General features: G+C 39.1%; 1 protein-coding gene across 3 annotated transcripts; it reads right to left on the bottom strand.

The window, feature by feature from the left end:
• Window positions 1–27,773: 27,773 nt before the first annotated feature.
• Window positions 27,774–30,993, bottom strand: LOC104109321 (GDSL esterase/lipase 5-like). Of its 3 annotated transcripts, XM_033659472.2 has the most exons (5): window positions 30,355–30,993; window positions 29,945–30,069; window positions 28,847–29,077; window positions 28,132–28,223; window positions 27,774–28,055 (listed from the first exon to the last, which is right to left on the bottom strand). In XM_033659472.2, exons 1-4 carry the CDS (start codon window positions 30,641–30,643, stop codon window positions 28,143–28,145), a joined length of 726 nt encoding a protein of 241 aa, XP_033515363.1. In that variant the 5' UTR covers window positions 30,644–30,993; the 3' UTR covers window positions 27,774–28,055; window positions 28,132–28,142. The 3 variants fall into 3 exon arrangements, 2 of the variants coding, with proteins under 2 accessions (XP_033515363.1, XP_009616876.1); XR_011415087.1 differs by having other exon boundaries at window positions 27,774–28,223; window positions 28,571–29,077; window positions 30,355–30,992; XM_009618581.4 differs by having other exon boundaries at window positions 27,774–28,223; window positions 30,355–30,991.
• Between the last annotated feature and the right edge of the window lie 41,096 nt (window positions 30,994–72,089).

The raw sequence follows: 72,089 nt of genomic DNA, 5'->3' as shown, positions 1-72,089 counted from the left end.
CGGTAAGTGGAGTCCTGGTCCGGGAAGAGGAAGGTATGCAATTTCCTATCTATTATGTTAGCAGAACCCTAGGCTGTAACGACCCGACTTGTTATTTTGAGAATTTATGTTCCGTTCAGTGACTTATGGTCTCGAGTAACTTTATAATATGTATCATGACTTGCGTGTATGACCGAGTTTGAATTCCGGAAGATCCTGAACTAAATTGAAAGAACAATTCTTATTTTTGAAGCTTAAATGAAAAGAGTTGATCGGAGATTGACTTTTGAGTAAACGACTCCGAAATAGAATTTTTGATGATGTAAATAGCTTTGTATAGTGATTTTGTACTTAGGCGTATGTCCGTATTTAAATTTGGAAGCCCGTAGGACAATTTGACGCATTTTGGCGAAAGTTGAAAATGGAAGATTTTTAGAAAGTTTAATCGAGAGTTGACTTTATTGATATCAGGGGGGTCAAAATACAATTATGGAAATTGTAACAACTCCATTATATCATTTAGGACTCGTGTGCAAAATTTGACATCATTCCGAATTAATTTGATAGGTTTCAGCATCGAATGTAGAATTTGGAATTCGTTAATTTTCATTAAGCTTGAATTGGGGTGCGATTCGTGTTTTAGTGTTATTTGATGTGATTTGAGGCCTCGACTAAGTCTGTAATATGTTTTGAGACTTGTTGGTATGTTCAGATAGGGTCCCGAGGGGCTCGGGTGAGTTTCGGAGTGGTTTCGGACCATTTCTAGGCCATTGTTAACTGCTGGTTTTTGGCTACAACAGTGTGCATAGTAGAAATTTTGGTTGCACATGGCTAATTTTGGAAGCTTATATCTCGTAATCGGCAAGGGAATTTGGAGATGATCCAAAAACAAAAGTTGTAGCCCTTTGAGTCTCATTTCCATAAATATAAACCATTTATCATTTGAAAATTTGTACAAAAAGTTATGATCTATTAACCGAAGCCTGGTACTGCAGTTGTTTTGCCTGGGGTTGTGCATCGCAGAAATTTCTAATGCACATGGCTGAGTTTGGAAGCTTATATCTCGTAATCTATATGGAATTTGGCGATGATACAAAAATAAAAGTTGTATTCCTTTGTGTCTAGTTTTTAGAAATTTAAATCATTTGGCAGTTGAAGTTGGATACGAAAAGTTATGATTGATACACTATAGACTGTCTGGAAAGAGTTTTGAAATCACGAACAAGAAATTTCTGTTGCACGGGACTGATTTTGGCCGCTTATATCTCGCCATCTATAAGGAATAAGAAGATGAGTAAAACATGAAAGTTGTATCCCTTGGTGTCTACTTTTCAAAAAGTTAAACCATTCATCATCCAGATATCGTATGAGAGAGTTATGCCAATATCCGTTTCGGGAAAAAACTGTTATTTTTCTGGGGCTGAGGCAAATCGCAGGTGTCAAATGCTATTTATAAGTCTCAAATGTCAAATGCAACTTGCGTGGACAGATTCTAAAAACGGGAGTTTCGGCCATTTTAACATATTTAGAGCAATGCAGCTCGGATTGAAGCGATTTTTAGGCGATTTTCACTATATGGATTGGGGTAAGTGTTCTATATCCAAAAGTGATTATATTTCATGATTCCATGATTATTTTCATCTTTCATTAGTGAATCAATTGGAAGAAAATGAGATTTTTGCAAAATCTTTCAAAAACAAAAATTTAAGATTTGGAGGTCGATTCGTTATCGGAATTTGATAAAATTGGTATGGTTGAACTCGTATAGGAATGGGTTTTCGGATTTCATAAATTTTTATCGGGTTCCGAGATGCAGGCCCCAGGGTTGACTTTCGAGTTGAACTTTTAGAATAAAATTGGAAATCGACGTATTGTTATCCAGAAATTTTTTCTAGGAATTGCAACTATTTTATGTAATTAATTGACTAGAAGTGAGCCGTCCGGAGGTCATTCCATGAGAGAAGGCCATTTTGGAATATCGACCTAACTCCGTTAAGGTAAGTGTCTTGTCTAACTTTGTGTGAGGGAAAGCACCCTTTAGGATTTGGATGATCGTGTCATTCGTGTTATGTGAAGGTCGTGTACGCGAGGTGACGAGTTGGTACACGACCTATATGTGGTATTTGACCGGTTTGGACTGTTAGGCTCCTTTTATACAATTGATTGCAAATATCGTTTCATGATTATATCTTTTGTTGTTAGAATTGTTTGTACGTGCTTTACTTGAAATTGTTAACACAAGTTCTATCCTTGTTGTCAAGTTCACCCTTATATGCTAATTGTTGATTGTAATCACTCGTTGAATTCATGTGTTACTTGCTACATGCCTTAATTGTCAATTGATGCTCATAAATTGTACCTTGGCTTATGGATTGTCACTTCCTTGCTATTTGATTTCGTTAGCTATCGTGTAGCCTTTTTCATTATTTGTGACTTCTATGTGTAGCCTCGTTATCCATTTTGATTTTGTGGTATACCGTAGTTGGTTGTAAATTGGTTGCTTAATTGGTGTTGCTTGAGGATCGGGCTACACGCCGCAACAGATATGATTTGTATTGTTGGATCTGGTTGCACGCCACAACAAAATTTATCTGAAAGATTATATTGTTGGAACGGGTTGCACGCCGCAACGGAATTTATTTGAAAGATTATATGTTGGAACGGGTTGCACGCCGCAACGGAATTTATTTGAAAGATTATATTATTGGAATGGGTTGCACGCCGCAACAAATTTTATCTTAAATTTATATTAATGGATCGGGTTGCACCCCGCAACAGAATTTAATTGAAGGATTATATTGTGGGAATGGGTTGCACGCCACAACAAATGAACAAATCTGAAATTATTGTGATATTAAATGTTAATTCTGATTGTGATTCTCATGATGCATTCCATGCTGGGACGGTTATTGTGGTTTCTTAAATCACTTCATTATATTTTGAGCATAATTAATTAACCATCAATATAGTAAAGATGGAATAATATGGACTTCTTGTGTGATTCATGCATTCTATGTGATATGTTAAGTTTCTGAAAATTTAGCAGATATAAACGAAAGAATTTTCAAGTTGTTCCACTTGTGTGTCTTTCAAAAGTAAAACTCATATCTTATTCGAAGATCTATTAATTTAAATGGTGAATATATTTTTAGTCTAATTGATACCTCGACTTCCTCATTATCTTATTGTCATGTAATTTATGTTAAAAATTATTATTACGTTTTACTTTAATAAATCCCATATTTATCGCGTTAAATATTTGGTTGAATGTCTTAAATTGTATAAATACAATATTATATTGGATCTCAAATATTTCTAAACTAAACTCAATTGATATTCTATTTGCACAATCTCTCCACTATTTTACCTTATTTAAACCCTAAATTGGCTTAATAACTCATTTGACGCTTTACTATGTTCAAGTTGGAATTATCTGGAATCGTGTTTAAATTATTCATCATTTCATGATAAGGACTAGAGTAAAAGCACGAAGGGTGATGCCGTGCCATTTTTATATTATTTGTACTCTGACTGTATGGTTGCTCAATTGCTTGATTGTTTGCTCGATGTCATCCGTGTTCTCATTATTTTCATTGTTGATTTGTATTGGAAATTCTTCTATTATTGGCCTTACATTGATACTCTTTCCTTGTGAGCTTCATGTAACATATTGTACAACTTACTATGTCTGGTAGGTGTCTTGACCTGGCCTCGTCACTACTCTACTGAGGTTAGACTTGATACTTACTGGGTACCGCTGTGGTGTACTCATACTACGCTTATGCACATCCTTTTGTGCAGAACCAGGTACCCCAGAGTTATTGATATTCTTGTTAGTTGATTGAGCATTATTGTGGAGACTCAAGGTATACCTGCTGTCGCGTTCGCAGGCTTCAGAGTCGCCTTCTGATATTTACTTTGCACTGTTTGATTCTATTCCAGAACAGTTGTAATTAGAGATTTTCTAGTAAACTCTGTAGAGCTTGTAACTCGTACTATCGATTTTCGGAATGCAGGGAATTTCTATTTCATATTTATTTCAGATGTTTGGCTAATTTATTATCATTTCGTCCGAACTGTTAAAAATGGCTAAAATTTATTCTAATGTTGGCTTGTCCAGCAAGTGAAATGTTAAGTGTTATCACGGTCCCGAAGGTGAGAATTTCGAGTCGTGACATAGGCGAGGCCGAAATTAGATATCCTCACCTAGAAAAATTGGCGCTCGCTTTGCTAAGCGCCTCTAGGAAGCTAAAACCGTATTTTTAATGCCACCCTGTGTGTGGTGTGACTACTTACCCATTAAGAAACATAATGCATAAGCTCGAGCTCTCGGGACAATTAGTCAAGTGGGCCGTGTAGATCAGCAGGTATGATATCGAATATCGACCCCGAACCGCCATCAAATCTCAAATTTTGGCGGACTTCGTGGCCGACTTCACGCCGACCCTAATTCCTGAGGTCGAGAAGGAGTTGTTGTTGAACTCGGGGAGCTCTTCTAGAATCTGGACCCTCTTTACATACAGTGCTTAGAATGCAAAGGGGTCCGGACTTGGTATCGTGTTGAAGCCACCGACGAGTAATGTAGTTAGGCAATCAATTAGAATTGTAAAATTGACTAACAACGAGGCCGAGTATGAGGCCATGATTGCAGGTCTTGAACTGGCTAAAAGCCTGGGGGTCGAGGTGGTCAAAGTTAAGTGTGATTCCATCCTCGTGGTGAACCAAGTCAATAGAACGTTCGAAGTTAAAGAGGAACGAATGCGAAGATTCATGGATTAGCTACAGGTAACATTACATCGGTTCACGGAATGGACTTTACCACGTGTACCTCGGGATCAAAACAGCGAGGCCGATGCTCTTGCTAACTTGGGATCATTGGTTGACGACGATGAATTCAACTCGGGAATGGTCGTACAACTCATGAAATCTATAGTGGAGGAAGGCCATGCCGAGATAAACTTGACAAGCTTAACCTGGGACTGGAGAAACAAATACATAGATTACCTGAAGGTTGAAAAACTCCCCTCGGATCCTTAAGAATCGAGAGCTCTGCGTACGAAGGTGACCAGTTCAGCTTGTCCGAAGACGGTACCCTTTTAGAAGAGCATTCGATGGCACACTTGCCATATGTCAGGGATCGGGAAACACCGAGTATGTTTTGAGGGAAGTCCACGAGGGCACCTACGGGAACCATTCGAGCGTTGAGTCATTGGTTCGGAAGATAATCAGAGTCGGATACTACTGGATCAACATGGAAAAATACGCAAAAGAGTTCGTGCGAAAATGCGACGAATGTCAGAGGCATGCTCCGATGATCCATCAGCCCGGGGAACCGCTGCATTCGGTCTTGTCACCCTGGTCGTTCATGAAATGGGGAATGGACATCGTTGGTCCCCTGCCTTGGGCGCTCGGTAAGGCTCAATTTATCTTATTTATGACTGATTATTTTTCTAAGTGGGTAGAAGCCCAGGCATTTGAGAAAGTCAGGGAGAAAGAGGTTACTGATTTCATATGGGACCATATAATATGCCGATTCAGAATGCCGGTCGAGATCGTGTGCGACAATGGGAAGCAGTTCATCGGCAGCAAAGTGAACAAGTTTTTCGAGTTCCATAAGATCAAAAGGATCCTATCAACACCCTATCACCCTAGTGGGAATGGGCAAGTATAGTCCACGAACAAAATCATACTCCAAAATCTCAAAAAGTGGTTGACTGATGCCAAAGGGAAATGGAAGGAAATCTTGCCCGAAGTCCTATGGGCATATCGTACGGCCTCAAAATCTAGTACTGGGGCCACCCTGTCCTCGTTGGTCTACGGTGCTGAAGCTTTTATACCGATCGAAGTAGTAAAATCGAGTCCTAGGTTTTGATATGCGATCGAAGAATCAAACGACGAGGCCATGAGTACAAACCTGAAACTGTTAGATGAAAGGCGCGAGGCCTCCCTCGTCCGGTCGGCCGCCCAAAAGTAACATATCGAAAGATATTACAATCGGAGTGCCAACCCTCGACATTTCAATGTTCGGGACCTGGTGTTAAGAAAGGTGACACTGAGCATCCGGAACCCGAATGAAGGGAAGCTGGGACCAAATTAAGAAGGTCCATATCGAATTATTGAGATCACCAGCAAAGGATGGTACAAACTCGAAATAGTGAACGGTGAGCGGCTACCGAACAACTGGAACATAACCCATTTAAAACAATACTACTGCTAAGGTACGACCTAATTTATTACTTTTCTTTAAATATATTACGGATTGGACTAACACTTGTAGGTAACGACCAAGGAATGATGCAACTATTAGGCCTGAAAGCACGCGTTGCACTCTTTTTTCCTTAAACCGATTTTGTCCCAAATGGGTTTTCCGGCAAGGTTTTTAACGAGGTAACAGTGGATCGTGCTAACTTAGAATTGAAGACCGACTATGAACCAGATCCTCTTCGGTGATTGAGCAAATGTATCTCGAGGCATCCTCACACCAACCTTGAATTGAAGAAGGCTTCCCGACCTTGAAGTCGTCAGCGATCGAATAACCCCCGGGAATGAACATTTTCAAGGGAGGTTCAGGAGCCGGTTCATCGGTAACCACGTTAGTAGTGGGTCTCCCAAGGTCGACCACATCGAAAGTAGTTTCGTTGGTTCTGATAGTCGTTTGGGAGGTAGAAACAACCTTTTGGGGAACAAATTTTGAGTTTTTGCCATTGTTATAGGGGAAAGCTTGAAAGAGATAGAGAAAGGTTGAAAGCTGGAAGCTCAGATGTGTTAGCTTGAGCGGACGATGAGTAAAAGTTTCAAAAAAATCTTGAATACTCGAGGTAAAAATGCTAGAATGTGAAAAAGAGGAGTGAAATCGTGAGGGTACGAGGGTTGACGATTTGATGTAAAGTAAAAAATGAACAAAAAAGGGATTATTTAGAGTGGCTCCGCTGCGTTTCGCCTCCAAGAATAGCCAATCGACGACTGACGTACATTTAATGTCATTATGACATGACTGACGAGACGTTTCGGCCTTTTTGTCGTTTATGTCACGGCGTATTGAAGAAGGAATCGGGGTGCTCATGTCATTTCTCGTCAGCTTGCTCTAACGAGGGGACTATCTGTATACGGGTAAAAATCGAGCTCCTGATACACCCCGACCTCTAATAGGGTGAAACAAGCTCGAGATATGATTGCAAAGGATCAGAATCGAAGCAAATGTCTCATCGAGTCAGAATCCGGGGGGCACGTTGTCTGCCTTCGAGAATATCGGGGTCATGATTCGAGATCGATCCAAATCTTGAAAGACTTCGGAGGACATTGTCGGGCAATCAAGCACGACCAACAGAAGGCCGGAATAGGCGACCGGCCGAATATCACGGCGTGGATCTCTGCACGTATCGATGAAAAAACGACAATCAGTTAAATAGAAGATTTTTTTACCTTTTATAGAGTTGTACTTAGAGTATGATTCTCCTACTATACTAAGGGGGTCTGATAATTTATTATGCACATTGTAACACGCATTTCAAAGCAATATACTACTATTTTCACTGCTATTGCAAGATCTTTCTCTCGTTTATCAATATTGTTCACTGTGAGCCCGGATCGAGGGTGAAAAAGTCACTAGGGCTGGAATCATCCTCCTCGTATGGTTTGAATTTACTGTATCTTTACTTGTCCATTCTAACTCAATTTATCGTTTTGTATCGAAGTAATCCGCATATTCTTAAAATTACTAACAAATTTTATTGTTATCCGATTTTGAGGCTAAACAAAAGTCTTCAAATATATATTTTTGATAGAAGAATAAGAATACTGATAGCTAAAAATTGATATAAATATTGGATTTCCTCAAGTAAATAGTTCCCAATTATCCATTTCAAAACATACTAGTACAAATGATGGGGTTTTGTCATATAGCTTCAAGCTTTTCAAAAAGATCATATTTTATTTCCTTTGCGGTATATATATGCTTGCTCTAGTGGTGGGCATCCTCCACTTCCAACCAAGAGGTTGTGAGTTCGAGTCACCTCAAGAGTAAGGTGGGGAGTTCTTGGAGGGAAGGAGCCGGGGGTCTATCGGAAATAGCCTCTCTACCTCAGGGTAGGGGTAAGACCTGCATATACACTACCCTCTCAAAACTCCACTAGTGAGATTATACTGAGTTGTTGTTATTGTTGTTGTATATATGCTTCATATATTTGGGTAGCCTATTTCAGTTCACAATAACATGCATTCATGTGAGAGCAATGGTTTCGTTCTTTTCGTATGGCCGTTCATAGTGCGATTTGACTCGATTTTTGCTTATAATTTAAATAAAACCAAGTAAGGCATGTTTTTAATATTCAAACTGCTTTTTGTATCATGCTTAGGACCCTCTTAATTCAATTTCTATTTCTATTTCATAAGGCATTATATTAGCTCGTGTTGTATATTGTAATGTGATTCCATGCTTGTGTTTAGTGCATAAGTTTCAGCAAATATATTACTAGCAAAAGAAATGTTCTTACTGAATCTGTTTTTAGTGCATAAATCTCAAAGAAGATTTTTGTTATATTAGATACATTGAATTTGTTCCCTTCCGGAGAATAATCCTATGACTAAATTCAAACACACACGTTGTTTCCAAAAGAAAAAACAATGCATGAGAGTATTCCTTTATCCTTCCCGATTTTAATACCGTAAGCGAGTATAAGGTATAGATTCCGAACTTTTACTTAGATCCTATATTTCTATTAAAAAAATATTAAATATGTATAAATATTTAATTACGAATCCATTAACTAAGATGAATTATGAGTACAGTAACAAATTCAGAACTCATAAATTACAAATTCTGATTATATTTTTTTATTACAGGCGTATATATGTTGTTTCGTAAAGTTTTTATTTTTATTTTCGTTCTCGTACGTTCTCATTCTCATTTTACTTTTAAAGACGTCATGTGCAGACTATCTCAAATATTAAATTCTTTTAGTTTTATGACGAATTATATTGGTTTTAAGATCTATAAGAATCAAATGTTTCAAAAGCAACAAATATAACATAATAATATAATTCCAACTTATCACTTGCTTCGAAAATTAATCAAACTTTTGATTACATCTTAAAATCTATAATGGTTATCTCACAATAGCGAATACTCGCACTACATAAAATAAAACTAGTTATATTCATCAAATTCAGAGTTTCTTCCGGCACTATACTATATGATGAGTTAATCCATCAAGATCACAGTACGATTAAATAATTTTTTATATATAATTAAGTGCTTACATTTTACTCACTCCGCCTCTAATAAAGTGATATGTGCATTACAACCTCTTCGTGTAGATGTTACCCTTTATTCACGGTTTTGTAATATTATTATGCAACTTCCTATATGGATTTAGATTCTTTTGCCATTTTCATCCTATAATGAATTTAGATTCTTAAAAGATACTAAACGAAGTTATATAGCGTATGGACTTATTATTACAACAAAAATGCGACCCGCTAATTTGTATGCATACAAAAAAAAAAATGATAATAATTCTCCTTTAACAAAACTTATGTAAGGTGAACCCAAATCAATCCTGACCTCAAAGTGGGTCGAATATCAAGCAAGACCCAAAAAAAAGAAAGAAAATAGAGCAGTGAAAAGTACATAACTCTTTTAAAAAAATTGAAATTTTTACCTCTTGTAACAAAGGTATACACTCTATTTATTATAAACTAAAATAATTTTAAAATATTATTTTCTATAGCTATCTTTTATATTTTATAACAAAATAAGTATTTATGGTATATATTACCATTCAGACATGAAATACGCTATTTATGTTTTTCATCTTTCTTTCTTTCAATTAACACACGATTCTCTCTCGGAATTTTTCTCCTTTCTCTCTCTCTCTCTCTCTCTCTCTCTCTCTCTCTCTCTCTCTCTCTCTTCGAGCAAAATAGGCTGAATCATAGATAAACGAAAAAGAAACAAATCATGAAAGAAAGCCTCAAAACAAATCATGTTGTTTGTGATTTGAAATGATTCTGCTTGTATCTGAGGGAATGCAATTGCGGTTGCCAAATTTTCGGCGGTGGGTTGTGCCCAATCATACAAGGCTGCTTCTGGCACAAGAGGTGCCACACCCTGGTTGTTTGGGTCATTCGCATTATTTCTGTTGTTTGGATTTTCTATTACATCTTCCATGTCTGGTTCGATTCGTTCTGTTGTTGTTGTTGTTTGTCTTTCTTGTTTGCACGATTCAATGCCTTGAAAACTTTCTCAGGATCTGATAATGCTTCGAACAATTCACCAGTTCTTGAGGAGTTTTTAGGCATGCACTTGTAGCACCCAAGACTACAAACGTTAGAATTTCAATGTATTTAGTTTAAAATGAAGAAAATTGACTACAATAAGAATTCTAGCATTTCTTTTTGCTGTAATTAATAACACCATTAAATTCCCCGGCAACGGCGCCAAAATTTGATCACGCCCAACTATGCCCTATAAAAAGGACTAAGCGATCGTTGCAAATATAATCCGGTTTACAAGTCCGGAGTCGAATCCCACAGGGAATTAACGTACTAATCACAACTTTTAGTTTAGAAAGAATCCACGTAATCAACTTCCAAAAATATTGAATAATGAATTGAGTGTTACTGACTAACTAACAACAAGGTAATTGAAAAGCTGTAAAAAGCGAATATTGTAGACAAGATTGGAAAGGTCTAGGGTTGCGATTTCCCCTCTTATCAGAATCCTCTCTGTTGCTTCTCCTATAAATTCGCCTAGATACTCTCTACCGATCGTGAGCACTTTAGGTGTCGTTATTATCTTCAAAGCAAATACAACAATTTACTAAACGTATTCTTCCGAACTACGCTAGCTAGCACTCGTTTACCGTTCACTGCGATCGCACCAAGGTTTCGTTATTCCTAATCCCACCTTTAAACCCTCCGTATTGATCCCTCATATATGTTAGGAGTGATGTTATTCAACAACTACCTAAATATGTACCATTTTTCAAGTAATACACACTAAATAGGTATAGCCGATTGAGGGCCCTTCAATCAACCACAATAATCACGTAGTTGAACACGTAGGAAAAATTCAATGGCAAATTTATATTAAACGCAATAAAGATTCATCCTCCAAGAGGTTCCATCAAACCTTAGAATGAAGAGTTTAGCTACTCATAATTGTTTTAACAATCACAACATAAGAATTCATCATCAATGATAAAAAAGGGAGAAAGAAAGATAAAAACTCGTTTCTGAATTTTTCATCTTGTTCCTTGTCTGTTCTTGCCTTCAAATATTCTTCTAAAAACCAAGATACCCTTTTTTTGGGCGAGTTGGGCTTCATATAGGTCAAGGACAGTCGCCTCTAAAATTATAATTTTAGCCCTGGAATAATTTTTCTCGGAAGGACGTGCGCGGCCGCGCACCTGGGCAGGTGACCGCGCATTTTGGCCAGTTTCTGCCTGACTTGCGCGGCCCAGTACGCGGTCAGTGCGTGGCCGCGCACCTGGGCGACTTTTTGCACTCTTCTTTGTTCTTCTTTTTAAATGCGCTAATCTCCTTCGATCCTCGAACAAACTCTCAATTTACTCCATAAGCCTTTACTTGGCCTTCAACGCTCCATATTATCTCAAACGCTCCTTAACCTCATTGTAGCCCGGAATTGCTCCTGCAAAGCATAAAATACTCAACCAGAACAATTTACTATCATTTAACACTCAAACGTCAATGAAGTACAACCAATTTAGAGTGCAAATAGTGGCCAAACTACATAATTATAGCCTACTATCAATACCCCACACTTAAACCATTGCTCGTCCCCGAGCAAACAAACCACACTTTACATAGGCACAACCTCACTAAGCGACTTTCCTAACTCATCATACCAAGAATATTTCAAATAGACCCAGCACAGTAGTGTAACATCTTCACCTCAAGAATTGACTCACAAGCATCACGCATTATTCACAACTTACTCACTTACTCTAACACAGAGGTCAAGAATTACCTTTCCTTCATGAATTAAGTGCCCTCCCACAACAAAAGAGAATCGTTCCATAATTAATAAAATTCACGAACAATTAGGAACTTCAAGATAGACAGAATTCACTCAGTCTCACAAACGACATTCACGTGCCACAAAAAATGCACCATAGGCTTGCCCGTAGTGTACTACTCTACTAATTGAGTTCATTCAGTCAAGGATCAAGTAGGACTTTTAACTGGTTGTAATGTAGGTTGCGGGATGGGTAGGATACATTTAGATATAAGAGTGACTACACCTCCGTAAGCACTTTAATACATACACTTTAGCAGTCGGAACCCCACACTTATGTCAAACCATACTCCGCCTTCAAATCAATATACATTAACTCCCAATTATTTACGCACACTTACATCAAGAGTCACCACTTATCAAGGAATATATTTTTTTCATAGCAATACAACTATTTTGTTTTTTTTCTTTCTTTTTCAATTCAAGTGGCTCTTACTATTTCAAAACAGTGCACCTTTCTCCTTCTTTCATTAGTTCCACTCAAAAGCCAAACCAACCACCCCACACTTTAACTTTTATAAAGTTCATAACAATTCAAGTGCTCATGAGAGGTTAAAAGGTTCAAATAGATAGTTAATTCAAACAAAGGGGTAAGGCTTATAATGTGGTTGCCAAAGAAACAGGATTACATGCTCAAAGGGTTTAACTACGATACATAATAATTAGGCGGGTAAAATATATATATCTGGCTCAACAAAGAAACGCCTATATCACTTCCAAGACTGAACAAAACTACTATTTCATTTTGCAAACACACGGGGCAAGTTTTAGACATCAAATGCAATGCATATAATACAACAAACCTCACACACACATGGCACATGACTCACTCAAGATTGGATCATCAAAACACTCTAGTCAAAGCACTTAAGCCAAGTTAAGAACATACAATTTAAGGCACATATACAAGTTTTAACAACTGAGCCTAAGCGTCACACTACAACACTCACTATTCTCAAGGCATAATGAAGTTGAAAGACCCTGTTTTCATTTCAGCCCATCGACCACGGGTTCCTACTTCTAAAAAACAATAAAACTAACTACATCCGGTTCAAATGAAACCCTTAGAAAAGAACCGCGGCCCAAAACAAACCAAGGGGGAATTGATACACTACCAACAAAAGAAAATCTTTTTATCTTTTTAAAAAAAAAATTCAACTAACCAAAGAAACTAACACTAATCTACATCACTATATATATATAACATAAATACAAGATATCCCCCACCCCACAACTTAAATGGCGGCATGTCCCCATGTCACACAAAGAAGAAAAAAAAATTATAAGGTAAAGGAAACTTCCTTGATAGAGTCAGTCCTGGTCGGAGACAGTGCCGGGGTCGAGATAGCAAGCCCTGCCAATTGCACACAGCCATGCTTTGACCCTCCTCTCAGATTTTGCATTTTGGGTAGCAAGGGCATCCACTATAGCTCCCAAGTCCGTGACAGAAGTACGCAACCCTGCCATTTTCTGCTCTAAGGCCGTCATTCTCATGTCCCATATGACAACTGATGTTCCCTCAACAACCTGCTCGTGCATGGGCGTAGCAGCCACAACCTCAGCTTGCCCTTTATTACCCTCATTTGGGGCATCAGACTCATCGCTATTTGCCTCAACGAGTGCAATATGATCCTTCCTAATTACCACTTTATCAGCCCGGAACTTCTGTTCTTTTTTTACTTTCCCATCCAAGTTCTTGCTTTCCGGTACACGTGCCGCACGGCATAATCTAGTGATTAAGGAAGGAAAGAAGAACCCATACCTTTGCACCGGACAATGAATGAACATTTCGTCGTGAATAACCTTAGCCACATCAAAATTATGGCCATTGATAAAACACCAGATCAGTGCAGCTCGGGGACCATTCTCCTCAGTGGTATTAGAAGAAGGTAGCAGGCGGCTATTGATGACATAGAGCCAACACTTCCCTTCAAAGGTAAGCGATGCCGAATAAAACTTCCGCCCCTGCTTAATCCACACTACTTCCTTGTTGGGCACACATATTGTTCTAAAGAACAAATTCCACGAGGTTGGTTCTCTGCTATAGGTGTCATAATAGTCCTCCGCTTCATGATTTATCCCAAACACTGGCAACCGGTAAGCCCTCCTAATGGCCTCGATGGATGCATCCACATTCTTCTGCCGTACCGTGCAGACATGGTTCACATGTTCCGGGCAGTTCTCGTAAAACCCCGCACAATCATTAAATTGGCTTCATCAGGTTCTTCAAAGAATATACCATGCCTTCGCCGAACCAATTCACGATACATATCGGGACATTTTGGAGGGACCCCATATCAATTTCCCTCTCTAGTATGGGTTTCTTGGGAGCCTTATGACCAAAACGTACCTTGGCCATGCTTGATACAAACATGGTACTATCATACTGGGGCGCATTGGCCGAGGCTCGCGACCGGGAGGAGCTTGTGTGACCATTGGAGGATGCACTTGTGGTTCTTCGTTTCTTGGATGGCGGCATACTACCTGAAACAAGAGTGGTTACTCAGACTTCACCAGCACACCTGGTCGCAAAATTCTATTCTCGAACTCATTGTGGCATTTATACAAATACCTGATGCGCAAGTTTACCCGAACTCCCAAACACCATTTTTTATACCCAAAATTCAACCACAGATATACCAAAGTTGAATCTAACCCAATATGGTGAAATTTCACTATTACCTCAACATACAAACAAGTATACTAAAAAAAATAAAGAAATCTACTACAATACAAGAAAAGAAAAACAGAGAAACTAAAATAAACTAAGACGGGAACAAAAACATTGGCACTTACCTGAGGGCACTTGTGAGGATTTGGGTTGGGAAGTTATAGAAGATGAGAGATGAGGGGAAGAGGGTAGGGTTTGATTTATAAATTGGGGGAAGGGGTAAGGGTTTGTGCGTTTGTTTTCTTATGTTTAGAGAGGGGGTAGTTTAGATTAGAAGAGGAGAATGGGAGGGGCAGTTATTTTTAAAGGAAAAACAAAGAAAAATAAAATAAAATAAAAATAATAACTAATTCAAAACCCTACAAATGGTGCCCAGTGCGTGGTCGGTGCACGGCCGCGCATGTGTGGCAGTGAGGGTATAAAAATGTGCGACCATATGCATGGTCAGTGCGCGGCCGTGCATGTGTGGCAGTGAGAGTCTGAAAATGCACGGCCATATGCGCGGTCGGTGCGCGGCCGCGCACGTTTGAAATATATATATATATATATATATATATATATATATATATATATATATATATTTTTTTTTTTTTCTTTCTTTCTAATATTGGGTTGCCTCCCAAGTAGCGCTTGATTTAACGTCGCGGCACGATGAATTATAACAAACCCATAGGTTGCCTCCCAAGCGCATGATTTAACGTCGCGGCACGACTCGGGTTATCCTTTATCAAGGATCTTTCAAATACAAGGTCGAGATCATTTTATCTTCCTCAACCATGCCCTGATAATGTTTTAGCCTTTGCCCATTAACTTTGAACTTGCGGGATCCATCTTCCAATGTAATCTTGACGGCTCCAGTTGAATGCACCTCTACCACATGAAATGGTCTGACCATCTTGACTTTAACTTGCTCGGAAACAACCTCATTCTTGAATTGTACAGCAATACCATATCTCCAGGTTTAAAGTTCCGCTCAAGAATATTTTTGTCATGCATCATTTTCATTCTCTCCTTATATAGTCTTGCGCTCTCAAAAGTATGGTAGAGAAACTCATCAAGCTCGTGCAACTCTGTGACTCTTCTTGTACCCGCCTCTTCTATGTCGAGATTCAACTGCCTCAATGCCCACTAGGCTCTATGCTCCAACTCCACTGGTAAGTGACATGCCTTCTCAAATACCAATTTATACGGCGACATGCCAATCTGCATTTTGAAAGCGGTACAATAGGCCCTGAGTGCATCATCTAACTTTCTCACCCAATCCGTTCTTGTAGCATTCACGGTCTTTGTCAAAATGCTCTTTATCTCTCTGTTCGAAACTTCCACTTACCCACTCGTTTATGGGTGATATGGGGTGGCAACCTTGTGGCGTACACCATATTTTTCTAACAACTTTGCGAAGGCTCGATTGCAGAAATGAGTGCCTCCATCACTGATTATTGCCCATGGAGTGCCAAATCGGGCGAAGATGTTCTTTCTCAAAAAACCAATGACCCCCTTTGCATCATTTGTAGGGAGAGTTGCAACATCTACCAATTTTGAGACGTAGTCCACAACTATGAGTATATACTTGTTGCTATATGAGCTGACAAAAGGCCCCATGAAATCGATTCCCCATACATCAAACACTTCTACCTCGTGAATTGGGTTCATGTGCATCTCATGTCGGCCGGAAACATTCCCGGTTCGTTGGCATTCATCACAACCCTTTACTCAGAAGTGTGCATCTTTGAACAATGTCAGCCAGTAAAAGCCCGAATCCAACACTTTCGCAGCTGTCCTTACTCCCCCGAAATGGCCGCTATATGGGGATGCGTGACAAGCCTGCAAAATAGAAGATTGGTCTATCTCGGAGATACATCTCCGGATCATATTATCAACACAAATCCTGAACAGATAGGGCTCATCCCAATAATACATGCGACAGTCACGAAAGAGCTTTTTGTTTTGGACAAAGGAAAGGTTATAGGGGACAATACCACTTGCCAGGTAGTTTGCAATATCTGCATACCATGGCGCTACCTCCAGTCTCATAGCCAACATTTGTTCATCCAGGAAAGTCTCCATAATCTCTTCCGTCTCAACCTTCTTCTCTACTCCTTCCAGCCTAGACAAGTGATCAGCCACTTGGTTTTCTGTTCCCTTTAGGTCACGGATTTCCAAGTCAAATTCTTGCAGCAGTAGCACCCATCGAATTAGGTGCGGCTTTGATTCCTTCTTCTCAATTAGGTACCTAAGTGCCTATCAGGTATGACCTGAACTTGTCAAATGCGAACACCATTGCTAGCATCTCCTTCTCAGTCACTGTGTAATTTAGTTGGGCATCACTCAAAGTTCTATTTGCGTAGTATATTGGATGCATGACTTTATCTTTTCGCTGCCCAAGGACTGCTCCCACCGCATAGTCGCTTGAATCACACATCAGCTCAAATGGCTGCTCCCAGTCGGGTGCAACTATGATAGGTGCTGACACTAGCCTCTTCTTCAATTCCTCAAAAGCTACCATGCAATCTTCAGAAAATACAAAAGGGTGATCTTTTTCAAGAAATTTACACAAATGGTTAGCAATTTTGGAAAAATCTTTTATAAACCGCCTGTAGAAACCGGCGTGGCTAAGGAAACTTCTTATTGCCTTGACGGAAGTGGGTGGTGGCAACTTTTCTATTACATCAACCTTTGCGCGATCTACTTCAATGCCCTTGCTTGACACTAGGTGCCCCAAGACTATATCTTCCTGTACCATGAAATGGTATTTTTCCCAGTTTAATACTAGATTAGTCCCCATACATCTTTTCAATACTCTTTTCAAGTTCATAAGGCAGTCATTGAATGAGTTCCCGACCACTGAGAAGTCATCCATAAAAACCACCATTATTTCCTCTACCATATCTGTCAAGATAGCCATCATGCACCTCTGGAATGTGGCGGGTGTGTTGCATAGACCAAACGACATTCTCCGAAAGGCATAGATGCCATATGGACAGGTGAATGACATTTTCTCTCTATCATCCAGGGCAATAGAGATCTGATTATACCCCAAGTATCTATCCAAAAAATAAAAGTGAGACCTCCCTGCCAATCTATCTAGCATGTGATCAATGAATAGCAGTGGGAAATAGTCTTTCCGGGTGGCCTTGTTCAACCTTCTGTAATCCATACATATTCGCCATCCCGTGACTGTTCTTGTTGAGATCAACTCGTTGTTCGCATTTTGCATTACAGTCATTCCACCCTTCTTTGGCACACACTGAACTGGGCTGACCTAGTTACTGTTAGAGATGGGGAAGATGATTCCCGCATCTAACCACTTGATCACTTCTTTCTTCACCACTTCTTTCATGTTGAGGTTCAGCCTTCTTTGATGTTCTCTAGAAGGTTTGTGCCCATCTTCCAGTAGAATCTTATGCATACAAAATGCCGGGGTTGATACCATTAATATCTGCAATGGTCCAACCAATTGCAGCCTTGCATTCCATTAACACCTGCAAAAGTTGTTCTGCCTGCACATCTAACAAACTAGATGAGATAATAACATGTAAAGTTGAGTTAGGTCCCAACTTTTAAGGTGAATGCCGTTATTGTATTAATGAATACATGGCGCAAATACATGTGAATACATGCGCGTACAACTGGATTGCCCTGATTTTAGACGCTTTTTACTCCTGTATTTATGAATACAGCAACGCGAATACATGTGAATACATGCGCGTACAACTGAACTGCCCTGATTTTAGGAGTTTTTGCTGCTGTATTCATGAATACATGGCGCGAATACATGTGAATACATGCGCGTACAACTGGACTGCCCTGATTTTTAGGCGCCTTTTGCTGCTGTATTCATGAATACAGTAGCGCGAATACAACGAATACACTACCGTAACAACTGAATAGTAGTTATATGAAGTAATTATGTATATGGTAGATATATGAAGTTAATAGCCACTAAACAATAGTGGTTTCTGAAAATTCCTCAAAAAAATTTAGATTGATAAAAACTCTTCTATCCAATTTTGCAACAAATTACAGCCAAAAGTAAAATAACAAGAAAAAGAAAAAGAAAAAATAAGGTCTTAGAGAGGGATATTATATAGGGCTCGTTTGGTACGAGGATAAGAGATAATTAATTCCGAAATTAAATTTGAGATGAGTTTATTTTATATTTGATTGGGATAAAATCATGATATAACTAATTCCGTGAGATAATTAATTTTGAAGTAATTAATCCTGTAATAACTTATTTTCCGACCAAACAACCATATAAGGTGAAAATAGTGATGGCGACCTGGCCGTGGATGACGTGGAAAATGTGTGATTGGGAGGGATAGGTTTGAGCCGACAAAGGATTAGCACGTGCTTGAAAACAGGTTGGTTAATCGGGACAAGCAATTATTGGCATAGAAAATGCCAGAAAGTGGTAGCGGCGGGTCTCAGTGGGTCCGCCCAATTGCCCGAATGACCCAGTTGACTCTTCTCAGTAAAGGAGATGATTTTGGTTATTTATTCGATTTGATGTTTGCTAAAGTTATATTCAATCCGTTTTAATTTATATGAACTTATTTAACTGATCACAGAGTTTAAGAAAAAAGAGAAGATCTTTGAACTTGTGGTGTAAAATGAGACACATATATTTTGTGTGGCTATAAATCAATGCATAAAGATAAATTGTTTCCAAATAAAGAAAGATGTTATTTTTTTTGGCACAGACTAAAAAGGAAATAGGTTCACATAAATTAAAACGGAGAGAGTATAATTTTAGTTTATCAATTAAAAAGAAAAAAAGGATATATATATCAAGTGATTAAAAAATATGTGTATAAATATGTACATAATATATATTTTAGTATTTATTAATTTAGTATAAATATCAAGCGCATGTTAATTTTAACCCAACTCATACGTACATAATAATTAAGAAAAAGGACTAATTTAAAGGCTTTATACACTACTGTTAATGAAGAAAATACATAGAATTCAATTTTCCTTTTGACATGCATGTAATATAAATTCAAAACACTGCCTTCTAATCTTTCCGTATGGATCTTTTAAGGTCAGTTGCATGAAAGTTAAACCTTTCAGATTTGCTTATTAACTGGAGTACATAAAATTGCACTTTTCCTCCAAAAATAACTTTTGATGATAGTACAAAAAGAACTGATCCCCAAAAGATTAGGTATCATATTGACCAATGTAAAAAGAAACAAAAGAAAAAGCAAGAACTAAGGAGAACAAAACTTAGAGCCAGTTTGGACATAAGAAATTTTTCAATTTTTGCCGAATTTTTTTTTACTTTTTTTGAAAATCAACGTTTGGTCATAAAATTTTTAAATTTTCACTTAAAGATGCATTTTGAAATTTTTTAAAAATTTGAAAACTCCAAAAAGTTATTTTTCAAAATTTTCACTCAGATCACTCACAAAACTTCAAAAACAACCTAAAATTATATTCATATCAACACAACTCTAATTTTCAAATATCATTTTCACTTGAAATTTTTTTTCATTTTTTTTGGAATTTTGCAATTCTTATGTCCAAACGCCCACTTAGAGCCCGTTTGGACATAAGAATTTTTCACTTTGTTTTTGATTTTTTTTTTACTTTTTTTTTCGAAATGAGTGTTTGGCCATAAAATTTCCAATTTTCACTTGAAGATGAATTTTGAAATTTTTCAAAAATTTGAAAAACTTCAAAAATTATTTTTTCAATATTTTCACTCAGATCACTCACAAAAATTTAAAAACAATCCAAAATTATATTTATGTCCAAACACAACTCCAATTTTCAAATACCATTTCACTTAAAAATAAATTTACTTTTCTGAAATTTTACGATTCTTATGTGCAAACGCCCGCTTAACCTTTCTGCCACTACTTTCATGTTTTCCCTTTGTACAAACAAACAAGGATTTAGTTTACATACACTAATAGTATAAAAGATTTACACAATTAGTAAATTAGATATAGTAAGAGGCTATTTATTATCGTTTATGAGTTGCAAATTCATCTTTGCTGTAAGAAGTTACTTGGGATCATCTTTTAACTTAATACTATAATTCTTTACGATATACTCCATCCGTTTATTTTTAGTTGTCCATTTTGGATTTTTCACGTTCTTTAAGAAATAATAAATAAAGTATATAATTTACCATAATATCCATATTAATTGGTGTTTAATCTTAAAAGATTTGAAAAATAATTTAGAATGATTAATTAATGCTAAGGGCAAAATAAGAAAAATAAATTATTTTTCTCCTGATATGCGAAAAGTGACAAGCAAAAATAAAAATTTATTTTTAGAATACTTGACAACTAAAAGTGAACGGAGAGAGTAAATAATAGTTAAACTCATTGGGGGGAAATGGGGAAAGATTTAGAGAAAGAAACTTTTTATTGTTTTAACTCTAAGATACATACAATAGTTAGAAAGATATTTAATTATAGAAGGAAAGAGAAAAATAGAATTTGTTGCCATATGAAATTTTCTCTCTCCACTAGAGACCCCCAACAAAAAAAAAAAGGAGGAAGCTTGTTCCGACTATACACATTTCAAAGTTCACTCGAATATACTGAATCTTAACCACTTCAATTACTCTCTTCGTTTTAATTTTTAATTTAGATGAGATAGTTTGACTCGGCACAAAGTTTAAAAAATGAATTTTTTTTTTGAAACTTGTGGTCGCTTAAGGGGTAAAAACTTTGTGGGGCCATGACTTTTGTGTAGTTATAAAAGCTTTCCCTTAAGGGTAAAATAGATAAAATAAAGAATTTAAAGTTGAATTATTTTCAAATTTAAAAATATGTCATTTATTTTAAAATAGATGAAAAAAAAAATTAACTCATCTAATTTGAAACGGAGGAACAATAACTAACCAATAATTTAGTGCTCCTATTAATTTCTATCCGATAATACAGAAACGATAAATTAAGAATGCTGCTATTTCTTCTTTCTTCTTTTATTTATATCTTCGGCGATTGAGACAAAACTGTGGAGTACGACCTTGTCTGTTTCATTCATTGTTACTGTGCAACACGCAGGTGGGGTTGAGAATTAATTGAGCACATAAAAATGAAAATGCAAATGTTAGCATCAGGAATGCAACCTTTTGGAATTTAGCATCAGTTATAACTCATACCGTGCTCAATTTCTGGGTTAAGGTTGTCACCATCCTCTTCGTGTCGGGCCTATTTCATAAACTGACCCCATCCTGCTGAAAGGCGTATTCAGGATTTTTAAGGATTTTTAAAGTATGGATGTACTATGAGCACAAGAGACATGAGATTTCGAGAGTGTCTAAGAAATATATTTTTGGTTTAGATATTTTAAAGGTCAAAACGAAGACTAAACAAAAAGAGAAAGGAAAAAAAAAACATATAACCAATATAAAAGGGGAAAAAAGAAACAAAAAGTGTATTTGATTAGAAAAAGAGGCAGAACATGGGAATTTAACCTTATTTATTAATTAAAATATAATTTAAAAGAAGAAAGAGTACGAGATCGAACACCTAATTAAAAGGTAGAAGGTGCACCTTCTTACCAATGCACTAAAGTGTTCACTTGAGTTTGAGTTCACCCATGTTAATTTAAGTATTTGAGCTAAAATTTACTAGTGCTATACATGATTTCCAGGGAGGAGGATGGGTTCACGTTATTGGGAAAAATAATAATCTCACCCAGGAATAATATCCACGACAAATAATAATAACACAAGAGAGTAACAACGATACCAATTCTTTTAATGGGTAAAATATAATACCCGAGCGGAGCAATATAACCACTATAATATTACAACTTAGTAGTGTCAAGAGACTACTACAATCTTGAAAGAAATAACACTCTTTATTTAAAACACTTCACTACAATATTACTCACACTCACTATTTATCTCACAGATTACAATCTGTGGATTACTCTCTCTAACTTCTATTGTTTCTCTCTTATTTTGGTGTGATTGAAATGAATAATGGAGGCCTCTATTTATAGTAAGAGATGCCATTCAACTACTATAAAGAAGATGTCTTGTTGTTGATTTAGTCCTATAATTTTTCAACAAAGTTAGGCACCTCCCATTTTTTTCAACAAAGTTGTCAACAAAGTTAGGCACCTCTCATTTTCTTCAACAAAGTTGTCAACAAAGTTAGGCACCTCCCATTTTCTTCTTTGTTTTTCTTTAATATGAGCCCCACAAATCTCTCCCTTAATTTTGATTTTTCTTTTTCATTCTAAGACTTGATCTCAATCTCTAAAAATTCTCAAACTTAAGAGGTTTTGTAAAGATATTTGCAGCCCGATCATGAGACTTCACATATTTGAGTTTGACTTCCTTCTTGGCAATGCACTCTCTGATGAAGTGATATCTTGTATATATATGCTTGCTTCGATCATGACACACCGGATTCTTGTCGAATGCCTGTGCAGATTTGTTATCAATACAAATCTCTATAGCTTCAATTTGTGGCAAACTGAGCTCCTTCAATAATCTTCTTAGCCAAATAGCATGACAGGTACATGATGTTGCTGCTATATATTCGGCTTCACAAGTCGAGAGAGTAACTATGGGTTGTTTCTTTGAACTCCAAGAAATAACAGAATCACCCAAGAAAAACTTAAGCCAGTTGTGCTTTTTCTATCATCAATATCTCCCGCATAATTACTATCACAAAATCCCATAAGGTTGAAATCATTAGAAGAAGAATAAAATAACTCAAAGTCGATCGTACCTTTTAGGTAACGAAGAATTCATCTAGTGACTTTCAAATGGGTGGAGGTAGGAGCTTCCATGAAACGGCTTACTACTCCAACTACAAAGAGTATATCTGGCCTGGTACAAGTCAAGTACCTCAAACTTCTTACAAGACTTTTGAAAAATGTGGGATTCACATTTTCTCTTTCATCAAACTTGGATAATTTTGTCCCACTCTCAATCGGTGTGTTCACGGGGTTACAATCGAGCATGTTGAACTTCTTCAAGATCTCCTTTGTATAGCTTTCTTGAGAGATGAAAATTTTATCCTCCATCTACTTCACTTCTAGGCCCAAGTAGTATGACATGAGCCTACATCTTTCATCTCGAACTCACGAGACATATCTTTCTTAAAAGCTTCAAACAAACTTGGGTTATTACCCGTGAAAATAAAATCATCAACATAAAGACAAACAAGTAAGATATCTCCATTAGTATGAACTTTAAGGTAAAGAGCATATTCATGGAGACAACGAGTAAACCCATTATTTTGAAAATACTTGTCGATGCAACTATTCCATGCTCGCGGGGCTTGCTTTAATCCATATAAAGCTTTTTTCAACCGCAACACTTTATCTTCATGATTTTTTTACCACAAAGCCCAATGGTTGTTCAACATAGACTTCTTCTTCAAGATATCCATTCAAAAAAGCCGACTTGATATCTAGTTAATGGATCTTCCACTTTATTTGCGCCGCCAAAGAGATAAGCAAACGAATCATCTCCATGCGGGCAACATGTGCATAGACTTCTTTATATTCAATGCCTTGCCTTTGCTTGTAGCCTTTAGTTACAAGTCGTGCCTTGTATCTCTCCACATCTCCATCAACATTTTTCTTTGCTTTGTATACCCATTTAACTCCAATTGCTCGATGACCCTTGGGAAGTGTTGTTCTTCTCTATTGACTCGATCTCCTCCTGCATGGTTTGTCTCCACCTTTTGTCTTCAATAGCTTCATCAAAGTTCATTGGTTCACTATCAGCAAAGAAAATATAAAAAATCAAAATTAGTAACTTCCTATGTGTTCTCATAGAGTTCTTGAATACTCCTTGTCCTTTGCGGTTGTTCATTTGAACTTTCTTGAGAAGAGGGAGATGTAACATTTATTGGAGAAGGAGGTGGAGTTGTATCCTACACAGGTTCCATGGTCTCTGGTTTTTCTTCATTACCAAAGTATGAAAGAGAATCATATGAAGTTTCTTCTTGAGCTTCCCAGTTCCATGCTAATTCTTCATCAAATTCAACATCGTGACTTACCACCATCTTGCCGCTATTTGGGTTGTATAGCTTGTAGCCTTTTGAACTCGTATCATAGCCAACAAACACATACTTGATACTTCGATCGTCAAGCTTCGCCCTCCCTTGATGTGGCACATGAGCATAGGCTATGCTCCCAAAGATTCTCAAGTGCTTGACACTTGACTTTATTCCACTCCATGCTTCTTGAGGGGTTTGATCTCTAATATTCTTTGTTGGAGACCTGTTATTCAAATAAACTGCACAAGATACAGCTTCTGCCCAAAATTCCTTAGACATATTTTTAGCTTTTAACATACATCTAGCCATATTAAGAATCGTTCGATTCTTTCTCTCTGCAACTCCATTTTGTTGGGGTGAATAAGGTATCGTTAGAGGGCGACGAATTCCATGAGATTTACAAAAGTCATTAAATTCTTTTGAAGTGAATTCGCCTCCTCTATCGGACCTTAAGGCTTTTATTTCATAGCCATTTTCTTTTTCTACAAGTACTTTAAAAATTTTAAAAATCGCAAAAGTTTCAGATTTTTGGTTCAAGAAATAAACCCAAGTCTTTCTACTAAAGTCATCAATGAAAAGTAGAAAGTATTTACTTTTACTAAAGGAAGGTAGATTGATTGGTCCACACATGTCAGTGTGAACAAGCTGAAGCAGTTTGGTTGATCTTGACATGGCCTCCTTTGGAAAACTCCTCCTTGCATATTTTCCAAGAAGACAAGCTTCACACAATTGATTGGGATGGCTTATTGATGGTATTCCATGCACCATGTTCTTTTCTCCCATTGATTTGAGCGCTTCAAAATTTAAGTGTCCAAATCGCATGTGCCAACACCATGATTCATCTTGCACATTAGCCTTCAAACACTTTTTATCAATTGTCTTAAGATTCAGAGAGAATAATCTATTCTTAGCCATATGCACTTTAGCAATTAGAATTCCACTTGAATCTCTAAGCCAAAGATGCATATTTTTCATGTGGATGTCATATTACTTTTCAAGAAGTTGGCCCAAACTCAAAATATTACTTTTTAATTTTGGGACATAATAAACATCTTGAATTAACTTGTGACTACCATCTTTACAGGATACCAGAATCGTACCTATCCCTTCAATTTGAATATTTGAGGTATCTCCAAAGAACACATTACCTCTCACCGTTTTATTGATCTCCACAAATTTCTCTTTGCATCCACACATATGATTGCTTGCTCCATTTTCCAAATACCACGAGCTGCAATCATCCTTGTCTTCTTCCTTGAGTGCCATCAACAACGTTGACTCAACTTCTTCTTTCTTGTCGTCAACAAGGTTAGATTTTTTTTCAACATTGCTACGACATTCCCAAGAGTAATGGCCAAATTTATGACAATTATAACACTCAATTTTTGTTTTGTCATACCTTTGTTCATTATTTGCTTGGTAGTAGCCACGTCCTCTTCCTCCTCTATGTCCACGACCACGATCTCTGAATGTCTGATGGATTTTAACTTCGTTGTTGAAGTTTTTAGCATTGCTTCTTCCTCTTCCATGACTGCCACGACCTCGTCCCCGTCCATTCCCTCGATAGCTCTTTTCACCTCCATAATCTTTGAAGGATGCCTGAATTTTAAGAAGTTTCTCCAATGGCACTTCTTGTCTCCTCTTGATCTTTTCTTCATGGGCCTGTAAAGAACCCTCCAATTACTCTACCATTATAGATTCTAAATCTTTAGACTCCTCAATAGCACACACCACAAAATCAAATTTAGGTATTAAAGTGCGAAGGTTCTTTTCTACCACACCCACATCTTTTATGTCCTCTCCATATCTTCTTAATTGATTTACAATAGCCTTTACTTTTGAACAATAATCTGAAATGCATTCGGATTCTTTCATTTTTAAAATTTCAAAATCAGCCCTTAGAGTTTGAAGTTTTACCTTCCTTACCTTGTCAACTCATTGAAGAGAGTTTTGTAAAATCTCCCAAGCTTCCTTTGAGGTGGTAGCATCTGCCACCTTCTCGAATATGGCATCATCCACACATTGATGGATGAGCGTGAGGGCTTGTTGATCCTTCTTTCTTGTCTTTGCCAAGACATCTTTTTCATTTTGAGGCAGAGCTTCCTCATTATCGGGTTTTGCATACCCTCTACTACGATTTCCCACACATCCTTAAAGCCAAGAATGGCTTTCATACGTAGACACCATTTTTCATAATTATCTTTTGTGAGACGGGGGTACTGAAAAGACAGCGTATCATTATTTGCCATGGCTCTAATACCACGTTGTTGGGAAAAATAATAATCCCGCCCAAGAATAATATCCACGACAAATAATAATAATAATACAAGAGAGTAACAACGACACCAATTCTTTTAATGGGTAAAATACAATACCCGAGCAGAGCAATATAACCACTACAATATTACAACTTAGTAGTGTCAAGAGATTACTACAATCTTGAAAGAAATAACACCCTTTATTTAAAATACTTCACTACAATATTACTCACACTCACTATTTATCTCACACTACAATCTGTGGATTACTCTCTCTAACTTCTATTGCTTCTCTCTTATTTTGGTGTTATTGAAATGAATAATTGAGGCCTCTTTTTATAGTAAGAGATGCCATTGAACTACTATAAAGAAGATGTCTTGTTGTTGATTTAGTCCTATAATTTTTCAACAAAGTTAGGCACCTCCCATTTTCTTCAACAAAGTTGTCAACAAAGTCGGGCACCTTCCATTTTCTTCTTTGTTTTTCTTTAATATGAGCCCCACACACGTGAACCCACCCTTCCCATTTGCATCCGCCCTGACAATTCCTATTTCTTAAAATTTGTATTACTGTATTTGTTTTGATGGTGAGCAGGAAAGAAGATACTACACAAATCTCCATATCCAACTTCGCTGCATGAGCAAATGTCAGAGCTAGATTCAAGATTTAAACTCTATAGGTTCAACTTTAAGGTTCATGTATACTTGTAAAGTTATGAGTCTATATCTATTATTTGTTGCAATTTTAATAAATTTTTACAAATAAATTTATACATTTACGTCGAATTACAAAGTTAAAATGAAATCTGAGACAATAATGATGGATCGGCCCCTGGAAAATAAACTAATGTAAATAAAATAACCAATGTGGCTTGGAGGAATTACTGAATAACTTGTCTTACAACTTTTTTTGCTTGAAATTGCAGCTTATGACAAGAACAAAAATTTCCTAGAATGGAGCAAATGAAGAATTTAATAGCTCTACTCATAGTCATAGAAATGAATGAATCTATATCCTGTACTCTGTTGCATCTTAACAATATAATGATGTTAGAGGCATTGAAAGAAAGTCTTGAGACTGAAAGGTCCTTTCACGGCTCCATTCCACATTTCAGCTGCCATTTGGTGGTAAATACTTTCAGTTAAATGATAGGAGTCCCAAAAGACATGCTTTTTTGGGCTTTTACAAACCTCAAACTGTTTCACTGGCCTCTTTCCTCCACAGCTATATATTCCTCTAAATCTCCCTGTGCCACAACACGCCTTTCTCCCTTCCTTGAAACCTACATGAATATGAATTAAAATTTAATAATTGTCTTGGATAAGTTCTTAATTAAACAACTTAATCAACAATTTAACTGATTAAAATAAAACTAATTTTATTAGTTGGTTGTTTAGATAAAAGTGTTGAATATGAAATTCAGAAGTACTTATAAGATGATTGAAATGACCTTAAATAGTTAGTACTACAAAAAATTTTAGGAATAACATAGAAAGTACCTCAGTCAAATCAAAAGTGTTTGTAAGCTAAAGTGTCATAAGTTGGGAACGACGAACTTACAAGTGAATTTGACTTATACACATTTTTTGTGTTAACCAAATGCATAAATAAGTTAAAAGAGGTGCATACCATATCTGGAGGGATGATTCATCCTCTGTTTCAAACTACGGTTGAAGTCATAAAGTGAGTAGGTGAATCCCTCTAATCGTTTGCGCATTCCTATCCGTTCTTGTAGATCTCATGCGTGAATATTAGTTTATGACAAAACGTTAATTGCTAATCGCGTAAAAATGATTACTTACCTGTTATTACAGGTTAAACTATATTGATAACGTAAGAAAATATTTACACTATCCATATACTATTATTAGATAATGAAGCCATGGGTGCAAGTTATTTGCTTACTTGTACCATTGAAGTCAAGTTGCCAATGACCATTTGTATGTATTGGGGAGGAGAATAGACAGATAGGACTGTGGAATTGGTCAAAAAGGGACTTAAGTAGTCCTTGGTCCCAATGCCAATCAAGTAAACAACACTTCTCAATATCTTGTCCGATTTTGAGTAGCCCAACTTGGCTCTTAACGAAGTTTTCAGCTTCTTGAAGTTGTTCAACTGTGTCTTCAAATCAATCACCTGAAGAATGAAGAATCTGAGAATACCGACATACAACAAAAAACCAAATACGACTGTAGCAGTAAGCATTCTTGGTGTGTAGGGTTCAGAGTATTATACAATTTTTCAGTTGTGTGGATGTACCGAAAGTAAGGTTGTCTAGGGTAGGGTAATACCGGCACTCATACCAGACCGTACTGATATGCATACTGGACCATACCGTCCGGTGGGTGGGTAGGGGTGAGGTATTTGGGGTGAAGGGTAAGAGTAATGGTAGCTCGAAATAGTACCCTTAGTACCGGTACCTAACAGTTTTTTTTATCTATACTACTTGTAAAAAAATGAATTATAAAAAATTATATATACCATAGTCTCAATATTGGGGACCAGTTTTTTTTCATTCCTTACTCCTACATTATTATCTTATCGTGTATATGGACAAGCTTAAAGTCTGACAGTTATCCGTTCAATAATGCATGCAACTGGCTAGTCATAATTCAATAACATACAAAACATGAAGTTTTTAGAATTATATGAGGCAAGATTACACGCAATTAGAATATTTCAATGCAATTAGCGGCAAGTTAATTATTTTCTTTTAAAGCTGAAAGGCCTTTTGCTTTTGTAGTTAGATAAAGTATTTCATTTAGACGACCTTAATGTTACCTAACTAGCTAGCTCGCTAAATTCTTTCGCGTAGTCATGAAACCTAGCATCTCTTTCCTTCCTCCTGCATTTTCTTATTATGAGCTTCACTTCTATATTCTGAGAAAGTAAATTTTTTACAAGTAGGCATAATATATAAGTCATCTAAATGATAATCATACATAATTATCTTTAAAAATAAAATTAATAAGATACTAGTTTTTATATGTTAAAAGAACGTACTGCTCCCTCGAAAGTCTCGACAAGAGATCCAGCCCCAGCCGATGCAAAGTTTGCTCCATTGCTATAATCCTGTTCATTCTGAGGCTGCAGAAAGGGTGGTGGCTCTGGAATATTTGCATGTTCAGCTGTCACAAAATGAAAAAGACACGCCGTTTTTTTTGTCAATTATATTCAAGCAACTAAATCAATAATAAAAGGAGAAACATAATATGGGGGTTAAAATAAGAAAATATTAAATAAGAATACGGATGAATCTGACTCTGATATCATGTTAAGAATTTTGAAGTTAACTCAATCCAAATAGTTAACCTGTGAGGTGAGGATAACTCAAACTCATATAAGAAAACAACAACCTATTCCGTCAATCCAATATTAAACAGACAACAGATGAATTAGGAACAATTGCCTACCAATAAAATCTGAAATCAAACGGTCGTCAGAAAATCTTCCGGTAGGGGACTTGAAGTAAGATTGTCCGTTGGGCCATAAATTGGCTTGGTCAAGAGTGAAAGTATTGATGTAATTGTTGTTTCCCACATCATAGTAGGAGTCACCAAAGATGAAGAGATCAACTCCTCTTTCTCGCCTTTTGCATTCCCTGATATGGATGTTGTGTGTTGCACCCATTCTACCCAGATATAAAACCACCATGATTATGGTACTGAAATAGCTGCTTATTGCACCCATATGATTTGCCATGGTTTTTGCAACTTCGATTTCTCCTTCACCTCAGTTTTTTTCTTTGAAAACGAAGACTTTTCCAATTTTTTTACTGAGATATATAAGCAAGCAGAGAACTAGACGTTCCAGTTTTTTCTTTGCTTATCTTGCTCAGCAAAGACAAATGAGAATGAATAGCTAAAACAAGTAGGAACTCTTTACTTATAGCTAGTTGCTAGCTACTAATTAGCTACAAGGACAAAGAACTTCGTACATTTTTTTGAGTTTCTATGATTACCTAAGCATGCCAATGTTGTTGCAGAAAATTGACCTCGTCCACCCTACATATTCTATCCACCCTCCACGCAAAAGAAAAGGAAAAAAAGAGACTTCTGAATATAGTTTTTATTCATAAAAAAGAGTAATATGGAACCATTGCATGGTTATAACGTTACCTATGGGTCGGTGGTCTTATCGTTCTTTTTTTTATGAAATGATTCATTCACGTCCTAATTATTTAAATGCCATTTGCTTCATTATATTTATCTTACCTTCCTAATTGACTTTAAAGATTAGGACGACTTTCAATAATGAGAAGAAAAGCTGTAAACACCTTCTAATAAAAATGACAAGGTAATAGTATGTACTTACTACATTGATCCACAGGTTGATCAACAGTGAGAATAGATTCCGTAGTGTTTGCAGACTTTTTTCCCCTTAGGTCTAACCGTTTAAATTGTATTGGACAGGATAAAACCCTTATCATCAACCATTAACTTTAGTTTATTAAGGATCATTTTAAATGCGGTTAAATTTACCTGCAGTTTATTATGGGCAAAACTTTACTCGCACATGATATTTACACCAAATGTAATTAATTAAATAAACTTTTTAATAAAAGAATAAAATTTAAAGAGATACTAGTTGAATTATATAATAACTAACGTTACATACTTCTAGGGTTGCAGTCATTTTCTTTGTTTTATTTTCCCGCAATCATCCTCTTCGCATTCTTGTTGCATCTTGTATTATGTACTGAAGTGACTCTAGAGATTCATAGTCCTCATCCTCCCCCTAACTTAATCTAAGTTCTAATCCTATTTCTTAGTCAAAATACCCGGGAAAAATCTTGTCTTTTTATAGGCCAAAATCCGCCTTAAGAATATTTAGCGTAATATGGCATTAAAGAAAATTATCGGTCGAGCTCGCCCAAGACGTTGCGAGGTCAATGGCCGAGGTGCCGACATGAGCCGTGGTCAAGATATCGACAGTTATCGTAATCAAGTTGTCAGCAAGGGTCAAGGTCGAGATCGACTAGTGATGATAAGACTTGTAACGACTAATTTGTCAAGATAGAATATTAAAAGTGAATATTCTAGTGAATATTCCATGCATTTGTACTATTAGGATTTTCTAGGAAAAAGGCCCCATATATATAGAAAGAGGGGACAATAATAGGGGCATATAAAATTGATTTTGATAAGAACACTTTTGGGACGAAGACCCTCTCCCTTACTAAAATACAAAGATTACCTTTTTACAAATATTCTTATCGATATATTATACCCCACATTTCCATCAGATCCGAAGATTGTTCATGCGAATCTTGGATCTATCTGTCATTCATCATTGTCACGCAAAATATTCGTCCCACCCATTCATTATTGGGTGAATCATTTTCTTTATTTACTTAAATGTCATTTATTGACATTTATATCACCCTAAATGTTCTTGCTTTTAAGAGTATTTTACATTTATTGTCATTAACCATATATGGAATTTGTCCCATCTACTACACGTTTTTGTGAATAATACCTAGAGTTATTATCCTTAGTTAGATTTAGCCCCGTACTACGTAAATTTAATAGTTTAATCGGAGATTATATTTTTTGGTCGAACAATTTGGTGCAGTCTGTGGGGAATTTCTGACTAAGTCTTTTAGTTTCTCCTAGATCTACTGTACTGGTTGCTGACCTAAAAAAAAGGGAAAACGAAAAGAAGAACCTTTTTTTTCTCTCTGCATGCACGGGTCTAACGTGGCAGGTAACAGAAAAGAAAGAATGCGAATAATGAGTGAGCTCCCAACCAACCTCATGGACATCATCTACGCAAGCTCTGAAGCAGTGGACGAGGACACAACGCCCAACGCCTCCCCTAGGTGAGGCGTATCACCCCCTCCCCACTGCAGCATCACAAAATCACTTGGCAAGACAGCCTCCACAAACGTGGGATAGGAGACACCGCCAGCGATAAAGAAACTTCTTGAGGCCTGGCTTACTAATACACTGACCAACGTCCTCCATAAACCCGTTCAGGACGCGGCCGCAACAAATGTGAGAACCTGTTCTACACCACAAGTGAACAAGCAACATGATCAACCTCCCCCCCACCCGCGACGACATGTATCACTCACAATGTTGTTAATAATGCAGGCGATGACGCTCTCATAACCATTCTGAAAAGGATGGAGGAAATGAAAAATAAGAACAAGGCACTTCGGGACCAAATGAGAGAGCACCAAGAAAGGATCGATAAAATACCGGACTCTCCTAAGTTATTGCCGAATAGAGATGCCTGTCGGTTCATCGAGCAGTCGTACAGTGATAGTGCTGCCCCATATTCCATACCAAAAACTTTCAAAATGTCACCTTACCTGAAAATATATGACGACACGAACGACCCCGATGATTATGTGACTCACTACATCACCGTTGTGAAAGACAACGACCTCACAAAAGAACAAGTATCCTCCATTCTACTGAAGAAATTCGGCGAAGCCCTCACGAGAGGGGCACTAAGCTAGTACTCGCAACTACCAGCTCATCCCAACGAAACCTTCGAGGAAATGGCTGATACGTTCGTGACGGCCCATGTCGGGGCCAAGAAGGCCAAGGAAAGAGTGAATGATACCTTTGCTATCAAACAGTCCCCAAGAGAAGGATTGATGGACTTCCTCGCCCGTTTCAACCGAGTGAGAATGACTTTGCCCAATGTATCAGAAGGAATGGCGGTAGCCGCTTTTCAAAATGGGCTGAACAAAAATAGTTCAAGAGCGACGAGAAAATTATTAAGTTGGCTTATGAAATATCCCCCAACAACTTGGGACGAAATAAATAATACATACTGTGCCGAAGTACGAGCATACGAAGATGACCTCAATGGGCCGACTCATCGTCTTATCTCAGTACAAGAAAAATCCAGAAAAGATCGGAGAAGCGATATCAGAAGAGATCCGGTGACTTCTCGGCGGGGAACAACATCTCCCATATGTTAGAACTACTGCTGTATCCTCACCTCGCAATGAAGAAGGCCCACCCCGATCAAGAACAGGGACTCACCGGAATGAAAGAGGTATGACCCCTTTATTATCCGCTCACAATTTTTGCGTGTCACCTACAGAGATCGTCTACGCCTTGGAGAAGCCCGAACCAAAGGTAAAGTGGCCACAAAAAATGAGGTCAGTCCCGAATACCAGAAAATCAAACGCCCTCTGCGAGTTCCATCAAGAGCGAGGACACAAAACCGAGGATTGCATTGCCCTAAGATAGGAGGTCGTAAACATATTATAGGTACACCTCAAAGAATTGCTGAGCGATCGGGGAAGAACCAACTTTGCCATGGGACACGAACAACACCAAGGGCCGCCGAAGCCGCCCTCGCCAGCCAGCACTATCCACATGATCATCGGCGAAGGAGATGATGCTTTCATCCACAACGTGAAGTTCACCACGACCCACAATTCAAATGGTCGATCACCCATGAACAGTATAATGAACTCGAACAAAGTATCATCTTCGATAAGTCAGATACCAACGGTTTGGCATTCCCTAACTATGACGCTCTTGTTATTACTTTATGAATTTTGGATACTGACGTAAGACAAATTATGGTAGACGACGGGAGTGACGCGTGCATTATCCACCCCCGAGTACTCATACAAATAAAACTCGAGGACAAGATAGTACCACACTGCATCACAGTAACCGGATTTAACAATGCAGTTGAACGAACATCTGGCGAGATCACACTCCCCGTCGTGGTGGGTGGAATCACTCTGGAGACCACATTCCACATCATGGATCAGGACACGACATACAACGCCATAATAGGGCAACCGTGGATACACACCATGAGGGCCATACCCTCCAGCTTTACCAAGTCATCAAATTCCCAACTCCATGGGGCATATTCAGTATAAGCGGGGAACAACGCACATCCCAATAGTGCTACCGCATTGCCCTAGACTGTACGACCACCCAACAAATGAGAGAGAAAGAGAAGGAAGCATAGCAATCAACAAGGTCGAGGTCGGTAGGCGGCGACACCGAATACGTCATCAGAGACCCTGATGTAGCCGAGGCCGCTGGATAGACCATAGAGGACCTCAAACCCATTTAGCTAGACGTTAACGACCATAGCAAGAACGCTTACATCGGCTGCAAACTCTAAGAACCGTGAAAGTTTCGTAAATTTCTAATTGCTCACGCGACTTGTTTGCTTTTAGCCATGCAGATATGCCAGGTATCCCAAAGGATATCTCCACACACAGATTGAACGTCGATCCACTCTACCCCTGGTAAGGCAGGTTCAACGTAAGTTCAATTCCGCAATCAATGACGCGATGCGTGAAGAAGTGGAAAAATTATTGGAAAATGGCTCTGTCAGAGAGTGGAAGTACTCCAAATAGGTCGCCAACGTGGTCATGGTGAAAAAGAAAATGGCAAGTGGAAAATGTGTATAGATTTCACTGACTTGAACAAAGCGTACCCCAGGGACTCATTTCCACTATCCCATATTGACAAACTCATCGATGCGATAGCCGGGCATGAGTTGCTGAGTTTCTTGGATACCTACTCGGGCTACAACCAGATCCTTATAGAGGAAGAGGACCAGGAAAATGCCACCTTCATCACCCACCAAGGGACGTACTGCTACAGGGTCATGCCTTTCAGATTGAAAAATGCGGGGGCAACTTACCAAAGGCTGGTGACGAAGATGTTCAAAGAACAACTCAGAAAAATGATGGAGGTATACATCGACGACATGCTAGTCAAGTCCAAAAAGAAAGAAGATCACATCGACCATTTAAGAGAAGCCTTCGGCATACTCAGGTAATACGACATGAAATTGAACCCCAAAACGTGTGCATTCGGCATGGCCTCAGGAAAATTCTTGGGTTTCCTTGTGTCGCAGCGGGGTATCGAGGTCAATCCGAACCAAATCAAGTCCATCGAGGGTATACCAGAGCACTTGACCAAAAAAGAATAAGTCTAGAAGCTAACCGGCCGTATCACCTCTCCATCAAGATTCATCTCGCAGTCCTCCGATAGGTGCCACAAGTTCTTCGGCATACTAAAAAAGGAGAACGGTCTCCAATGGACCCGTGAGTGTGTCCAAGCACTGAAGGAGTTAAAGGTGTACATGTCCTCTCCACCGTTGCTCTCAAAACCGGAACCAGGACAGCCTCTTCTCATCTATCTCTCTGTGTTTGAAGTAGTTGTGAGCGCAGTCTTAGTCCAAGAAAATAAAGGTACGCAATCTCCCATCTATTATATCAACAAGACACTAGTCGACGCCAAGACGAGGTAACCTCACCTTGAAAAACTGGCTCTGGCCTTGGTCGTAGCTTCACAGAAGCTTTGACCATATTTCCAATGCCACCCCATCTTGGTCGTCACGACTTTCCCCTTAAGAAGCATTTTACACAAACCCGAACTTTCGGGCAGATTGGCCAAATGTGCCATCGAACTAAGGGAGCACAATATTACATATCGACCGCGAACGGCGATAAAGTATCATGTCCTCACCGACTTCATCGCCGACTTCAGTGTGCATATATTGCCCGAAGTCGAAAAGGAAGCCGTCAACGCTTCTTCCCAAATAAACGACCTCTGGGTCCTATACACCGTCGGTGCATCTAACACGTCGGGGTCTGGGCTGGGACACGTACCCGAAGTCCCAACAGGCGAATTGATTCACCAGTCCACAAAGTGCCCGAACATGACTAACAGCGAGACCGAGTATGAGACCGTAATTGCAGGACAAAGATTAGCACTCAAATACGGGGCAAAGCGGCTAAGGCTGCGCTGCGATTCTCAACTTGTGGTCAACCAAGTCACAGGGACTTTACAAATCAAGGAGCAAAGGTTACAAAAATATCAGACTGAAATCTGTAAACTACAACCCGAGTTCGACGAATGTCAGCTCGACCAAATCCCCCGAGCCCAGAATATCGAGGTGGACGGCCTCGCCAAATTACCAACGACCACAAAAAATATCGCAAACAGATACCAAAATATGGTCCACCTCCTCAACTCATCGATAGACCAAATTGAGGTAAGAACCATAAACCTAACTTGGGACTGGCGCAACCGTATTATTACATATTTGCAGGATAACATACTCCCCAATGATAAAAAAAGAGGCCAAGAAGTTGCGAAGGCAAGCGGCCAGGTACATCATCGTCCACAATGACCTGTACAAAAGGACATATGGCGGCCCCCTAGCAAAATGCTTGGGCACAAATCATACGCGGCGCGTCCTTGAAGAAGTACACGAGGGCCACTGTGGAGCTCACTCCGGCAATCGATCTTTGGTCAGGTACCTCATACGAGCAGGATACTACTGGCCCACCATGAAAAAGGAGGCCGCAGACCTTGTGAAAAAATGTGAGCAATGCCAGGAGTACACTCCAATGATCCACCAAGCAGACGAACACCTACATTCAGTAACTTCCCTTTGGTTTTTCATCAAATGGGGAATGGATATCGTGGGCCCCCTCCCGGGAGGACGAGGTAATGCACGATTTCTCTTGGTTTTAACTGATTATTTCTCTAAATGGGTGGAAGTAGGAGCATTCGCCCAAATACGCGAACAAGAAATAATCGCCTTCATATGGAAGAACATCTTATGGCATTTCGTTCTCCCCAAAGAAATCGGTTGCGATAACGGACCCCTATTTTCAGGAAAGAAGGTTGCAAACTTTTTTGAAAACTGGCACATCAAAAGAATACTGTCAACGCCTTACCACCTCGTGGGTAACGGGCAAGCGGAGTCCTCCAACAAGTCAATACTGAACATCATGAAAAAGAAGCTCGAAGACTCCAAGGGACTATGGCCGGAGATATTACCAGAAGTACTCTAGGCCTACCGAACAACGCCAAAAACAAGCACAGGGGAAACGCGATATTCGTTAGTCTATGGGAGTGATGCAGTATTACCGGTTGAGATCGGAGAGCCCAGCCTAAGATACTTTCGCGAAAGCAGACCCCAGAATGATGACAGCAGAATGCATGAACTTGACGAAGCCGGGGAACTAAGAGATATGGCCTACGTAAGAATGGCCGCCCAAAAGAAGCAAGTAGAATGCTACTATAACGAAAGAGCAAAGATCAGGCCACTTAAGGTCTGGGACTACGTGCTAAAAGCTAAAACATAAGCAAGCAAAGATCCACGGGAAGGCAAACTAGGAACAAACTGGTATGGCCCCTACAAAATTACGGCAGCCACAAGCAAATGGTCATTCACACTAGAAACAATGGAAGGAAAGCGACTACCAAATAACCGGAATATTACACACCTCAAGTACTTCAACTTTTAAAGGACGAGGTCCCCAAAGTCGCACTCTTTTTCCCTCACTCGAGTTTTGTCCCAATTGGGTTTTCTCGAGGAGGTTTTTAACAAGGCAAGGATGGGGATACTTCAGGATTGAGGTACGTACAGACGAGGGCACTGGACGACTAGTACATTGCTCGATCTCTCACTATTTTTCCAATTCGACCAATGAAGGGACTAGATAGACTGGGACTGAACTACGACAACGCCCGAAAAATATGTAAATCTATCCAAGAATATGAATAAAATACAAGTACATGAATTTTACTCCTGCTCTCCCCCAGTAAAGGTTACATTCAACCTTATTCGAATCAACGCCCTATTCGGCCCACGACCCCAATTAATTAAAGGTTACATTCGACCTCGTTCGAATTAACACCAATTCGTCCCACGATCTCAATTAATTAAAGGTTACATTCGACCTCATTCGAATTAACACCGATTTGGCCCACAACCTCGATTAATTAAAGGTTACTTTCGACCTCATTCGAATTAACACTGATTTGGCCCACGACCTCAATTAATTACCGATTACATTCGATCTCATTCGAATCAACGCCTATTCGGCCCACGACCCCAATTAATTAAAGGTTACATTCGACCTCATTCAAATTAACACCTATTCAACCCACGACCTCAATTAATTAAAGGTTACATTCGACCTCATTCGAATTAACACCTATTTGGCCCACGACCTCAATTAATTAAAGTTTGTATTCGACCTCATTCGAGTTAACACCTACTCGATCCACGACCTTAACCAAAAGGCTACTTTCAACATCGTTCATCCTACTCAAATAAATTTGTTACGACAAAGGCAACCAAGCAACAAAATCAGAAAAGCGCACAAACCCTAACAAAGAAAATGAATCAGGTATGAATAATAACACTAACACTTCATACTATAGAATATTTTTTACAAAGGTTGCACGCCTACAAAAAGTACACACGAATCTACGTCTAAACTAAAAATAACAACAACTAATCACCGCCTGACCTAGAAGCGTCACCAGCTTGATCGCCCAGACCATCTCCACCTACCTCCTCGCCATCGCTATCGCCATCGCCATCGCCATCGCCATCGCCATCGCCATCGCCAGCGGGATATTCATCCTCATACCAGGTATCTTGTTTGATCTGATCCACGCCCGCAACCTCCTCATCGTCATCGGCTTCCGGTGTAGCGGGATCATAGCCATAAGCAAATCGAGCTTTACGTGCCTTAGCACGAGCGTCCTCAAAGTCAGCTTCTGAAATAGCCCCCGTCCCCATCAGGTCCCTGAATATATCAAGCTGGGCCTCAATATGAATCCATTCCTCGTACAAATCCCGCAGAGTGTCAAGAAAGGCAAAAGTGTGGAACGAGGAAGACTGAGCCAACAACTGCGCCTTTTTGGCCTCTAGAACCGCGACTCAATCATTAAGGCTAGAAGCATCTTTCTCCAGCTCCCCTATCCGCTCATCAAGCCACACCTCTCTGAGCCTGGCCGTCTCCAAAGCAATCTGCCGCTCAGAACGAAGAATGCGGATCACGATGGTGAAAGCCTCCGCCTTCCTCACAACCGACAACTAGGTTAACTCCGCCCTCTCTAAGCCCGCCACCTTATCAGCAACCTCTCCACTTAGAGCATCCACTTTGAGTTGACACTCCTCGATCTCGGCGCACAATGAAACCACCTGGGCTTGAAGATCGGCGCATTGAGCCTCCACCCCTATGCTCACCTCGAACTCCTCTTCTTTGTCCCACAACACCCCCTCAAGTTCGCTACAGTTTCCAATGACCCTCATTAATTTGTCATCCTTCTCCTTCAGTTCACTTTGGAGATCCTGGAAAGTGCCACTTCCACCGAACCGCTTGCAGATCTCGCGGTGCTTATTACAGAATTCGCGATATTTCCACTCCATCTTCTGGAAAATAGCCTTACGCCTCTCCTTTTGGCAGGCACTCTCGATCTCCAAGATCACGGTCTGAAAAAAGACAGAACGAGTAAGAACAAAACTGGACTCGACATAAAAAAAATGAAGAAAACATAAAAAACGAAGAAAGATCAAAGGCTTACCCTAAGAGCGAGGCCGGCTATACTCTTCGACAGAGTAGCGTCTTTTAAATTCTCAAGGGTCTTACCCTACACATCGGAATAGAGGGGACCAAGGGAAGGGACCACATCCTCCGTATCAACTAGCAGTTCCCGGTTCAAGGGGATTGCGATAGTCCGTGTGGTCCCCTCCAATGTCACCTCGAGTCGGGTAAGTCCTTCCCCCATCATCCTAACTTCCTCGGCATCCATATCGGAGCCCGTCTCGTAACATTCTTCGGCTACACTTTTTCCCTTTATGTAAACCCGGGAAGAAGGATCCTCAGCTAGTAGCGAGGTCGATGGCTCGTCCTCCCGTAAGACATCAGGGACTCTCACTGATGGCCCTTCAAAATCCATCACGACCTCAGGGAGAGACATACATTCCTCGGCCTCCGAAGATGGTGGAATTGTGGCGGTAACTCGGTTCCATCTCCAAGTTCTATGGTCACCGTCTCTCGGACGACGAAATTATCCATCACCGAACTCCCCGCACGGACAACTCTTTCGCCGATATCTACAGATCACCTCTTGCGGAGAAGCAAGTTATCGCCATTCGATGATGATCATTTCTTATCGTCCTCATCTACTAAATGATGCAAAAGGGAAGTCGAAAGCCCTGCTGCAGGGGTAGTCGACGACCGAGCAGACCTCACCGCAGTAGAAGGAACAAAAGTGACCTTCCTCTTACGAAATGCCGGAGCAGGAGCCTTCTGCCTTCTCAAAGGTCCCCGGGCTAAAAAAAGAAAAATTAGAAGACCATCACTTCCCGCATAAAACTGCAACGAGCAGGCAACCACGAGGTCGAAATAGTATAGAAGAGATAATTATGCATGCATAAATAAGTACGTATAGACAAACTCACCGGTCGAGGAAGGTGCAGACCCAAATTTCTTGATAAAGGTTGTCCATTCATGAATCCCCACTGTGTGAGGCAAGATATGGCTGACCCAATCCTGAATGTCCCCGACCAAGGGAGGGGGCAAAGTATCAGCTGCACGAAGAAGGGACGAAATGTTAGACTGCAACTAAAACAGGCAAAATGAATGCTCGAAAAAAAGATACTTACGAGCGTAATTCCAAGCCTCGGGGAACCCGCTTGCATTGGCCACCACGTCCTCGATCTTGATGAAGAAATAATTGATCTAGAACTGACGATTCGCCTTATCATCCATCTTCACCACCAAACTTTTACTTCCTCGATGGCGAAGGTATAGCATCGCCTCCTATAGAAACTAGGGGCGAAGATATGCAACAGGTGGCGAAGTGAGACCCCACGGCTAGCCAACTCTACATATTTCATCAGCATACGGATAAGTTGTAGATATAAGGGGAGAAGAGGAAAAGAATAGCTCACGTAGAACGGATACGCATAGAACGCGCAATATCCTAGGCGATGTATCTATACAATATCGTGCCTCGCCGGAACCAGATCGATGTGAGCCAGAATTTTAAACGTTTTCCTAAACGCAACTGTCACGACCCTAACTGTAGGGCCGCGACGGGTACCTGGTGCCTAACTCAACCGAGTACCAACATAACGTAATCGTCTTCTCATATTATCATGGGTAAATGAACCGGAAAGGTCGTCATGAGATAACTAGAATTAAACATAAGAGAATACTCGACATGGGATGACCCAACATGATATAGAAGCTTATGCATGCGACATACGGGCCTATAAGGCCGACATGATCATTTGTATACTCAAAATATAGGCCGACAAGGCCATACAAGTAATCATATACATGACATCTATCTACAAGCCTCTACGAGTACATAAATGTAATAAAGTTCGAGATATGGCCCCGCCATACGAATCAATACATATCCAAATCATACTGACCAGATAGGAAACTCCGGAGTAAGTGGAGTGCATCAATACCTTTCACTGAGCTAATAGCCTACTAGAAGGACTCTCAACCTATCTATCGAGACCTGCGGGCATGAAACGCAACATCCCCAGGCAAATGGGACGTCAGTACAAATAAAGTACCGAGTATGTAAGGCATGACAATATTATATAAAAGACATGAAAGAAACATGAAGTAAAGAACTCAACCTGTAATTCTGGATAGCTCTGTGAATCATGAAAAATTTATAATGTCATGCATGTGCGTATAAATTCCATATCATGCATAGGTATATGCGCGTACATAACATCATCAAGCCTTTAAGGGCATCCCATCATATCATCTCAGCCACTGTGGGCGAAATCATCAACGTATACCAGCTAATCAGGTGGTGGTGCGTATATAACGCCATAACATTTTCCCATATCCCATATACATATAATATATGCGTATATAACGCCATCTGATCATGGGTCAATGTACATGTATAAATGAATGCAATACATAATGAAGTAAGTCAGTAAGATTTCTCAGAATCTCATAAAATCAATATGCCTTCGGATAAACTTTCGCAACTTACGTATTTATTTGATACCCATTGTCACGACCCAAAATTCATTAGGGCTGTGATGGCGCCAGACACCGTTATCAGGCAAGCCAACCATAATCAATTAACTTAATTGCCCACTTTAGTATTTTTGAAATCAAAATTTTCCTCAATTAAATAATAAAGATAGAACTCATAGAGTAAGTGATAAATAATTTAGCAACTAAATTACTAAACAACCCATAGTTTCTCTAAAAACCTGGTGCAAGTGCATGGGCATTTATTAGGTAGTTAAAATAGAATACAACATCTGTCTGGATTACAAGAGACAAGAAAAAATATAATAACTCTGAAGGAGACTCTATTGGATGCGGATCGAAATACAGAATGCAGCTCACCTAAGTTCCCACATTTTAATCACACCTCTGCGCCCACAAGGCCACTAAACACATATGTACCTGCACAATAAAATGTGCAGCAAGTGCAGTATGAGTACGTAAACAACGTATACCCAGTAAGTATCAAGCCTAATCTCGAAATGGTAGAGACGAGATGACTGACTTTGACACTCACTAAGGGTCAATAATAATAATTGAAATAAAAATAGAATATCTAAATCAACATGATTCACAGAGTTGACAATGATTTTATTTAACCAGCAAAAATAATTAAATTTCTTCAAATGCAACAATTTTCAATCTATTAATTAAATCCACAAGCTGCAATTAAAAATAAAAATAAAGTCTCATGTAATTATTATAATTAGGCACGATTTCTGCCGAGGTCGTACGGCCCGATCCAGAGTATCGTGTATACTGCCGAGGGACGTGCGGCACGATCCATAGATGCATCTATCCTGCCGAGGCGTTCGGCCCGCTTCACAAGAAAGGAGGACATTTTGTTATGTACCTCTGGAAGGAGAGTATATTTAGTATAAGATCAATTCGAGAGGATGAAAAATTTCTTTTAACAATTAATTAATTTAAACAGAAAATTTAAGCATATAGGATTTCCATCTTTTACTATCTTTTCCTAACAATTCACAATATTTTTCAAATAATTTAGTTAAATAAAGGATATAATTTTTACACATAATTCATGATTTGAGTCCTAAACTACCCGGACTTTAGCATAGATAGTAGCTACGTACCGACTCTCATAACCTCGTGCGTACGTAGCCCCCACAATTAGCAATAATTATTATTTTAATCACATATGGGGTAATTTCCCCCTCACAAGATTAGACAAGAGACTTACCTTATCTCAATGCCCACTTCCGATCACGATGTCGTGTAAAAATCCCAATTCAGCGCCGAAAATCTGAAACTATCCAAAATTTATATGAAATAATTAATACATGTTCAAAAATTCGAAATTAGGCTATTAAATTAATTACCCAATTTAAAATGGTAAAATTCCTAAAATTTACCCTAGGCCCACGTGCCCGGATTCCGAAAAGTTTCAGAAGAAATCGTTACCCATAACCTCAAGAACTCAAATATGCCATTTCCATCCAATTCCATAGCAATTTTCGTGGTTAAAATCCAAAAATACCAATTTCTAGGTTTTTCTTCAAAATCCAAATTTCTACAAATTTTCATGTCTAAATCCATGTATAAACCTTGTATTTTAACTCACAACTAGTATAAATCACTTACCTCATGCTTGATGATGAAATACCCTCTTCAAAAGCTAAAAAAATCGTCCAAGCCATGTGAAAAATGGTGAAATGAACTCAAACCCCGTTTATAAAACGTTCTGCCCAGCCCAGGTCTGTCCTTCTTCGCGTTCGCGACCAAAGCCTCACGTTCGCGAAGGCCAAATACTATGCCCCAAAATTCTTCTTCGCATTCGCGACCTATACCTCGCGTTCGTGAAGCTTCTAACCCTTGCCCCTTCGCGTTCGCGTTCCAACTCTCGCGTTAGCGAAGGCCAAAATGCCACAGCCCAAAATCTCCTTCGCGTTCGCGACCCACTTATCGCGTTCGTGAAGGTCAGCTACTCTGACCCTTCGCGTTCGTGAAGAGTAATTTCCTCCAGGCCACAAATCTTATTCGCGAACGCGATCTCCTCCCCGCGTTCGCGATGAAGGACACTAGAACCAACATCAGTAGCACAAAAACATGGGAAAAATGACCCGAAACCAACCCGTAACACACCCGAGGCCCCTGGGACCCTGTCCAATCATACCAACCTGTCCCAAAACACGACAGGAACTTGCTCGAGGCCTCAAATCGCATCAATCAACATCGAAACCATTAATTGCGCATTGATTCAAGCCTAATAAACTATTGAACTTCTAACTCTCACATACGATGCCGAAACCTATCAAATCAAGTTCGATTGATCTCAAACTTTGCACACAAGTCATAATTGACATTACGGACCTACTCAAACTTTCGGAATAGGATTACGACCCCGTTATCAAAAAGTCCACTCCCCGGTCAAACTTTCAAACTTAAATTCTTATTTTAGCCATTTCAAGACTAATTTAACTACGGACTTCCAAATAAAATTCCGAACACGCTCTTAAGACCAGAATTACAATACGGAGCTAATCCGAGGCTCGGAATTTCAAACGGACCTCGATCAGTCCAAAACCTACTCCAAACCAAATTTAAAGAACATTAAACCTTCAAATAGTTGATTTTTTCTATAAATCGCCATAACGCTTCTGGGTTGTCAGAAACCCGATTCGAACATACGCCCAAGTCCAAAATCATCATACGAACCTATTGGAACCGTCAAATCCGGATTCCGGGGTTGTTTTCTCATAATGTTGACCGAAGTCAAATTTGCCCTTTTAAAGCCAAACTAAGGAACCAATTGTTCCGATTTCAACCCAATCACTTCCAAATTCCGAATCAACCATCCCCACAAGTCATAAATTAATAAAAGTACATACAGGGAGTCTTATTTAGGGGAACAAGGTTCTAACAGTCAAAATGACCGGTTGGGTCGTTACACCCATGAACAGAAGATATAATAATAGGACACATGGGGAATCAAGAACATAGGCACCCCTAGTACTTCTATGAATAGAGTCATTTATGAAAGTTCTGTGTTTGCACGTTTTGTTTGTATTATATGGATCATGCCAAAAGAAAAGAATGGATAGCCTTAACATACCTTAACTCGATTGAGTCCTTAATACCTTCCAAGCAATTCTTCAAACAACTCAACTCAATATACCATAGCATAACGAGATTCAAAATCAATGTTGAGTAAAGGCTAAGTCCGCAACTTAAACTAGTAGCTCGTTTATGTAAATTTGGGAAGTATCACCCCTGTAACAAGAGCCTCCTCCAATACCATATACTAAAAACAATGACCAGAGAAGTCCAGCAATATATAATTATCAATAACAAGACAGCATATAACAACAACAAGTCACAACTACTTCACGACGAGCTACATTCCCAATTGGAATCTGTATACCCCATATCACCCCTTATAGACTTCTTGCTTTAACTTAATAGTATCATTAAGATGATAATTAAGTCATTAATCAATAATTCTAGTCTTATATCATATATTTATAACAAAGAAAACAATCCACAACTCCAATTATACTCAATTAGCAACTTTATTTACTAGTTCATATCTAGTCCATCTATTTAACTTAATCAATGTCAAGATAACCTTAAGCACATGCAAGAACACAATATACATACCTCCTACAGTAGCTTCAAGTCTAAATCCAAGTTATATTTAGCTTACAATAGCCCTCAATGGCAATACAACACCATAGAAGTGACTTAAGCTAATCTTCACTTCCAATCTGAAGTTTCGTATGCTTCTTTCACCAATTCACTTGATAAACATATAGACATGCATAACAACAGAAAACATACCATAATCAAGTTATTTCCCCCATTTTCCATCCATTTATAGTTCATGGAAACAATCTTTCCAAAACAGTCCATTAAAACCCATAACATCTCAAACTATTTCAAGTCTCTTCTTGTAGTATTTTGCTTAAATAATGCAACCAACACACAAACAACTTCAAGTACATGTAGTAAGATTTTATACTCACCTTAAACAGTAGAAACAACATGAAATTTCATCCAAGCACAGCCCACAACTATCCTCAATAACACCCCAACACTATAGGTGTTGTATTCTCTTCTTGAAGCAATTTTTAGTGTGTAAACACTTGTAGTTCGCTTTGAAAATATAATATATATGAAGGAGGGACTGATTATTATCTTAATCAATAAGAACAACACGAAATCTGAGGTTACTTGCCTTTGAAGAACCCTCCAAAACAACCACAAGACGAAGAACTACGATCTAGCAAGCACCACCGGATTTCTAGCATAGGATTCATGTTTTCACCTTAGGTTTTCACCCTAGAATCATGGATGAACCATTGGAGAGCATTTAGGAGGATTTATGAACTGTTTTGTACCAGAAAAATAAGTTTAAACGACGGAGAATTGACTTAAATATAAGTTGGAATTTTCCCCGACTTTGTGGGTCACATGGGTGCTGCTTGCGCAGTCTCGCAAAAATGCGAATATCTCTCTTCTCCAATATTGTATCGACAAACGGTTAAATGAATTAGAAACTAGACTCAAAGAGCTTAAATTTTGTATATAATATGTCCCAAAAAGACATCATAAAGCTTACAAAATGTATTTCTCAAAAAGCTTCATTACAAGGCAAATCCTTAGTCGGTTTTTCCGCAACTTAAATCCAATTTTTTCCAAACTTCATTTTTCATATCCAAATATCATATATAGTCCTATCATAACTTTAAATTCATTTAAATCATGATTAATAAGTCTCATAATCATCTTAACGTACTTAAGACTTCGGTAAACCTTTCATATCCTTGTAGAAGAATTTCGTCCTTTTTGAGCTTACATTAGATAATCCTATAATGACAGTGACTTTTGAAGTACGGGGGGTAACATGTCCCCTTAGAAATATTTGTCCCCAAATGATAACTCTTAAAGGCTTGCAAAAATGGGACATAACATCATTAAATCATTTTATATACTTTCGAAGAAGATCTCATTTTCAAGGTTACATCAATTGGCTTACGACGTACTTTCACGTAAAATAATATGGGGTGTAACATCATTCCCCCCTTTGTAATATTCGTCCTGGAATGTTGACTGATGCACTTATCATTCTCATAACCTATGGTTCTTATGAATACTTTAATATTGTCCTTTTCCATCTAGGCAACTGTTCTATGAATAAATCCAAAGGCCAGGGCATTCCCCCCTTTAGGCCTCTTTCTCACGCCACGTTTCGTGGTCAGAATTCTTCCAATCTCGTAACTATTGTTACCTTCTATCATGCAGTCTGTACGACTTTGTCCTTGTATGTGCGCCTATACAACTCTTATCTTATTTTCTCTAGCTTTTAGCCAATCTCTAGACCTCACTTTGTGAACATATACAAGACTACAACAAACTGTCCCTCTGGCATCTATAAGTATACTGAAGTTCTTCGCTTGGTACTTTGTTGAATGTACCACTATTGCTATATTTTGTTTCCTAGCCTTGGTTATCTGTCCTTATGGCTTTATGCATCTAGGTAGGTCATACCGTACTATAACACTTACTTCGGTTTATTATTACCGAGGTATGCTACCCAACTCTAGGTTCTTCTCTCACTACTTATCCCATATATATAAATCTAAGTCCTTTAATGCTTACTTATTACTGTTCATCTAAAGAATGGCATCATAACCTCCTCTTATACTTTGGAATTTTTATCCATCTATTGTTGATTTACCTTAATGTTGATCTATATCTACCACTGATAACTTGAGACCTCTTATGTAATACATTGTCACTAGGGCTCAGGTCTCATCGGGGAACATCTGAAGTGATTTTCCTGATCCACCTAGGGGTGATACTATACTTACTCGCCTATAATTATCCTTAGTTACATACCTCCGCGCCCTTGTGCTCGTAGGGTTGCTTCTAAACTAAAATTTTGAATGTCTCCACAGTGGCACTCTCTTTTATTTCTGGAACACTTATACAGTACCTTTAACTACCCCAACTCCTATCTGAAAATTTTTCAACAGTTGTGATCTCGTATTTGCGAGACTGGATTCCTTATGTTGGGGTTCACTATGTTTATCTTGCATGATCAGTTGATTTATTTGTATCCTCTTCTTTAGCCATAACTAGACACTTCCTGAATCCACTACAGACTATGCGTTGGTCCATTCTCATATCTATATTCTGTGTAACCCCTCTTGAGTTATGTCCTTTGTCTTAACTTACCTCTCGTACTGGCTCCTTATGTATCAAGTGTTTATTCCCATTTATTTATTAGTATCATCTGGTGCAGAACCCTTATTTCCCCTTTCCGGCGTCATGCTTGCATAATGTTATGGAGTCGTATCATATCTGTAGGATCTGAATAAATGCAATCTCATTCCTTTCACCTTTTTACAATATTCTTTATTTACTATTCCATAGTTACCTCTTCATCTTTGGCGTCTTTTCACATCTTTACTGACATCTTACCCGCCTTACGGTAACCCTTCTGTTCCAAGGATAACTAAAGTTCTTAAGCACGAGGGTGACACCTAGTGTAACTGGCACACTTAGCCCCTTAAGCTTAACTTTGCTCATAGTGCTCACTTTAGGGAAGCATCTTCCTGAATGACCTTTAAAGGTTATTCTTCTGTTGTCCATTCTACTATCGCCGTAACGTGATCTCTAAAATTCTCATGATGCCGGCTATTGTCAAATCATTCGGTCCCTAATTCATATTCATTTTATCTTGTTCACAAGCTCATACTAATTTTTATTACTCCGGGGTCTAACGTTTCCTTCTGGTAATCACGTTGGAGTCGCCAACTTATTTCTTGAAAGAAGGATATGACTTTATGGCTTATACTCTTCTATTGATTTAAGGCATGTATCCTCTTATCGTTTCCTTCACTTGACTAAAGACTCTGTCATCGTGTCATATTTTGATTTACCATTATCACCAATATATCACATCTTACTCATGATGTTTCATTTACTCTCTTCTTATTCTCCGATAATATTTTTGTCTATCACTTTATTTTGAAAACTTCAACAAAACGTTCTTTCACTTTTAGCTCCCTTTGCTTCATTTCACTAGCTCTTCGGAATGCCTAGCATTCTCCTTTTTTTTACTCAGGTTTGGATTCATACTAAGGTAAATATTTATCCCTTCTAGAATTCCACTGCCTATCTTCTGAAATTTTTGAACATTCTAGTATTCATATCTTACTGTACTATTCTAGAGATCACCATCTGGGTGTCTCACAAGGAGATCTATTACCACATTTGCAATATCTTCAGAAATTTTAGCTAATGATAACAATCCATCCACCATTTTTGGGTTACTCTAACCCCAGTTGGATCCTGCTATCCTATCCTTCTCTTAAACTATATCTGCTGGCTCCCTTAGGGCATAATTAAGATGAGTGTAGCCAATTTATATATAATTCTATTATTGTTGAAAGTAACTCATAATGCTTGTATTTCTCTGTCTGAATTGCAAATACTGATAATCTTCATTAACTAGGTAACTCGTGCCCTTCTTCATCTTGCTTCTTTTACTTGCCGAAACTTGTATCTACCTTCTAATTCTCTTTTTTTTTCCATATGGGTGGATAGATATTCTTGCCTTAGGGCTACTTATCAAGAAGCTTACACATCTTAGTACACACATGATCTGCTGAAGACCTCACATTTACTCATCATAAGCATTATGCAAAATCGAGTTCCTCTGACTCAACTCTTCCACGGGCACATTCAATCTCTTACCAACTATCTTTCTGGATGTAGGTATCGTTGTATTACGAATAAAATAAAATTTAGGAGTTTGAATTCTTACAACTGAGATCTACCACACGATCTAGAGTAAGAAGAAAGAGTGACAGTCCTAAATGCCTTATAGCCTCCTACTTATAAGTGTGGTGCACAACACACCCATAAACAAGACTCTACTAGACACGACTTGTAGACTCCCAAGGATAGAACTGCATTGATACCACTTTTGTCACGACCCAAATCGTAGGGCCGAGACTGGCAACCGGCGCCTAACTCAATCGAGTACCAATGTAACGTATCCTTCTTATCATATTATTATGGGAAAATGAACCAGAAAGGACGTCATGAGATAACTAGAATTAAACACAAGAGAATACTCAACATGGGATGACCCAACATGATATAGAAGCTTACGCATGCGACATACGGGACTATAGGGCCGACATGATTATTTGTATACTCAAAACATAGTCCGACATGGACATACAAGTATACACATATATGACATATGTCTACAAGCCTCTACGAGTATATAAATGTCATAAAGTTCGATATATGACCCTGCCATACCAATCAATACATCTCCAAATCATACTAACCAGATAGGCAACTCCAGAGCAAGTGGAGTGCACTAATACCTTTCGCTGAGCCGGTAGCCTACTAAGAGGACTCTCAACCTATCTATCGGGACCTGCGGGCATGAAATGCAGCATCCCCAAGAAAAAGGGACGTTAGTACAAATAAAGTACAGAGTATGTAAGGCATGATAGTAGTAAGGCATGATAGTAGTATATAAAAGACATGAAAGAAACATGGAGTAAAGAACTCAACCTGTAATTCTAGATAGCTTTGTTAATCATGAAAAATTTATAATGTCATGCATGTACGTATAAATGCCATACCATGCATAGGTATATGCGTACATAACATCATCAAGCCTCTAAGGGCATCCCATCATATCATCTCATCCATTGTGGGTGAAATCATCAACGTATACTAGCTGATCAGGGGGGTGCATATATAATGCCATAACCTTTTCCCATATCCCATATATATATATATATATATATATATATATATATATATATATATATATATCCTATATACATATAATATACGCGTATATAATGCCATCTGGTCATGGGTCAATGTACATGTATAAATGAATGCAATGCATAATGAAGTAAGTCAGTAAGATTTCTCGGAATGTCACAAAATCAATATGCCTTCAGATAAACTTTAGCAACTTACGTATTTTTCTGATACCCATGAACAAAAGATATAATAATAGGCCATATGGGGAATCAAGAACATAGGCACCTCTAGTACTTCTATGAATAGAGTCATTTATGAAAGTTCTGCGTTTGTACGTTTCGTTTGTATCATATGGATCATGACAAAAGGAAAGGATGGATATCCTTAATATACCTTAACTCCATTGAGTCCTTAATACCTTCCAATCAATTCTTCAAACAACTAAACTCAATCTACTATAGCATAAGGAGATTCAAAATCAATATTGAGTAAATACTAAGTCCGCAACTTAAACTAGTAGCTCATTTATGTAAATTTGGGCAGCATCTCCCCTGTAACATGAGCCTCATCCAATACCATATACCAACAACAATGACCAGAGAAATCCAGAAATACATAATTATCAATAACAAGACACCATATAACAACAACAAGTCACAACTACTTCACGACGAGCTACAAGCCCAATTAAAATTCGTATACCCCATATCACCCCTTATAGACTTCTTACTTTAACTTACTAGTATCACTAACATGATAATGAAGTTATTCATCAAATATTACAGCCTTATACCATATATTTATAACAAAGAAAACAATTCACAACTCCAATTATACTCAATTAGCAACTTTATTTACTAGTTCATGTCTAGTCCATCCATTTAACTTAATCAATGTCAAGATAACCTTAAGCACATGCAAGAAAACCATATACATACCTCCTAAAGTAGATTCAAGTCAAAATCCAAGTTATATTTAGCTTACAACAGCCCTCAATAGCAATACAACACCGTAGAAGTGACTTAAGCTAATCTTCACTCCTAATCTCAAGTTTCGTATGCTTCTTTCACCAATTCACTTGATAAACATATAGACATGCATAAAAACATAAACCATATCATAATCAAGTTATTTTACCCATTTTAAAGCCATTTATTGTTCATGGAAACAACCTTTCCAAAACGGTCCATTAAAACCCATAACATCTCAAACTATTTTAAGTCTCCTCTTGTAGTATTTTGCTCAAATAATGCAACCAACACACAAACAACTTCAAACACATGTAGTAGGATTTTATACTCACCTTAAACAGTAGAAAAAATATGAAATTTCAGCCAAGCACAACCCACAACTATCCTCAATAACACCCCAACACTATAGGTGTTGTATTCTCTTCTTGAATCAACTTTTGGTGTTCAAATTGGTGTGTAAACACTTGTAGTTTGCCTTGAAAATCTAATATATATGAAGGATGGATCGATTATTACCTTAATCAACAAGAACAACACGAAATATGAGGTTACTTACCTATAAAGAACCCTCCAAAACAGCCACAAGATGAAGAACTACGATCTAGCAAGCACCACGAGATTTCTAGCGTTGAATTCATGTTTTCATCTTAGGTTCTCACCTTAGAATCATGGAGGAACTATTTGAGAGAATTTAGGATGATTTTAGGAACTGTTTTGGACCAGAAAAATGAGTTAAAACGACGGAGAATTGACTTAAATACAAGCTGGAAGTTTTCCCCGACTTTGTGGGTCCCATGGGTGCTGCTTGCGTAGTCTAGCGAAAATGTAAATATCTCTCTACTCCGATATCGTATCAACAAACGGTTAAATGCATTAGAAACTAGACTCAAAGTCCTTAAATGTGGTATATAATATGTCCCAAAAAGACATCATAAAACTTACGAAATGTATTTCTCAAAAATCTTCATTACAAGGCAAATCCTAAAACGGTTTTTTCGCAACTTAAATCCGATTTTTTCCAAACTTTATATTTCATATCCATACATCATATATATTCATATCATGACTTTAAACTCATTTAAATCATGATTAACAAGTTACATATTCATCTTAACTTACTTAAGACTTCGGTAAATGTGATGACGAAAAATGTCATCTTTAAATTTAATGATTAATTATGTGATCTAAGCACTATTTACCATTACTCGACTTGCGTGTACAGTCCGTAAAAAAATTTCAGGAAAGTTTTCAAGTGAAAAATGGATTAAAATGTGAATCAGAGCTTTAAGACTCAACTAAGTTGACTTTGGTCAATATTTTGAGCAAACGGACTCGGATCAATATTTTGACAGTTCTGGTAGGTCCGTATTGTGATTTGAGACTTAGGCATATGCCCGGAATTAATTTTTGAGGTCCCTAACCCGAGATATGAAATTGTAATGAAAAATTAAAAGTTTAAGTTTAAATAGTGACCGGATGTCAAATTATATTCAAACAACCCCGGAATAGAATTTTGATGATTCCAACAGCTCCGTATAGTGATTTTGGACTTAGGAGCATGATCGTAATTTTATTCGAAAGTCCGTAGTGGAATTAGGCTTGAAATGTCAAAAGTTGAATTTTTGGGAAGTTTGACCGGGGGGTTGACTTTTTGATATCGAGGTCGGAATATGATTTTGGAAATTGAAATAGGTCTGTTATGTCATTTATGACTTGTGTGCAAAATTTGAAGTCATTCCGAATTGATTTGATGTGTTTCGGCACACGATATAAAATTTAAAAGTTCAAAGTTCATAGATTTTGATTTGAGATGCGATTCGTCGTTTTGATGTTGTTTGATGTGGTTTGAAGCCTCGACTAAGTTCGTATTGTATTTTGGAACATGTTGGAAAAATTGGTTAAGGTCCAGAGGGTCTCGGGTGGATTTCGGAAGGTAAACGGAATGGATTTCGGACAAAGAGGGTTGCTGGAAATTTGCAGAAATTTCGCTAGAAATTTCTGGTGCGTGGAGCCAATTGCGGAAGCTTATATGTCGCAATTCATAAGGAATCAGAAAATTTTCAAAACATGCAAGTTATAGTAGTTTCATTATAGTTTCCAGAAAGTTAAACCATTCATTATTTGGACATTTGTACAGAAAGTTATGATTGATTGAATGAAGGCTGGTAGAGCAGTTTCGCCAAATATTCTGATGCGTGGAGCCGATTTTGAAAGCTTATATCTCACAATTCATAAGGAATCGGAAAGTTTGCAAAACACGAAAGTTGTAGTCGTTTGATTCTAGTTTCCAGAAGGTTAAACCATTCATCATTTGGACATTTGTACATAACGTTATGATCGATTGAAGGAAGGCTGATAGAGCAGTTTCTGGTGGACTTTTAGTGACAGAAAATGGACTTTTAGTGATGAAAAATGGACTTTTAGTGACGGATGGGCAAAAACTTAAGGACCAAAAATGGTCATTTCCTTCATTTCGTTTTGGATTTTTGGAGCACGGTTCTTGGGCGATATTTAGGCAATTTTCACGGGAAAACATTGGGGTAAGTGTTGCTTATCCTATATTGTTTATATTTCATGATTCCATACTCATTTACATCATGAATCCGTGAATTTATGGAAGAAAAATCAAAATTTTTACAAAATCTTCCAAAGATGAAAATTTAAGATTTGGAGGTCGAGTTGTTATCGGAATTTGATAAAATTGGTATGGGTGGACTCGTAATTGAATAGATTGTCGGATTTTATAAGTTTCGCTGGATTCCGATATGTGGGCCCCACGGATAAATTTTGAGCTAATTTCGTATTTTATTAAAAATTATAATATTTTCTTATGAAATTGATTACTATAATTTTTGTTGACTGTATCGAATTAATTATGACTAGATACGAGTCGATCGGAGTCGGAAAAATCGAGAAAAAAGCATAATACTTGGTTAAATTGGAGCAAGTCGAGGTAAGTGACTTGTCTAACCTTGTGTGGGTGAAATTTCCCCTAGAATTTATATTAATGTGATTATTGAAATGTATTGAAAGTCGTGTACACGAGGTGACGAGTATGTACACGGGCTAAATGTGAAAGATTATATTTTTAAATTGTGTAGATCATTGTTGCGCATTTATTAAATTATTTTATCTTGTTATATTCTTCATCATTGATCTGTGATATATATTTTAGATTTGTTTACCTTTTTCCTGCTAATTGTTTTACCTGTTTAATTGAAACTAGGTTTCTTTTATACTGTGCATTATTTGAAGGTTGATTTTCTTTAAATTAAATATTATTAATATGAAGTATTTGACATTTTTAAATTTGATATTGAAGCGACGTATTAAAATTTTAAAATATTATTTTCCTAAATTATTTATTCTTGAATATTTTCGTAAGATTTGTTTTTGGATTATTCCTGCATGAGCCGTGAGCTCTTTATTATTGAAAAATATTGTTGTTGATTTTTTGTGGAAAATTAAAATATTGAACACTTGAGGTGCAAATTGTGATATATTGTGATATTGATACACATGCGGTGGTATAAGGTCTGGGTGTTGAAACGCATGCGGTGAGATAAGGGTGGCTTGATACGCGTGGCTAGTAGGGGAGACTACTAGAAGTCATGCGGTGTGATAAGGGTGGCTAAAACGCAGGATGCTATTTCGAAAAAAAATACTTTTTTAAATAAATTATGAAGGCTCCCACGGTGGTATAAGGAAATGAGATATTGTGAAATTATTTATAATTTGGGACTACGAGGTGGTACCTCGGTAGTGCCCTTGTTGATAATGATTAATGACCATAGTTGTTTTCGATTAATTATTGTGATTTTTATAAAGTTGAAGGAAATTCTGTTTTGATTCCAAGAGATATTATTTGTAATTATTTGGTGTCATTAAATGTGACATACTATTTGATTCATTTCCAATGTCATTTTTATTTTACTATATTAATAAATATTTTACCATGCCATTATTATATTCCAGTGGGGCCTCACCTGACCTCGTCACTATTCTACCGAGGTTAGGCTTGGCACTTACTGGTTACCGTTGTGGTGTACTCATACTACACTTCTGCACATCTTTTTGTACAGATCCAGGTACATTTTACCAGCCTAGATGTCAGTGAGTTACCTGCGCACGGAGACTTCGAGGTATATCTGCCAGCGTCCGCAGACTCCGGAGTCCCCTTCTATCATTTTATGTTGCTTCCTTATATTTTATTTAGACCTTGACATATAGAGATATTGAGAATAAATTCTTAGAAGCTTGTGATTTATTTCTACCGGATTTTGGGAGTTGAAATTGTTTGAATTGTAGTTTATTTACTTCAGATATTTATTATTATTCCGCATTGATAGGCTTACTTAGTCTTGACAATTTGCGGATTTACAAGTTGGTATCAGAGCACTAGGTTCATAGGTATTATGAGTCACAAGCAGGTTTAGTAGAGTCTTGCGGATCGGTACAGAGACGTCTGTACTTATCTTCGAGAGGCTATGGAACTGTTAGGAAATATTCACTTCTTTGATTCCTTATCGTGCGGCATTGATTTAGCTTGAAACATATATCTTATATTCCTTTGCATCCACTCATGTATGACATTGCGCACTTGGTATTAGTTGTGCGTCGACGGTTTGTGATGCCGCAGATGGACTAAGAGGGAGCCAGAGATGCTCAAACATTGCCTCAACGTGTTGTTCCGACTAAAGATATGGGCGTATTGAGAGATCACCTAGTGAATCATGTGGGGGTGCAACGGACGTTGGCGTATGGTTGATTTATACGAGCTGTGAAGGTTATTATTGTGGATCACCGAATGTTGTGACCTATGACTTCGCACCGAGTGGGGGGAGTCCACTACCAATGGGTAGATTGCGGGGTCATGTATTATATCAGTTTTGGCCTGAAATATATATATGTGGTACTGAAAGGTTCCCTAAAATTTACACATGTTTAAGGCCTGAGATTTTATAGAGGATAAGGTTGGGACTTGTGATATGTCCGCCTCCTTAATAATCCTATACTTCAGTACCAAAGGTGTTATAGAAACAACTCTAAATTTACATGGGGTGCTTTGGAGGAAGTACAGTTGTTGACGAGATTCTGGACTATGTGGTTCGTGCCAAGATTTGTCTGTATGGAGATCTACTTTTGTGATCGTTGTGTATAAATAGGGGTAAGGGTTACCCCAAAGAAGTATCAAAGAGTATGTTAAGAAATGGGTCAGCTCAGAAGTGTTGAGTCAACATAACAAAAGAAGAAATTTTCCTTGGGAGAGATAATTCTCCACCGGTGTTCGTGGAAAGCCTATGAAGAGGGAAGACCAACCAATGCAACACCGCCCACTTAGCTCAGTTCTCAAAAACGCTTTTGAAAGAGTTTGTTTCCCGGACTCTCCGTAATGCGTGGCGCATAGGGTATGAACAGTTGCGTCAGGTCACCATTGACGATGTCAGAATATGCCATCAAGTTCAATAAGTTAGCCCGTCATACTCCTACTTTGCTTCCTACAACCAGAGGGCGAGTCCACATACTCATTAAAGAACTCAATTATGATCATAAAATTTTGTACGACTCGGGAGCTACAAGTTGATACTTCATTGCTGCTAGTTATACAAATTACCAAGATATTAGAATGTGTTCGGGGTGAGGAAAAGGAAACTAAGGAGACCAAGACGTCTCGAGGTTCTGGGGGATTCAGTGGATTCTACTCCGCAAGTATAAATCATTATGGCAGGGGCTCGGGTAGTCGGCCAACCTAGTCCGCACATCAGATTACTCGGGGTGCTCCAGTAAGTTCTTTTAATGCACCACCGACATGAGTTCCTACATTGGTTATTCCAGTTATCCGGCACAGACTCAATATGAGTAGCCAAACCCACAAATGGGTTGTTATGAATACGGTGATACTAGGCACTTCATGAGAAAATTGTCCCAAACTTGGGAGAGACATATTTCATCAAAGCACTTAGGCTACATGCCCCATTGAAGTTACTACACCACCCACACGACTAGTTAGGGGTGGAGGACAGGCGGGTAGAAGGCGTCCTAGAGACACCATTGTCATGGCCCAATTTCACCTATAGGTCGTGATGGCGCCCAACACTACAGCTAGGCAAGCCAACTAATAAGTCAAACGTACATTGGTTAAACTTTTATTCCAAGAAAATAATAAAATATCAATTTCTACTAATGTGTGTGTGTCAAGACCCGGTGTCACAAGTGCATGAGCATCTAGTAGATTATACAAAACTCCAAATACTGTCTGAAATGAAATAGACAGAATATAAATATCAGAAGAGACACTGGTAGCTGCAGAACGGCTCAGAAAGGCAGCTCACCACTATGCCTCGGGATGACGTGGGTATTTGATGATAGGTCCTCCACTAGTACCTGTCTCAGATCCTGCACAAAAAGTGCAGCAAGTATAGTATGAGTACGTAAACAACGTATACCCAGTAAGTATCAAGGCTAATCTCGAAGTGGTAGAGACGAGATGGCCAACTTTGACACTCACTAAGGGTCAATAATAATAACTGAAATAAAACTAGGATATTTAAATCAGCATGATTTACAGAATTTACAGTAATCTATTTAATCAGCAGAAATAATCAAATTTCCTTCAAATGTAACAATTCTCAATATATTAATTAAATTCTCTCAATTCAAATAATTTCCCATTTATCAATTGAACCTCATTCACAGGAGTAACAATTAATTCCTTAAGAAGCAAGAATAATAATTCATTAAATTACAAGGATTTTCCAATTTATTCATTAGCTTCATAAGCTGAAATAAATTACTAAAGTATCGTGTAATTATTATTATTAAGCATGATTTCTGCCGAGGACGTACGACCCAATCCAGAGTGTCGTGTACACTGCCAAGGGACGTGCGATGCGATCCATAGATGCATCTATCATGCCGAGGCGTTCAGCCTGCTCCACAAGAAAGGAGGACATTTTCTTATGTGCCTCCGGAAGGAGAGTATATTTATTATAAGGTAAATACGGGAAGAGAATAATTTTTTTTAACAATTAATTGATTTAAACAAACAATCAAGCCTATGAGATTTCCATCCTTTAATATATTTATCTAACAATTCACAATATATTCATATAGATATCAATTAATATAAATAAATCAAAGAATATAATTTCCACAAGTAAGGCATGCTTTGAGTCCTAAACTACCCGAACTTTAGCATTAATAGTAACTACGCACGGACTCTCATCACCGCGTGCGTACGTAGCCCCCCCACAATTAGCAACAATTATTTAATTTTAATCAACTATGAGGTAATTTTCCCCTCATAAGATTAGACAAGACACTTACCTCGTCTTGCTCTAATTTAATCCACTATAAGTCCTTTTCCACGATTATCCAACTATGTCTGACTCAAATCTAGCCAAAATAATTCGATACAATCACTAAATATTATAGAAATCAATTCTATAAGAAAATACTACATTTTTAAGAAAAGATCCCGAAATTAGTTAAAAATTCGCCCGCGGGGCCCACATCTCGGAATCCGGCAAAAGTTATGAAATCCGACAACCCATTCAATTACGAGTCCAACCATACCAGTTTCACTCAAATCCGACTCCGAATCGATACCGAAATCTCAAATTTTCGTTTCTATGAGATTTCTAAACTTTTCTAAATTTCAATCTCAAAACACTAATTAAATTGAGAAAACAATGATATACTTGTATATGTAGACCAAATTCAAGTTAGAATCACTTATCCCAATATTTTTACCTTGAAAATTTGCCAAAAGTCGTCTCTGCTCAAGCTCAAGTTCGTCAAAAATGGCAAATGGGATGAATGCCCTCTTTTTTATAAAACTGCCCAGCAGCCTTCGGAACTGGTCCTCGAACTGAGCCTCGATCGCGGCTTCGATCACATGCTCGGGCCTGTACCTCGGTCATGGCCTCGATCAGGGCATCGAACATGTGCCTTCGATCAGAGCATCGAGGTTGGGCCTTCGCTCAGGGTATCGAGCTTGGTCTCAATCTTAGCCCTCGAGCCTTACCTTCGATCATGCCCTCGAGCCTTACCTTCGATCATGCCCTCGAGCCTTGCCTTCGATCGAGGCTTCGATACTGAGCCTCGTCCCTGGCTTCGACTCAGGGCTTGATCGTGGGCTCGATACCTGGGCTCGATATCTGGGCTCGATCACAGCCTAGAATGCCCAACAGAAGAGGAAAAATTGCAGCAGCTTTTAAACTCAAATATTTGATCCGTTAACCATCCGAAACTCACCCGAGGCCATCGGGACCTCAACAAAATATACCAACAAGTCCTAAAACATCATATGAACTTAGTCGAACCTCTAAATCACATCAAACAACGCTAAAACCATGAATCATACCCCAATTCAAGCTTAATGAAACTAAGAGTTTTCAATTTCTACATTCAATGTCGGAACCTATCAAATCAACTCTGATTGACCTCAAATTTTACACACAAGTCATAAATTACATAACGGAGCTATGAAAATTTTCGGAACTGGATTTCGACTCCGGTATCAAAAAGTCAACTCATCGGTCAAACTTCCAAACTTAAATTCTTGTTTTTAGCCATTTTATGCCTAATTTAACTACGGACTTCTAAATAAAATTCCGAACATTCTCCTAAGTCCAAAATCACCATACGGAGCTGTTGGAATTATCAAAATTCTATTCCGGAGTCGTTTTCACAAAAATGTTGACCAAAGTTAAACTTAGCACTTTAAGGTCAACTTAAGGAACCAAGTGTTTTGGTTTCACCCCAAACTCTTCCAAATCCCGAACCAACCATCCCCGCAAGTCATAAATCATTACAAGCACTTACAGGAAGTTTTATTTTAGGGAATGGGGTTCTAAAAGTTAAAATGATCGGTTGGGTCATTACATTCTCCACCTCTTAAACAAATGTTCATCCTCGAACGGGTTTAGAATTGTACCCGGAGTGCTGAATAAGTATGGATATCTGCTCCGCACGTCTTCCTCGGCCTCCCAAGTCGCTTCCCCGACTGGTTGGCCCCTCCACTGGACTTTTACTGCAGAAATCCTCTTGGACCTCAACTGGCGAACCTGTTTATCAACAATGGCAATTGGCTCCTCTTCATAACCCAAGCTATTATCTAGCTGAACTGTGCTGAAGTCTAACATATGTGATATGTCGGCATGATACTTCAGAGCATAGATACCTGAAAAATCGGATGTACTCCCAATAGGCTGGGAGGCAATGCAAGCTCATAAGCAACCTCCCCAACTCGTTTCAACACCTCAAATGGGCCTATAAACCTTGGGCTCAACTTGCCCTTCTTCCCGAATCTCAAAATTCCCTTCATCGGCGAAACCTTCAAGAGAACTTTTTCACCTACCATAAATGATATATCACGCGCTTTCTGATTTGCGTAACTCTTTTGTCTGGACTATGCTGTACGAAGTCGCTCCTGAATCTACTTTACCTTTTCCAAGGCATCCCTCACCAAATCAGTACCATATAACTTAGCCTCACCTGGCTCAAACCATCCAATAGGTGAACGAGATCGCCGACCATATAAAGCCTCAAATGGAGCCATCTCGATGCTGGATTGGTAACTGTTATTATAAGCAAACTCGGCCAAAGGCAGGAAACGATCCCACTAACCTCCAAAGTCAATCACACATGCCCTGAGCATATCCTCCAAAATCTGAATTGTCCTCTCTGACTGTCCATCGGTCTGCGGATGAAAGGCTGTGCTGAGCTCTACACGAGTCCCCAACTCACTCTGTACTGCTCTCAAGAAATGTGAAGTAAACTGAGGGCTTCTATCTGATATTATAGAAATTGGCACACAGTGCAACCGAACTATCTCCTGAATATAAATCTGGGCCAACCTCTCTGAAGTATACGTAGTCACAACAGGAATAAAATGTGCCGACTTGGTCAACCAGTCAACAATCACCCAAACTGCATCAAACTTCCTCAAGGTATGCGGCAACCCAACTACAAAATCCATAGTAATTCGTTCCCATTTCCACTCTGGTATGGTCATCTGCTGAAGTAGGCCACCTGGCCTCTGGTGCTCATATTTAACTTGCTGGCAATTTAGACACCGAGCTACATACTCGAATATGTCCTTTTTCATTTGTCGCCACCAATAATGCTGCCTCAAGTCACGATACATCTTCGTAGTACCTAGATGAATAGAATATCGAGAACTGTGTGCCTCCTCCGGGATCTTTTTCCTCAGCTCATCCACATTAGGAACACACAGACGATCCTAGAGTCGTAGAACACCATCTGCACCAATAGTGACTTCCTTGGCACCACCTCGTAGTACCGTTTCATGAAGAACCACCAGGTGTGGGTCATCATACTGGCGAGCCTTGATCTGCTCAAATAGTGAAGACCGGGCCACAACACATGCAAGAACTCGGCTGGGCTCTGAAATATCCAGCCTCACAAGTCTGTTAGCCAAAGACTGAATATCTGAGGCTAATGGTCTTTCCTCTGCTGAAATGAAAGCCAAACTACCCATACTCTCCGCCTTTCTGCTCAAGGCATCTGCAACCACATTTGCTTTGCCCGGATGATACAAGATAGTAATATCATAATCTTTTAGTAACTCCAGCCATCTGCGCTGCCTCAAATTTAGATCCCTCTGCTTGAACAAATGCTGCAAACTGCGATGATCAGTGTAAACTTCACAAGACACCCCATAAAGATAATGCCTCCAAATCTTAAGAGCGTGAACAATCGCAGCTAACTCCAAATCATGTACCGGATAATTCTTTTCGTGGGGCTTCAGCTGACGTGAAGCATATGCAATAACTTGCCCTTCCTACATCAATACACAACCCAAGCCAACGCGCGAAGCGTCGCAATACACTGTATACATCCCCGAACCGGAAGGCAACACTAACACTGGTGTTGTAGTCAATGATGTCTTAAGCTTCTGAAAGCTCACCTCACAATCATCGGAACATTGGAATGGAGCACCCTTCTGGGTTAATTTGGTCAAAGGTGCTGCAATAGATGAAAAACCTTCCACGAACCGACGATAATAACCTGCCAAACCAAGAAAACTCCTGATCTCCATCGCTGAAGTGGGACGATGCTAATTCTGAACTGCCTCAATCTTTTTGGGATCAACTTTAATACCTCCGCCCGATACAATATGTCCCAAAAATGCTACAGACTCTAGCCAAAACTCACATTTAGAGAACTTAGCATATAGCTTTTGTTCCCGCAATGTCTGAAACACTACTCTTATATGCTGCTCATGCTCCTCCTTACTACGTGAGTAGATCAAAATGTCATCAATGAAGACAATGACAAATGAGTCAATATATGGCCTGAATACCCTGTTCATCAGATCCATAAACGTTGCCGGGGTATTAGTTAAACCAAAAGATATTACCAGAAACTCATAATGACCATATCTAGTACGGAAAGCAGTCTTCGGAACATCCGAATCCCAAATCTTCAACTGATGGTACCCCGACCTCAAGTCGATCTTAGAGAATACCCTAGCACCCTGCAACTGGTCAAATAGATCATCAATACGCGGCAACGGGTACTTGTTTTTAATAGTGACTTTGTTCAATTGGCGATAATCAATACACATCCGCATTGTTCCATCCTTCTTTTTCACAAATAATATTAGTGCACCCCAAGGCGATACACTCGGTCTGACAAACCCTTTGGCTAGTAACTCTTCAAGCTGTTCTTTCAATTCTTTCAATTCTTTCGGAGCCATGCGATACGGTGGGATAAATATAGGCTGGGTATCTGAAGCCAAGTCAATATAGAAATCAATATCACGATCGGGTGGCATACCTGGAAGATCTGACGGAAATACATCGGGGAACTCCCGAACTACAGGCACTGAATCAATAGCTGGAGTCTCTGCAGTAGTATCCCGAACATAGGCTAGATAAGCCAAACAACTCTTCTCAACCATGTGTTGAGCCTTTATAAAAGAAATAACTCGATTAAATGAACTAACATGCGAACCCTTCCACTCCAGCTTAGGCAATGCTGGAATAGCCAAGGTAACAGTCTTGGCATGACAATCTAGAATAGCATGATATGGAGATAACCAGTCCATACCCAGAATAATTTCAAAATCGGTCATCTCAAGCAATAGGAGATCTGCTCTAGTTTCATAACCACAGAATGTAACAATACAGGACCGGTAGATCCGGTTCACGACAACAGAATCACCCACAGGAGTGGACACATAAACAGGAGTACTCAAGGACTCACGAGAAACACCCAGGAATGGAGCAAATAGAGATGACACATATGAATACGTAGATCCTGGATCAAATAATACTGAGACATTTTTGCCACAAACAGAAATAATACATGTAGTCACGGCATTTGAGGCCTCTGCATCTGGTCTAGCCAGAAAAGCATAGAACCGAGCTGGAGCGCCAACTGTCTGGCCTCCGCCTAGCTGACCTCCACCTCTAGGACGGCCCTTACCCACCTGTCCTCCACCTCTGGGTGGTCAGACTACTAGTGGAGCAACTGGTCCGGTAAGCATAGGCTGCTGACCCTGCTGTACTGGTCTACCTCGAAGTCTGGGGTAAAACCTCCGCATGTGACTCAGATCCCCGCACTCGTAATAACTCTTCGGTGCGATGGGCTGCTGACTAAGTGTCTGGCCATGGGGACCTGAATACTCACGGAAAGAACCCTGAATAGCTGGTGGGCGATAAGAACTCTCTGGTATAGCACTGAAATAAGGTCATACTGGAGCACCTTGAGGAGGTGGTGGTGCTGGATTTGGGGGTCTGCTGGACTGTCCCCTCACGAACTGACCTCTGCCCCCGGACGGAGCACCTCTGAACTCTCCAGAGTACCTGAACCGTTTATCTCTCATAATCTACTCTCGGCTCCGCTGACGTACACCCTCAATCCTCCAGGCTATCTCCACAACTCGCTCATAAGAAGTACCTATCTCAACCTCTCGATCCATAGTGGCCTGAATACCAGTATGTAAACCGGATACAAACCTTCGCACTCTTTCTGCCTCAGTAGGGAGTATCATTAGTGCATGGTGAGATAATTCAGAAAACCTCGCCTCATAATCAGTCACTGACATCTGACCCTGTTGGAGCTGCTCAAACTGAAATCGCAACTCTTCCTTCTGGGAGGGTGGAATATACTTGTCGAAGAAGATACGGGTGAACCTGTCCCAAGTCATGAGAGGTGAATTTGCTGGTCTGCCAAGAGCATAAGACTGCCACCATCTACGGGCTCTACCCTCTAGCTGAAAAGTAGCGAAATCAACCCCATGGGATTCCAATATCCTCATGTTGTACAGTCTATCCTTGCAACGATCAATGAAATCCTGTGGATCCTCATGTCGCTCACCTCCGAAGACAGGAGGATGTAGTCTAGTCCATCTGTCTAATAGTTTCTGAGGATAGGCGGCTACAGCTGGCCTGGGCTCAGGTGTAGCTGTTGCCACTGGCTGGACTCCGCCCACGGGTAGTGCACCCTGGTCTGATATACAGCAGCTGCCTGTCCATGAGCCTGCGCGGTAGGGGACTGTGCTCCCCCACCCGCCTGAGATGTGGCTGGGTCTGCCGAAAATAAATCGGCCTGAGTCATATTGTCCATGAATCACAGCATACGACCCATGACATCCTAAAATCCCGGTGCAGATGTGAAGTCCACCGGAGCTGGCTCTACCACAGGCACCTCACCCTGCTCCTCAATAATGGTATTCTCTGCTGGATCCACTGGTGGCATAACCGGAATAGTCCTGATATGTCCTCGCCCTCTACCACGGGCTGGAGCCCTCCCTCGGCCTCTGCCTCGGCCTCTAGCAACTGGGGGAGTAGCTCTTCCCTGGTCTAGAATCTCATTAGAGCGTGTCCTCACCATCTGTGAGAGAATAAGAGAAGGATATTTAGTACTACATCAATTGCACGATCCGCAAGACTCATATAGCCTCTCGAAGATAAGTACAGACGTCTTCGTACCGATCCGCAAGACTCTATTAGGGCTGCTCATAACTTGTGAGACCTACGTGAACCTAGTGCTCTGATACCATATTGTCACGATCCAATTTTACCTATAGATCGTGACGGCGCCCAACACTACAGCTAGGCAAGCCAACTAATAAGTCAAACGTACATTGGTTAAACTTTTATTCCAAGAAAATAGTAAAATACCAATTTCTACCAATGTGTGTGTGTCAAGACCCGGTGTCACAAGTGCATGAGCATCTAGTAGATTATACAAAACTCCAAATACTATCTGAAATGAAATAGACAGAATATAAATATCAGAAGAGACACTGGTAGCTGCAGAACGGCTCAGAAAGGCAGCTCACCACTATGCCTCGGGATGACGTGGGTATGTGATGATAGGTCCTCCACTAGTACCTGTCTCAGATCTTGCACAAAAAGTGCAGCAAGTGTAGTATGAGTACGTAAACAACGTGTACCCAGTAAGTATCAAGCCTAATCTCGAAGTGGTAGAGACGAGATGGCCGACTTTGACACTCACTAAGGGTCAATAATAATAACTGAAATAAAATTAGGATATTTAAATCAACATGATTTACAGAATTTACAATAATCTATTTAATCAGCAGAAATAATCAAATTTCCTTCAAATGTAACAATTCTCAATATATTAATTAAATTCCCTCAATTCAAATAATTTCCAATTTATCAATTAAACCTCATTCACAGGAGTAACAATTAATTCCTTAACAAGCAAGAATAATAATTCATTAAATTCCAAGGATTTTCCAATTTATTCATTAGCTTCATAAGCTGAAATAAATTATTAAAGTATCATGTAATTATTATTATTAAGCATGATTTCTGTCGAGGACGTATGACCCGATCCAGAGTGTCGTGTACACTGCCGAGGGATGTGCGGCGCGATCTATAGATGCATCTATCCTGCCGAGGCATTCGGCCCGCTCCACAAGAAAGGAGGACATTTTCTTATGTGCCTCCGGAAGGAGAGTATATTTAATATAAGGTAAATTCGGGAAGAGAACAATTTCTTTTAATAATTAATTGATTTAAACAAACAATCAAGCCTATGAGATTTTCATCCTTTAATATATTTATCTAACAATTCACAATATATTCATATAGATATCAATTAATATAAATAAATCAAAGAACACAATTTCCACAAGTAAGGCATGCTTTGAGTCCTAAACTACCCGGACTTTAGCATTAATAGTAGCTACGCACGGACTCTCGTCACTGCGTGCATACGTAGCCCCCCCACAATTAGCAATAATAATTTAATTTTAATCACTTATGAGGTAATTTCCCCCTCACAAGATTAGATAAGAGACTTACCTCGTCTTGCTCCAATTTAATCCACTATAAGGCCTTTTTCACGATTATCCAACTCCGTCTGGCTCGAATCTAGCCAAAATAATTCGATACAATCACTAAATATTATAGGAATCAATTCTATAAGAAAATACTACATTTTTAAGAAAAGATCCCGAAATTAGTTAAAAATTCGCCCGCGGGGCTCATATCTCAGAATCCGACGAAAGTTACGAAATCCGACAACCCATTCAATTACGAGTCCAACCATACCAGTTTCACTCAAATCCGACTCCGAATCGATACCGAAATCTCAAAATTTCGTTTCTCTGATATTTCTAAACTTTTCCAAATTTCAATCTCAAAACACTAATTAAATTGAGAAAACAATGATATACTTGTATATGTAGACCAAATCCGAGTTAGAATCACTTACCCCAATATTTTTCCCTTGAAAATCTGCCAAAAGTCGTCTCTGCTCAAGCTCAAGTTCGTCAAAAATGGCAAATGGGACGAATGCCCTCTTTTTTATAAAACTGCCCAGCAGCCTTCGGATCTGGTCCTCGAACTGGGCCTCAATCGCGGCTTCGATCACAGGCTCGAGCCTGGACCTCGGTCACGGCCTTGCTTAGGGCATCGAACATGTGCCTTCGTCAGGGCATCGAGGTTGGGCCTTCGCTCAGGGCATCGAGCTTGGGTCTCGATCTTAGCCCTCGAGCCTTACCTTCGATCATTCCCTCGAGCCTTACCTTCGATCATGCCCTCGAGCCTTGCCTTCGATCATGCCCTCGAGCCTTGCCTTCGATCAAGGCTTCGATACTAAGCCTCGTCCCTGGCTTCGACTCAGGGCTCGATCGTGGGCTCGATACCTGGGCTCGATATTTGGGCTCGATCACATCCCAGAAAGCCCAACAGAAGAGGAAAAATTGCAGCAGCTTTTTAACTCAAATTTTTGATCCGTTAACCATCCAAAATCACCCGAGGCCCTCGGGACCTCAACCAAATATACCAACAAGTCCTAAAATATCATACGAACTTAGTCGAACCTCTAAATCACATCAAACAATGCTAAAACCATGAATCATACCCCAATTCAAGCTTAATGAAACTAAGAGTTTTCAACTTCTACATTCAATGTCGGAACCTATCAAATCAACTCCGATTGACCTCAAATTTTACACAAAAGTCATAAATTACATAACGGAGCTATGAAAATTTTCTAAACTGGATTCCGACTCCGGTATCAAAAAGTCAACTCATCGGTCAAACTTCCAAACTTAAATTCTTGTTTTTAGCCATTTTATGCCTAATTTAACTACGGACTTCCAAATAAAATTCCGAACACGCTCCTAAGTCCAAAATCACAATACAGAGCTGTTGGAATCATCAAAATTCTATTCTGGGGTCATTTTCACAAAAATATTGACCGAAGTCAAACTTAGCGCTTTAAGGCCAACTTAAGGAACCAAGTATTCTGGTTTCACCCCAAACACTTTCAAATCCCGAACCAACCATCTCCGCAAGTCATAAATAATTACAAGCACCTACAGGAAGTTTTATTTTAGGGAGTGGGGTTCTAAAAGTTAAAATGACCGATTGGGTCATTACAGGTGGAGACCCGGCCATTGATATATTTTTATGGTATGGCGGAGGTCGCTACATCAGTTAGTGTCGTTACAGATACGACCTTGATATAATATAAAGGAATAATTTCCTTAACTTGATTCGGTTCTCAGTATCGGAACGAGTCCTTCTATGGTGCTCCACTTATGAGTGAGCTTCGTAATTCTATAATCTACTTATGTGTTTACTCCTCTTGGGAGATTCTATGGAGATAACTATGCCTATCATTCCATCTTGGTCACTAATAAGAGCTGTGAGGATAAAGGTGACTTTATGTTACTCATTTCGGCAAGTTTTGATGTAAATTCTGAATAATTAATTGCAAATTATGAATTATATGCCCTACCAGTGTGGGATTCATTATGTGTTGTGATTTTGTTTAATGAAAATTATTTAGAAGGAGCAAATGGAAAATTTCGATTGGCACGATGTGCATATTACTTGTGATTCAGAACTGAGGACAAGATCCTCGCATTTTTAAAATAAACTGATATTTTTAAATCGGGATACGAGCTGCGGTGGAAGTTATATAAGAACGAGATCCTTGTGAGGAAAAATCTTGTGTTTAAATTCTCCCTTGTGAGATCCAATTTGTACTATAGTACTAATAGGGAGTCATGCCTGTTAGGCTTATTTGAAAATACTTATATGAAATCCTCTGTGCATACTTCCCAAATTTGTGTTGTAATTATTGAGTTTTAACCTACGAGATAGGTTCCCGCCCAGGTGACATTAAATGTGACTCATTAATTCGGGTAAATAATTTTGAGGTCTTCATGCCTCGTGTCTCGTTATCAGTATTGTGAAAGTTTGAAACGAGATTTTTGTTAACATGAAGTTAATTGAGGATTCTGTAATTGATTATGAACAACTATTAAGACTAGATTAACCCAGAAGGGTGCTCCGTTCAGATGGACCGAGGAATGTGAGGAGAGCTTCCAAAAGCTCAAGACAGCTTTGACTACAGCCCCAATGTTGGTATTACTTACAGGTTCAGGGTCTTATACTGTGTATTGTGAAGTGTCGCGTATTGGTCTCGGCGTAGTGTTGATGTAAGACGGTAGGGTGATTGCCTATGCGTCCCGACAGTTAAAGGTACTTGAGAAGAATTATCCAGTCCATGACCTTGAGTTAGCAGCTATTGTTCATGCCTTGAAGATTTGGCGGCATTATTATTACGGTGTCCATTGTGAGGTCTACACCGATCACTGAAGTCTATAGCATCTATTTAAACAGAATTATCTTAATTTGTGGCAATAAAGGTGGTTAGAGTTACTTAAGGATTATGATATCACCATTCTCTGTCATCCTGGGAAGGCCAATGTAGTAGCCGATGCATTGAGTCGTAAGGCAGAAAGTTTGGGCAGTTTAGCATATTTACCGGTAGCAGAGAGGCCTTTAGCCTTGGATGTTCAGGCCTTGTCCAACCAGTTTGTCAGATTGGATATTTCTGAGCCGAGTCGAGTTTTGGCTTGTGTGGTTTCTCAGTCTTCTCTTTATGATCATATCAGGGAACGCAGTATGATGACCCCCATCTGCTTGTCCTTAAGGATAAAGTTCAACACGGTGATGCCAACGAAGTCACTATTGGAGATGACGATGTATTACGGATGCGGGGCAGGCTATGTGTGCCTAATGTGGATGACTTGCGTGAGTTGATTCTCCAGGAGGCTCACAGTTCGCGGTACTCCATTCATCCGGGTGTTGCAAAGATGTATGAGGACTTGAGACAACACTATTGGTGGAGGCGGATGAAGAAAGACATAGTGGGGTATGTATCTCGGTGTCTAAATTGTCAACAGGTGGAATATGAGCATCAGTGACCGGGTGGATTACTTCAGAAGTTAGAGATTCCAGAATGGAAATGGGAGCGGATCACTATGGATTTCGTTGTTGGGCTCCCACGGACTCAGCGGAAGTTTGATGCAGTTTGGGTGATTATGGATAGGCTGACCAAATCAGCTTATTTCATTCCTGTGATTACTACTTACTCTTTAGAGCAGTTGCCTCGAATCTATATTCGCGAGGTTGTCAGACTTCACGACGTACTGGTATCTATCATCTCTGACCGGGGTACGTAGTTTACATCACGGTTCTAGAGGGCAGTACAGCGTGAGTTGGGTACTCGGGTAGAGTTGAGTACAACATTTCACCCTCAGACGGACGGGCAGTCCGAACGTACTATTCAGTTACTGGAGGATATGCTCCGTGCATGTGTGATAGATTTTGGGGGTGCTTGGGATCAGTTCTTACCACTTTCGGAGTTTGCTTACAACAACAGTTACCAGTCAAACATTCAGATGGCTCTATATGAGGCCTTGTATGGTAGGCGGCGCCGGTCTCCAGTGGGTTGGTTCGAACCGGGCGAGGCTAAACTATTGGGTACAGACTTGGTTTAGGATGCCCTGGAAAAGGTTAAGATGATTCAGGATCGACTTCGTACAGCCCAATCTAGACAGAAGAGTTATGCGCATCGGAAGGTTCGCGATGTTGCATTCATGGTTGGTGAGCGGGTATTGCCCTGGGTTTCGCCTATGAAGGGTGTGATGAGGTTCGGGAAGAGGGGAAGTTGAGCCCTAGGTATATTGGGCCTTTTGAGATTCTTGAGAGAGTTGGAGAGGTGGCTTACAGACTTGCATTACCACCTAGTCTTTCTATGGTTCATCCGGTATTCCATGTTTCTATGCTTCAGAAAT

Source organism: Nicotiana tomentosiformis, chromosome 3 (genome assembly GCF_000390325.3).
Source record: "Nicotiana tomentosiformis chromosome 3, ASM39032v3, whole genome shotgun sequence".
NCBI lineage: Eukaryota > Viridiplantae > Streptophyta > Magnoliopsida > Solanales > Solanaceae > Nicotiana > Nicotiana tomentosiformis.
Note: the sequence above shows the minus strand (reverse complement) of the source record. Positions and strands in the feature narration are given on the sequence as shown.

What these genes read in the sequence shown, in the direction of transcription:
- LOC104109321 (XM_033659472.2), bottom strand. Translation starts at nt 30,643, where the DNA reads ATGGCAAATCATATGGGTGCAATAAGCAGCTATTTCAGTACCATAATC. An exon ending in TTTGATTTCAGATTTTATTG is followed by an intron (nt 30,070 to 30,354) that starts GTAGGCAATTGT and finishes ATTTTGTGACAG; the next exon opens with CTGAACATGCAAATATTCCA. An exon ending in ACTTGACTTCAATGGTACAA is followed by an intron (nt 28,224 to 28,846) that starts GTAAGCAAATAA and finishes ATATTCATGTAG; the next exon opens with GTTTCAAGGAAGGGAGAAAG.